The sequence below is a fragment of the Tamandua tetradactyla genome, chromosome 16 (assembly GCF_023851605.1).
Source record: "Tamandua tetradactyla isolate mTamTet1 chromosome 16, mTamTet1.pri, whole genome shotgun sequence".
Lineage (NCBI taxonomy): Eukaryota > Metazoa > Chordata > Mammalia > Pilosa > Myrmecophagidae > Tamandua > Tamandua tetradactyla.
This window is the reverse complement of record NC_135342.1, coordinates 51,712,954-51,777,356: the sequence shown is the minus strand read 5'-3', so window position 1 is coordinate 51,777,356 and position 64,403 is coordinate 51,712,954. Positions and strand designations below refer to the sequence as shown.

The following is a 64,403-nucleotide window of genomic DNA, read 5'->3' as shown; positions in this document are numbered from 1 at the left end:
CAAAGACACAGACGGACATTTGCACACCAGTGTTTATAGCAGCATTATCTACAATTGCAAAGAGATGGAAACAGCCAAAATGTCCATCAACAGACGAGTGGCTAAACAAACTGTGGCGTATACCTACGATGGAATATTATGCAGCTTTAAGACAGACTAAACTTATGAAGCATGTAACAACATGGATGGACCTAGAGAACATTATGCTGAGTGAGTCTAGCCAAAAACTAAAGGACAAATACTGTATGGTCCCACTGATGTGAACCGACATTCGAGAATCAGCTTGGAATATATCATTGGTAACAGAGACCAGCAGGAGTTAGAAACAGGGTAAGATAATGGGTAATTGGAGCTGAAGGGATACAGACTGTGCAACAGGACTAGATACAAAAACTCAAAAATGGACAGCACAATAATACCTAAGTGTAATGTAACTAGGTTGGAACACTGAATGAAGCTGCACCTGAAATATGGTTTTTTGTTTGTTTGTGTGTTTGTATCTTTTGTTTTTATTTTTTTTCTTTTTCCTTTCTATATATATATTTTTTATTAGTATTATTATTTTAATTCTCTTCTCTGTATTAACATTCTATATCTTTTTCTGCTGTTTTGCTAGTTCTTTTCCTAAATCGATGCAAATGTACTAAGAAATGATGATCATACATCTATGTGATGATACTAAGAATTACTGAGTGCATGTGTAGAATGGAATGATTTCTAAATGTTGTGTTAATTTCTTTTCTTTTTTTTGATTAATAAAAAAAATTAAAAAAAAAACTTATTATAAAGGCAGAGTGGTCAAAAGAGTATGGTACTGGTACAAAGATAGAAGTATTGAACAACAGAATCTAATCAAGAATGCAGAAATAGACCACCAAATCTATAGTCAACTGATCTTCAACAAGGCCTCCAAATCCACTGAACAAAACAGTCTTTTCAATGAATGGGCATGAGAAAACTGGATAACAATAGCCAAAAGAATGAAAGAGGGCCCTTACCTTACATGCTATACAAAAGTTAACGCAAAATGGATCAAACACCTAAATATAAGAACCAGTACAATAAAGATCCCAGAAGAAAATATAGGGAAACATTTTGAAGACCTAGTAATAGGAGTTAGCTTCCTAAACTTTATACCCAAAGCACAAGCAACAAAAGGAAAAAATAGATAAATGGTAACTCCTCAAAATCAAATGCTTTTGTGCCTCAAAAGACTTTGTCAAAAAGGTGAAGAGGCAGATAACTCAATGGGAGAAAATATTTGGAAATCACATTTGGATAAAGGTTTGATATCCTGTTATATATAAAGAAGTCATACAACTCAACAACAAAAGAACAAGCAACCCAATTTTAAAGTGGGATAAAGATATGAATAGACATTTTTCTGAAGAGCAAATACAGATGGCTAAAAAGCACATGAAGAGATACTCATTCTCATTAGCTATAAGGGAAATGCAGATCAAGACTACAATGAAATACCACCCCACACCTATAAGAATGGCTGCTATTAAACAAACAGGAAACTACAAATGTTGGAAACGAGGTGGAGAAATTGGGACACTTACGCACTGCCAGTGCTTTGGAGGAAGAAACTATTTTTCTCATTCAGGCTTACACAGATGTCCTGTGGGGAAGGTGTTTCCTGCTGCAGAGCAGACAGAAGCTGGGTGGAAAGTGTCTACTTTCTCAACCACCTCTTCAGACACAGAGACCCTAGAGCAGGGCCCACCTCCATGAATTTTTTACATTAATAGTAGGAGACTGTAATACACTACTTTCAGTGATGGATAGAATATCTAGACAGAAGATCAACAAGGAAACAGAAGACTTGAACAATACTGAAAATGAACTAAACCTAACAGATATATAGAATATGTTACCCAATAACAGCAGATTGTACCTTCTTCTCTGGTGCGCATGGATCATTCCTAGGATAGACCGTATGTTAGGTCAAAAACAAGTCTCAATAAATTTAAGAAGATTGAAATCATACAAAGTATATCCTCTGACCATGATGGAATGAAGTTAGAAATCAATAACATAGGGAGAACTGAAAAATTCACAAATAGTGGAAATTAAACAACACACTCTTAAACAACCAATGATCAAAGAAGAAATCACAAGGGAAATTAGGAAATATATTGAAGTGAATGAAAAGCAAAACACAACATACCAAAACTTAAGGGATGCAGTAAAGGCCCTGCTGAGAAGAAAATGTATAGCTCTAAACGCTTATATTACAAAAGAAAAAAGATCTCAAATCTATAACTGAACTTCACACTTAGAGGAACTAGAAAAGGATGAGCAAACTAGATCCAAAATGAGCAGAAGGAAATAAAGGTTAGAGCAGAGATTAATGAAATGGAGAAAGAAAAATGACAGGAGAGCATCAATGAAACCAAAAGTTGGTTCTTTGTAAAGATCAACAAAATTGACAAACCTTTAACCAGACTGAAAGGAAAAAAGAGGATGCAATTAACAAAAATTAGAAAGGGAAGGGGGGAGATTAATATCAACCCCAAGGAAATAAAAAAGATCATGAGAAGATATAATGAACAATTGTATGCCAACAAATTAGATAACCCATATGAAATGAAAAAAATTCCTAGAAGCATACAAATGACCTAAACTAAATCAAGAAAAAAAAATTGAAGACCTCAACAGACCAATAACATGAGAATGGATCAATAATTTTTAAAAAAAAAGCCTCCCAATAAAGGAAGTCTAAGAACAGATGGCTTCACTGATTGAATTTTACCAAAGATTCAAAGAAGAATACCAACCCTGCTCAAACTCATCCAAAAAAATTGAAAAAGAGGGAATATTTCCTAATTCATTCTATGGGGCCAGCATCAGACTAATACAAAAGCCAAATAAAGATATCACAAGAAAAGAAAATTACAGACCAGTATCTCTTATGAGTACAGATGCAAAATTCCAGACCAAAATACTAGCAACCTGAATCTAACAGTACATTCAAAGCATTATACGTCATGATTGAGAGGGATTTATGCAGAGGTAATTAAACATAACAAAATCAATTAATGTAATACACCACATTAATAGGATGAAGGGAAAAAAACCTGCATGATCATCTCAGTTAATGCAAAAAAGTCATTTGACAAAATCCAGTACCTTGCCTTGATAAAAAAAAAAAAACTTATAAAAATAGGAATAGAAGGAAATTTCTTCAACATTAAAAGGGCATTTATGAAAATCCCATAACTAACATCATACTGAATGGTGAAAGACTGAAAGCTTTCCCCCTAAAATCAGGAAAAGACAAGAATGCCTACTATCATTTTTACTACTCAGTGTTGTACTGGAAGCGCTAGTCAGATAATTAGGTCAGAAAAAGAAATAAAAGGCATCCAAATTGGAAAGGGAAAAGTAAAAGATGCCATGATTTATATACATATATCTCAAAGAATCCACAGGAAGTCTACTAGAGCTAAAAAATGAATAAAGCAAAGTGGTGGGGTACAAGATCAGTACACAAAAATCAGTGGTTTTCTGAACACCAGCAATGAACTATCTGAAAAGGAAATAATGAAACAATTCCATATATAATAGTAACAACAGAATAAAATATCTAAGGATAAGTTTAACTGAGGAAGTAAAGGACCTGTACATGGAAAACTAGAAATAATTACTGAGAGATATTAAAGAAGACCTAAATAAATAGAAAGATATTTCATGTTCATGGATTTGAAGACTTAATATTGTTAAAGTCAGTTCTTCCCAAGGTGATTTATAGATTTAATGCAATCCCAATCAAAATTCCAACAGCCTTCTCCACGGAAATAGAAAAGCTAATCATCAAATTCATATAGAAGAGCAAGGGAAACAATTAGCTGAAACATCTTGAAAAAGGAAAATCGGAAGATGCACACTTCCTGATGTCAAAACTTATTACAAAGCTACAGTAATCAAAACAGTGTGGTACTGGCATGGAGACAGACATATTGACTAATGGAAAAGAATTTAGAGCACAGAAATAAACCAACAGAACTGAAACTAAGAATGGAGGAAGAAAGACCCAAAAAGACATTATTAGACATATAAAAACACTGGAATATAGACCATAAATTTTATCTCAATATCAAAATAGCTTGAACTTGATAACTGTTCTTAAGGAGGGCATAAATGAATATTTTTGTTCTCGGGAAATGTACATTAAAGTATTACGCGTTTAAGGAGTATATGTATGTAACCTACTCTCAAATGTTTAGAAAACAGAGAGAGAGAGAGACAGATAGACAGGTAGATAGATAAATGGATAGATAGAATAACATAGCTAGCGTTGCAAAGTGTTAAAAGTTCATGGATATGGGTATCTGGGTAGGGATTATGTTGTCGTTCTCTGTATGGGCTTTGTATCATTATTTAAAATCAAAAAGTTTTCATTTTTTAAGTGTATTATCGAGCATGTAGATTTTTGCCAATTCAATAGGTGAGAAATGGTATCTCAGTATAGTTTTAGTTTGCATTTCTCTTATCATGGCTGAACATTTTTCACATGATTAAGGGCTATTTACTGTTTTGTTTCTGTAGACTATCTGTTCAATTCCTTAGCTCCCTTTAAATGGGATTGATAGGTTTTGCTTTAATTTTAGAAGTTCTTCATGTATTTGGGATATTACCCCTCCATTTTTGAAGTAAGTTGCAAGTATTCAAACTGAAAAATTTGTTCTATGTCTCTTTTCCTTACTTGTTATCTTTTACATATAAAGGGTTATTTTTAGTTTCATGTAATCAAATTTATTAATATTTTCCATTATCGCTTCTGTTTTCTGAGTCATGGAAGTATTTTCACCATCCTGAAGTTAGAAAAGAATTTACCTGTGTCTTCTTCTACTACTTGTATGTTTTTTTTCTTTTTCTTTTTTTCATTTAGATGTTTGATCCATGCAGAATTTACCTTGATGTATGGCTTAGTTTCCTAAGACTTCCATAATAAAGTACCACAAAGTAGGTGGCCTAAAACAACAGAAATTTATTGTCTCACAGTTTTGGAGTCAAGAAGTCTGAAATCAAGATGGCGGCAGAACCATGATTCCCCCTGAAACCTGTAGGAGAGACTCCTTCTTTGCCTCTTCTATCTTCTGGTGGTTGCCAACACTTCCTGGCATTCCCTGACTTGCAGCAGCAGCACTTCCATCTCTGTCTCCATCATCACATAGCCATCTTCTCCCCATGTCTGTCTGTCTCTTCTCCCCTTCTTATGAGGATACCAGTCATACTGGATTAGGCTGTATTACAATATGACCTCATCTGCAATGACCCTATTTCCATGTACTGAGTTACTGAGGTTAACAGCTTTAGCATATCTTTTTGGGGGGGGGGTGGAGGCTACAAGTCAACCTATAATAGTGAGGGAATGAGAAAGGGATCCAATTTTATCTCTATATGTGACTAGTTAGCCAAGCACTACTTATTAAAAAGTTAATTTCCTCATTGATTTGAGATTCCACCTTAAGAATACATTTTCATGTGCACTTGAAACTATTGTAGGATTTTCTATTCTGTTTCATTGGTTTCTTTGTCTCTTCATGCACTAATACCACACTGATTTCAATTTGGTGGCTTTATCATGTCTTTTAATATCTGCTAGAACAAGCCCCCTCCCCCATTTTTCCAGCTACTTTTGCTTGTTTATTCTTCCCAATGTAATTTATGATTAATGTGTTTGCTCTAGAAAAAAATGCCGATGATATCTGCATTGAAATTGCTTTAAACATATAAAATAATGTAGAGAGAATTGACATCTTTATGTTTTTGTGTCTTGTTATTTACCCCAATTCTATGTTTTCTACCTTTGTGTCTTTTGAGAATGTTCTATTGCTTTCCTCACAAAAGTTTTCTACACTTCTTAAGTTTTGTCTAGGTATTTTATTTTTGCTGTTGTAAATGGTGTCTGTTTTTCCATTATTTCTTCTCACTTATTAGTAGTGGTAAAATGAAAGCTATTGATATCTGTATGTTACTTTTATAACCTGCTACTTTATTAGGTTTTCTTATTGTTTGTAAAAACTTCTCTTTATTCTGTTGGGTTTTTCAGATATACAATCATATCAAAAAGAGATTTCTGCCTCTTTCTTTCCCATTCTAATGACTCTCTTTTTCTTCGGGAACTGAGTTGGCTAACATCTCCAATACAATCAACATCTTTTCATGAAAAAAGAAATAGAAGATCAAAGTAATTCCATCTTTGGCCAAAGATTATATCCCCAAAGCCCAACTAAACATTATATTTAGTGGAGAAACTTTAGAAGCATTCCCTTATAAGAACATAATGTAAATGCTAATTATCACCCCTACTTTTTAATATAGTTCTGGGGGTCCTGATAAATGAAATAAGAAGACTAAATAAAAGATACAAACTTTGGAAGAAAAGAGATACAAGTTTTATTATGTACAAATGATGTGATCATCTACATAGAAAACCAACATAATCAACAGAAAAACTATTTAAATTAACTTTTAAAAGTTCATCAAGGTGATCTGGATTCAAGATCAACTTTGAAAAATCAACAGCATTTTTCAACACTAGCAATAACCAACTACATAATATAATTTAAAATAAGATATCATGGACAATATCAACAAAACCCTAAGAAGTAACTTAATCAGGAACACATAAGATCTCTGTGTGAGGAGACATGTACAAGGATGCCCTTATTGGAGAAAAAGATAAATAAAATGTGGGGATGTCATGTAACAGCCACAAGCAATGCACTAGATATACACCAGTTTACCGGATGGATCTTAAAAACCATAGTCCTGAATAATGTGTTAATATGCATGCATTTTAGAACACATATCTCTTATGGATAACCGTATATGCTTGTATTTGTTTGGATGAGGGAGAAGAATGGATTAATTCAAGGGGATGGATGTAGAGGGCAGGGCATAAGTGAGGGTTGAAATAATCAGTCTCCTCTACATTGTCGTTTTTTTTTTTAATTTAGTTTTACAAACATTCCCATCCTCCTACATTATCCCTTGCTACAATTAATTATGCAATTACATTTGTAATTCAAAAGATCAGAGAATTTTTAAAAAGATATGGACAATAAAGAGTACAATTACTTTAGTGTTGCGATTATGAGAGATTGTAAACTTATTTTTCATTCCTTTCTGTATTTTTCACAATTTCCTCAATAAACCTATATTACACAATTCATAAAAAAAGAAAGTACGCATAAAGTAGACTCAGGACCTTCTGAAGGGAATCAACTACTAGTCACTTTCTTTTATCATTATCTGGTTATTTTGTTTCCTATTCTTGATCCAATATTGGTAATTTTTATTTTCCTAGAAAATAAATTATTTCATATAGATTTCAAATTGGTAAAATTGTATGTAGTATTTGAATAATGATAATAACATTATTATCATTGTTTCTGTAGTTATTCCTTATAAGTTATTTCTTAAGGTTGTGTTTTCTGTCCGTGAACTTTTTAAATCCAGCTGTTGTTTTAACTCAACCAACTCTTCTTTACTTTGTCTAATTTCAGCTTTTATTTTTCTCTTCAGGCTTTCGTGCTTTCTTAATGCATTTAGGGATTACTTTTCCTCAGAGTGTTGTCTTGATAGCATCCCACAGATTGAAAGATGTGGTGCATGGACAGCGACGCTATTACTAATTACAAGCAATGTTGCATATAAGACGTTTAGCACAGTTAGTGCTCGATACCCGGTAGCTCGCTTTAACCTTACCGGTGGGCATGCAGCCAACGGCATTGACAGGATATTAGGTAGGCATTTAGGTAGCCATTTCAGTAACCAAACGCTAGAATTCACCTCTTGTCTTTTTCCCTCGTAACTCCTCCTCGCCCCCAAGAGGTGGGGCCCCATCCGCCCGATCCCCCCCATCCCACCCCCTCCGCCACGTTCCCATGGCATCACGCAGATTCTAACAACACATTCTATAATCTTGTCTTCTTCCGCTTTCTAAAACTAGTTTAGGGACGATGATGGAAAAAATAGTCCCTTGGCAACGGAGTTTTTGTCGCGAGGGGGCGGAGTCTGAGCGCGTCTTAAGGTCGGAAGCAACAGGATGTCCGTGAACCCTGTGACGGGATTGGATCCCGCTTTTCTGGGGGGCGGGCTCAGGTGGGCGGAGGGATCCACTTTATGCGGCAGACCGCCCACTGCCTCCATTTAAGGCTGGGAGAGTGGCGGGGACGGTAGTTGCTGTGGTTTCCGTCGTGAGTTCGCTGGGTCGTTGTGGTTGCTGAAGCTCGCTGTTGAAGCGTCCAACTTCCAAGTCCGGCTGTCGGTGGCTGCCGATCGGGGGTTCAGAAGCGCAGCGACCCTTCTCCGAACCAGATCCAACCCCCTGCCTTTCCCTGGTCACTCGGCGCCCATATCTACTCCCGGGCCTAGGTCGACTCCGGCGCCGCTGAGAAGGCCGCGGGCGAGATGTTTAAAAACACGTTCCAGAGCGGTTTTCTCTCCATCCTCTACAGTATCGGCAGCAAGCCCCTGCAGATCTGGGACAAAAAGGTCGGAGGCTCGGGACAGCGGCAGGGGCCACGTCCCCTTCTCATCCCAGGGGCTCGTCCGGGGGATCCCGCTTCGGGGCCTGGGGGAGACCTGGCGGCCCGGGCTTGACTGAAGCGCCAAGTGGGTTGTGTGAACTGTGAGGAGGGGCTTGTGGAGGGCGGGGCGCGGTTGAGGGTGAAGATTCCTGTGGCTGTAGTGTGGTTAGGAGAGCGGTCCCTTACCGCAGACTTATCTTGGTCAGTCCATTCCTCTGAACCCCTGTTTCCTCATCTATAATGTTGGGTCCATGGTGTCCATCTGATAGTGTGAAATGCATTAGTTTCTGTGAGGGAGATTTGGGGACTCCCAGATGAAAGGAACTACTGTTAGCTGACTCCACAAGTGTTTATAGTATCCTGCGTTTGTATCAGACACTGTGCTGGGCACTCGACAGGGAGCCTTTGTTCCAGGGACCTTATGGAGGCAGAGCCTGAATGCACGGGCCAACCCGGTTATGTTTGGGTTTCATTCATTTGCTCTCTTTCTCCCATTGATCCCAAGCAAGCCAAAATTCTGTGGCCCCTGGCACCTCTTGCTCCACACGGTGACTTGGGATCTATGCTGTGCTTTCAGTGCCTGGTTTCTCCATCAGGAAAACTGCGGAGTTGTAATAGCCAAAGACATCCTTGTCTGGATTAATAAGCTCAGAGTCAAGTACAAGCCTTATTGTTTGTATTTAGGCACCCACTGGATAATACTTTCACTGGCTACAGGAGGTGATGACCCTGTCCACCTTTTGGAGATGTTGAATAAGATGTGTATGTCTAGCTCTCTCTTAGTTGGTTTGCATTCGGTTATGCTGGAATTTCGTTTCACATGCACGTTCATAGACAACCAGCTGTGTCTTTTTTTGAATGTAAAAAATAGGGCAGGCACTGTAATGTGGAAGATTGGTGATTTAGGGAATATCCTTAGCTCTGGCCTCCTCAATGAAGAACTGAGAGATGGTGTTCTGAATAGTGTTTTTCTTGAGATTGGTATGGAATAATCTAAACAAGTAAAGTTTATTGGTAATGAAGCCAAGACTTTTGGATTTTAAGAGCTCCCTGCATTCCTTTATCCACAGATGAGTGCCTTAGGGTACATAGAGGTTGGGGAGAGACAGTGGACAGCTTTCTGCTTATCACCACTAGGGAAATATGCTTTCTGAAAGCAGCTTTGAAGGTGTGTTCATAGTGTCATTTTCGAAAGATAATTGAAAGATCTGAATATAATGAACATGGATCTTTGCATATGTGAAAAATTTGAATCTTCTCTTTCACAGTGATTCTATCCACAGATGGAGCTAATGCCAAGAGTATTACAGTACCTTAAAATACTGTAGTTTTCAGTTCTGTGGTTTTGTTCACTTTGAAATAAAGCATTGTAAGCTTTGAGGTTGTATCTCTGCAAAGAGAACCTAAGATGGGTATACTCTGTAGCTGGACTCAGTTCTGGACTGTCGGGCTGCATGGAGAAAGTCTCCTTGGGTGCCAATGAGATAATTGAACTTGGAAACAGAATTGTGGCAAAAGTGTCAATATAAGGCAATTGAAATAGAAAACTGGATCTGACCTAGGGGAAATTTTCAGAGAGGTCAGAGAATTCACTAATACTGAAAGAATTCCAGTAGTAGGGAGGTGTTTCGATTTGCTAAAGCTGCCAGAATGCAATATACCAGAAATGGGTTGGCTTTTTCAAAGGGGTTTTATTAGGTTACAAATGTACAGTTCTAAGTCCAAGAAAATGTCCGAATTAAGGCATCAAGAGCGAGGTACCTTCTTTGAGGAGAGGCTGCTGGCATCTGGGATTCCTCTGCAAGGTTGGAAGGCACATGGTGATGTCTGCTGGTCCTTCTCTCCTGGGTTCTGGTTCCAAAATGACTCTCAGTTTCTGTGGGTCCTTCTTGCTTCTCCTGGCACATTTTCTTTCTCTGAGCTCTCTCCCAAGATGTCTCTGCCTTTTATTCTCTCATAAAGGACTCCAGCAAGGGGATTAAGATTCCCCTTGAATGGGCTAGGTCACATCTCCATGGAAACAAGCTAAGCAAAAGTTCCCATCCACAATAGGTCTGCACCTGCAGGATGGATTAAAAGAACATAGGCTTTTCTGGGGGTACATAACAAATTCAAACTAGTACAGGAGACCTTAGCACTTCTATTAAATGAAAACTTTTTTTCAGAGTCACCTATTTTAACCCTTCTGGGCTTGATCTCTTGTGGTGTATTTTATTTTTCAGATGCAGCTTTTTCATTAGTCAACATGTTTATACACAGAGTATAAAAGCAAAGTAACTATGGAGCACTGTGTCTCTTAACAATGCCACTAGAGGTCCGATGGTACCCTAATGACATAAACACATGTGAAAACATTGTTAGATCCACTGTCAGCAGTAAATTAAACAGACATTTTGGCCATGAAACCTTCAGAAGAGCACTCATTTTAAGCAATTCCTTATAATAGTCAAATTAAATTATGTGTTTTTACTCTTCTTAAGACTACATTGAAAAGTATTTAGCATTGTTTTTTTGTTGGTGGTGGTTTTTTCCCTTCTGGGGGAGGGGAAGGAGACTGGAAAAGAGTAAGTTTGGGGCTATAACCATAGGCTTTATTGTTTATATGTTGTATGTATGCTTTTCCTGTTATAAAATCCTCAGATTGTATAATGATACAGCTTTCATAATGTAACTGTGTGATTGTGAAAACCTTGTGTCTGATGCTCCTTTTATCTACCTTGTCAACAAAGGAGCAGAACATATGGAATAAAAATAAATAATAGGGGGAACAAATGTTAAAATAAATTTAGATTGGAATGCTAGTGATCAATGAAGGGGAAGGGGAAGGGGTATGGTATGTATGAATTTTTTTCTGTTGTCTTTATTTCTTTTTCTGAATTGATGCAAATGTTCTAAGAAATGATCATGATGATGAATGTGCTGCAACTATGTGATGATATTGTGAATTACTGGTTATATATGTAGAACGGAATGATCAAAAGTTAAGAATGTTTGCATTTGTTTGTTGTTAATATCTTTAAAAACAATGAAAAATTAATAAAAAAAGAAAAACAAATAAATAAAATCCTCAGAAAGTGTTGGGGATTCAATACAGTTGGGGAAACACCAGGATTGAATATAATTATCAAAAATGTATTGAGCAACAGCTAAGTGACAGGCATTGTGTAGATGTGGGGGTACCAAGTTAAAAAAGACATTTTCCGTGCTCTCAGGGAATGACAAAGTTGTGATGAAAGCAAAGTTTGGGGAAGGAGAGGAAGACTGTCCACATTTATCTTGACATGGCCTTGACCTTTGCCAGTTGACTGTAGTGCCTTTGTTGTTGTTGTTATTTTGATTACATAAAACTTTTTTCTCCTTCCTTTGTTTATGGAGAGAGAATTTCTGTCAGTTGGTTTCTATGAAGATTAATTGAAGAATTAGGCCTCTCATTAGGCTCTGTGTCTCCTTATGGACATGTCTCGGTAATACCAGCGAATTTGCAAACTCTACAACCCATCCACACATGCACTCCCCATCTCATCCTTCAGATTTCAACGGAAACATTTTCATAGGGAGCTTAATTGAGGCTGTGCTCCTGTGGTTCTCTTTATCGCACTGAATGGTAATTGCCTATTTATTGCCTGCTAGACTGCAAGGGGAAGAATGGTATCTTACCTTGAAATCCCAGTGCTAGGTTATCATTAAATATCTTGGATTTGTGTCCTGACTCTGTAATAGTTACCTCATCTGTAATAACTCCACCTACTTCACATAATTATGAAGATGAAATGAAGACATATAAAATGCTTAGCAACAGAGTTATGGCATATAGTGAGTACTTAAATTATTGATGTTAGCTAAATTGGGGCTGATCAAATGGCAAGGAACTGAGGAGTTTGCACAAGGCTAAATAAGTTTAAAAACAGTCTGGGGGTACAGATGCCTAGAAATAGGCAATACAGTAAAAACCAGACTTCTGTCTTTTTCCAGTTCTCCAGTCTCACCTCACCAGATTCTCCTTGCTGTCTTAGCAATGAACTGCTGAACTGGAAGTAGTCCTGTTCTCTCGCACCTGCAGGCTTTTTCTTTTGCCTCACCCCTACTCAGTTACTTCTTCATTAGTTTCCAGGTCACAGTTCAAAGGCCTCAGAGAGGTCTTTCTTGACCCTCCAAACCAGTTGAAGTTAATTTAAACCTTTATGTCATTTTCATCATATCATCACACTTGAAATTACCTTCTAAAATCTGTTTCACTGAGGCTTCAGTGAAAGACTATAGGCTTCCTGAGGATAGAGACCTGTGTAAGTTTTCAGACCAAAAGTTTAAGAAGAAATTAGGAGTTTCTTTAATGGCACCAGCAAATCTTATATTTTTAAAAGGACTCTACTATTTAATATAAACATTGCTTCCAGTTTGTACAGAAAGTACCAGGAGGTTCTATTCCTGTTCATACTTGTGTAAAACATATTATGATTTTCAGTCTTCAGTGCTAGTATTATCCTAAAAGTTCTCAAAATGCAGATACTAATTTATGAAAGTTTCTCTGCCTTTCTTTGCTTTCACCTTGTCTTTCTGTGACTGCTGTTTCTCCCCATACCCAAACTAAATAATTAGAACCAAAGTCTTTTTGTTGTTGTTATTGCTAGATAGAGTTAGATTCCCTTTCCTGTTCTTAATTTTAAAAATGAGCAAAGTCTCTCTGCAGGAAAAAAGTTGCCATGCCCTAGCTTTTAATTAGCACATCTTGTTCCTACATGTTAAACTGATGCAATGTCTAGTTAGTAGAAGTGAGTGCAGTGAGAGATAGCATTTGGACATGAAGAGTAAAACTATTCTTTTTTATTCTTTTTCCTTGGGTCAGTCAGACGGTGTTCTTCATTATTCTGAGTAATAACTTTTACCGTAATTGGACAAAGGCATGGGTTTTAGTTACACTTGCACTTTCTGGATGCTGTTAAGAAGAGCCTGGTTAGGGAGACCTCAGTGTCTTTACTTTAGCCAAAGGGTTGTTTGTAAATACAGAGTTGCCAGTCTGCCCTCTGCATAGCCCTGTTAAGTGTAGCAAAAGGAGAGAGCCTTTGATCAGATGCAGCCTGCAAAGCTCAGGTTGTTGAATTGAAAGCTATGCCCAGCTCTCCCCACAGAGGTCTCTCTCCTCCCATTTTCTGACTTGGAGCCAGCCCTAACCCAGGACAGAAACATCTTGCTGGAATGAACTGCTCTAATAGCTTAATGTAAATTGGAACATGTGTCATTAAGGCTAGAATGCCAGATGGCTGAGGATTCAGCTGCCTGCCAGAGTAAGTGGGTGGGGCCAGAAAAATGAAAGTGGGGGAAGGAGGGAATGGATACAACTCAAGTTATTTTTAAAGCACTCTTAGAAATAGAGAGCATTGGCCAGCTTCCTCCCTATCCTAGTAATATTTTGTTCCCTCAGCTTGACCCTTCTCCCTGGGGCTTACATTGAAAAAAAAAATTATATTCTTTGTCAGTTGCCCCAGCAACCATGAAACCCTGGGAGAGTGATTGCAAGAAGGGCTTGAGGGTTTTCTTGGTGTCTGCAGAGACTTAGACCATTCTGATCAGTAATTGTTAATAGCCTGAACTCTGAAACACCTAGAGAGTCTTCATCTCATCAAGGGTGGAGCAGGGTTCATGAAATTTAAAAAATATATATGAGATTGACTTTAAATTATTTTTGTTGGGGGCTACACTCTGATGGTGAGAGTGCAACTCAAAAACAATTGGCACTTCTGATTTAAAGTAAAATAAAAGCTGCTTCCACTATGAACATCATGAGATCATTTCTTCATTTCAAAGCCAGGCCTGCATAGTGATATCTGAATTGGAAGGAGCCTAAGGAAAGGAAGTTGTTGCTTTCTAAGGACATATATCTTGGTACAACAGAACCTGGACGGAGGAGGGGGCATTGCTTCCTGGAAGGCCTTTATAATTTAAGCCAGCAACAGCCATATTGTCAGGGTGGTGAGGAAGCCTTGCCCCCAAGTGTCAAATTCCCTCCTCACTTTCCCTTTTAATCCTAGAGGAGAAGCTTTGGAAAGTTTCCTACCCTTTTAGGCACTCCTGTCTTTGATTAATTGCCACCCCTCACCCCCACCCCTTTCTTTTCTTCCAGTGAGTTTTAATTTGCAGCCCTTTGAACTTAATAAAGTAGAAAAATCAGAAATCACCAGCAAATCTATTTAATTTAATTTTGAAGCTCTCGTAGCTTGTGATATTGGGATATCTTTTCCTATTTTGAGATTGAACTTTCTCTTTAGGCAAAGCTCTATCTAGCTTTTCTTACCACAGCCAGGTTAAAACTCTAGCGAGTGTTGTTTTCCTCTGTAAAGACCTGAATAGGTTGGATTTTCTGTAGCATTCCAGTGAAGTCATCTGCTGTAAACTTGGGGCAAAAGGCAAATTCCCTAACATTTCCTCCCTGTGAGATCTGGCTGGACTTTCTGGAGCTGAGGGAGGCCTCTTGTTGACTCTGGCCTGAGAAACCTTTGGGGACGTAAGATTTGAGGCCACACTTTAAAAAAAAATGTTGGATAAGATTTGAGGCCACACTTTAAAAAAAAATATTGGATAAATAGCAACTTGTTGCCTTTTAGCAGTATTGGTCCTTTGACCCTATATTAATTCTTAATACTTTCAATTTAATCATGTTTGATCTTTGCATTATATACCATCTTAAGAAGGAATGAAGTTATGTTACTGAGAATAATTAAGGGTATGCTTTAAAATGGTTGTTGACTTCTTGTTGGAATACTGCCAGTTCTAATTTCTTGATGAATTCTTCCTTCATCAACAAGTCTGCCTGATTTTCCATAACAGCTGTGGGCCAGAAAGTATAGGAGGAATATTGCCACTTTGGCTGGGAGTGTTTATATGGGGAACGAGGTGGGCAGTATTGGCATGTTCTACACAGACCCAGGCCTTTGTGCTCCTAATCTCTGTTGGAAAGAGGCCCAGAATTCAAAGCAGGAGGGCATTGGGTATTGCCAGCTTTGTTTGAGAAGCACTTCAATGTGATGTTTGTGTCTGGAGAACCCAAGAAATGCCACATTGGCTGAACTGGGGGCCCCATCCAGCCCAGCATTCTGTCTTTGACAATGGGCACCAGAGGATGTTTTGTGGGAAAGCAGTTGCCCTTCATGCTGGCAGCCTCACGGGCTTTGTGATTTACCCCAGTATCTCTGACTTCCTTTAATAGTCTATGATGGATAATGTTATCCAGGAATTTTTTTTAAACCCTCCCGAAGCTATTCAGATGTGCCAACTCTAAGGGTGACAAATTCCAGAAGTCAGCAAATATTTTGATGTTGAGTTCATGCTTAGGACAGTACTAAACATTGTAAAGGATACAAAAGTTGCTAAATACATGGTCTGGATCCTTGAGCTTTTACTTTTTGAGGAGATGAAATTCAGATGCAGCTTATAGGCATCTATAAGGCAGGCAGTGATGTCAGGTGTCACCTGGAGAAAACCAAGCACCCTGATGGATCAAATTCACAGTAACAAAAAACTGTTGTCTAAAACAGAATGCCACATTGTTAGTAATCTATGTTGAAAACACAGCTATCAGACAGATTCAACACTGCTCTTTCCCCATATGCAAATTAATGAAAACCAAATCATAACCAGAAGGGTAATTAATGAGCAAGGGACTTTAGTCAGTGTGATTGAGTCGCTCAGTATGACAGCCCAACATATTTTCACATACTTAGAAAAAGACCACATGTTTATCTTTTTGATGATTCCTGTTCTAAACCTGTTGGATCCTTTTCATACGTTAAAACATTCTGGCCAAACAATCCAGCCCTGTCTTTGCATATCTCTGTATGTATTAGATGCTTAAGAGTTTAACAATTGAAGATAATCATTCTTTCCTTAATTTTTTCCCCCTGTGCCGAATTCTAGTCTCTTGTTTTAATCTACATAAAATCCTCTTGCAACCAGAACATTTTAGGCCTTGTGGTACCAGGCTTGCTTTATTTTATTTTATTTTTATCTATTTCCAGAATATTTTCATCATCCCTAAAAAACTCATATCCATCAAGCAATAAATCCCCATTCCCCTCTCTCCCACCCTTGTTTTCTGTCTCTATGAATTTGCTTATTTAAAGTATTTCCTATAAGAGAAATCATACAATAGTTGTCCTTTTGTGTCTGACTTAGTCCACTCAACATGGTGTCTTCAAGATTCATCCATGCCATACAGTGTATCAGCACTTTTCTTTTATTGCTGAATAATAGTACATTGTTTGGATACATCACATTTTGTTTATTCATTCATCCATTGATGAACACTTGGGTGGCTTCCACCTTTTGGTTATCGTGACTAGTGCTGCCACAAATAACAGCGTGCAGTGACCTAAGTTTCTGCTTTCAATTCTTTTTAGTGTATGCCTAGGAGTGGGATTGCTGGGTCATATGGTAATTCTGTTTCTGAGGACCTGTCACATTTTTTCCTCAGCAGCCACAACATTTTACATCCCCATATCCTTACCAACACATGTTATTCTCTGTTTTGTTAATGTTGTTGTTGTTATTTTAATAATAACCCTCTTAGTGGGTATGAAGTGATATTTCATTGCAGTTTAGTTTGCATTTCTCTAATAGCTAATGATGTTGCCCATCTTTTCATGTGGTTATTAGCCATTTGATTATGTCTTTGGAGAAATATCCATTCAAATCCAAGCCTGTATTTAAATTGTTTTTGTTTGTCTTTTTGTTGGTGAATGTATAGGAATTCCTCATATATTCTGGATGTTAAACCCTTATCACATATGTGGTTTACAAATTTTTTTTCCATTCTGCTGGTTGTCTTTTCACTTTCATGTTAATGTCCTTTGTACAAAAGTTTTTAATTTTAAAGTTCCTTTTATCTGTTTTTCTTTCTTTGCTTGTGCTTTTGGTGTAAAATCTAAAAATCTATTGCCTAATACAAGGTCTTGAAGATATTTCCCTATGCTTTCTTGTAAGAGTTGTATGGTATTAGATCTTATATTTAGATTATTGATCCATTTATATGAATGAATTTTTATAAATGGTGAGAGATAGGGTCCACTCTCAATCTTTTTGCATGTGGATATCCAGTTGTCCCAGCATCATTTGTTAAAGAGATTATTCTTTTCCTAGTGAACGGACTTGCTGTCCTTGTTAGAGATCAACTGACCATAGATATATGGGGTTATTTTTAAACTCTCAATTCTGTTCCATTGGCCTATATGTCTAGCCTCATGTCAGTACCACAGTATTTTAATTACTGTAGCTTTGTAGTAAATTTTAAAATCAGAATGTGTAAGTTCGACAACTTTGTTCTTTTTCAAGATTGTTTTGACTGTTCGGGTCTCCTTGCGTTCCTTAGAATTCCATAAGAATTTGAGAATCACTTTTCCATTTCTACAAGAAAAGGCTACTGAAATTTGTAACCTTTAAACTTGTAGATGACTGTAGGTACTGCTGACATCCATGAACGTGGGATACTGTCTATTTATTTAGGTATTTAATTTTTTCCAGGGTGTTTTGTATTTTTCAGTATATAAGTCTTTTATCTCCTTGGCTATTTTATTTTTAGCAGTTTTATTGAGATATATTCAGTACCAAACAGTGCATCTAAAGTGTACAGTCAGTGGTTCACAGTAGCATCACATAGTTGTGCATTCATCCACAGTCAATTTTAGAACATTTTCATTACTTTTTAAAAAAATTCCAAATCCTTTATCCCCACTCCCCTTCGTATTGACCCTTAACATTGGTGTGGTACATTTGTCATTGTTGATAAAAGAATATTAAAATATTACTGTTAACTATAGTCCATAGTTTGCCTTAGGTACTTTTTTCCTTATATACCACTCTAATATTAACTTCTTGTAATACATACATTTGTTGTAGGTCATAAAAGAGCATTTGTATATATGTACTATTAATCACAGTCTCCTTGGTTAAAATTATTCTTAGATATTTATTTAGATGCTGTTCTAAATGCAGTTGCTAACTTGATTTCCTGAATGTTTTGAGGGGAGGAATCATTATTGATATTGACTTCTCCCATTATGTGCTTCCTACATATGCAGCAAACAATACAAAACAATGTAAGTTGAAGTGCTAAATTATATAGTCTAGACTACATGAGCCAGAAAAGTAAATCAGATAGAAAAGAGGTCATTGTGGGCTGGAAATGCTGAAGGTAGCTTCTGTGTATGGCTAGATTGTCCCTGAATTCAAACTTGAATTAGAAATTTAGCTAGAGAAAAGAAGATAAGCATGGAGTAGGAGTAAACCCTGGGGGAACAATGCTTTTACTTTTTGGTTGCCATTCTCCTTCTCAGTGATCTTCAGAATTTTTGTTGACCTTTCTGGCCAAGGGAGCATATAAGGCAGTATGGGGGAGTAGAAAACCTGATTGTCAATTCTGACTCTCCTCCTTAGGACTTATCATTTGCACTCTCTGGGTCTCAGTTTCCACATTTGTAAAATGGAAACAATTTCACCGACCTTGTGAGTTTTATTGTTAGGATTAAGTGATAGAATGTATATGAATGTTCCTAGTGCATCAGTATAGGGTAGTTGAATTATAGTATCAGTAAATGCTAGTTGAATCTCAGTTGAGTTGATTTCTTTAATAAGAAATCTGTCTTAATTTCCAGATGACAAGATTATCTGAGATTACTATGAAGTTGACTTCATGAAGCTACTTACATATGGGATGACTTCATAAAGCTACTTACATATGGGATTCAGTACATCATGTCATAAACTTCTATGTTATGCCCTTGGGCTACTGTGGTTTTTCTTAATGGGCCCATTCCATCTTCAGATTTTACAGGGTTATTTCTAAATATTTCAGTACTAACTAATCTAATTTTCTTCCTTTTAGGTACGGAATGGCCACATCAAAAGAATCACTGATAATGACATCCAGTCCCTGGTGCTGGAGATTGAAGGAACCAATGTCAGGTAGGTTACCCACTGACTCTTCTCCCAGAGACATTGTCCACCGGGGAGGTGATAAATCTACAGAGTGTAGAGTCAGACTGCCTGGCATGAACCCCTACTGTGCTTAGAGCTGTCATCTTCCTTATAATATTGTTAAGGATTAAATAAGTGAATCTGTATAAAACATTTAGAACCATGCTTAGAACATATTAAACACTATGTGTGTAATAGCTGTTGTTCACATTTGACCAAGGTGGTGGGGTGGAGGCTTGTACTAATCTCTCTGCATCATGGTTCAGTGAGTGGTCAGCATGGTTTTCAGAGCCACTATAGTCTTAATTCTGGTTTTCTATTGTTTGATGATTGCCTTGGGCCAGAATTGAAGTTTTCTCTTGCTAGAATAACTTCCTAAGATCCACTCATCTGAAAGATAAAGAACTAAAAGACATAGAAGTTTATGTTGATGACTAGTCCTATGTTAGGCTCTTGTGTTTCTGAGTCCAGCATTTTTTTAAGCATCATGTGACTTAAGGGCTGAGGGATTCATTAGATGATGTATCTAGATCTATTAAATCTGCCCACCAGTTTATCCTCTTGTACGATATGTTGTTGTACAAAAGACAACTAGTATGTTTACTGGTATTTCCTCTTTATATAGTACCACATATATCACATGTCCTGCAGACCCAAAGAAGACACTGGGAATTAAACTTCCCTTCCTTGTCATGATTATCAAAAACCTGAAGAAATATTTTACCTTTGAAGTACAGGTAAGTGTTTGCACACGAATGTGTACACCCTCAGCTATAACAGAGAAATAACCTTTCAACTTACTGGAAAAAGTGGCCCTATGAAATTGTCTTTATTCTTTTGTGTGTATTCCTTTCTATCTGTGCTACAAGTTTAATATAGCCCTTTTTATGCCATAAATTTGGTATTAGTAATTCAACTTTAATGCCAGAATTTTAAAGAAACTAAGCACCTAGAAAATCAAATCAAATAGCTACGCTATTTCAAAGCTAAGGGTTAGAGGAGCATCCATGTGGGGAGTACTGGGAGTCTAATAACCTGGTATTAGATAACTTGCTGGTCTCTATTCTAATATTTTTATTTTTCAAAGCGAAGAACGTTTATAAAATCATTCTCTGGTCTGAGAGTCACCCTCAGATGTCAGAAGCACTGGTTTTCTCTCAGCAACAAGCAAGATAAATGTTCTACTTCCGGGCCATCTGTCCAGTGTGACCTGTAGTTGGGGTGTTTATTCTCCCATGGATCTCAGTCTTGGGAAACCGGGCTGTGTGAGTTCAGATCCTTACCAAGGTGGTTTGCTTCTTCCAAGAGTGGAGTTAGCTTGACTCTTCTCTACATTTCACAGGTACTAGATGACAAGAATGTGCGTCGGCGGTTTCGGGCAAGTAACTACCAGAGTACCACCCGGGTCAAACCTTTCATCTGTACCATGCCCATGAGGCTGGATGACGGCTGGAACCAGATTCAGTTCAACCTGTCAGACTTCACCCGGCGGGCTTACGGCACAAATTATATTGAAACCCTGAGAGTGCAGGTACCTGCGTCTTTTCTAGATAAGAGTCCCAAATTGAGGGGTAGGGTGGGGTGGGGAGATGGCGGGCATTTATGGCTCATGTGCCAGAACATTGTGAGTTTCTGGCTAAAGTTCTTAAGCCACTGTCCATGGGGCTTTGGTCTTAAAGAGATCCAGCAAATATTCAGGAATCTGCTCAGAGAGAGTAGAGGAAAATCTCCCTCTTGCCAAAATTCACCTCAAGCCAAGCCAAGGAGATAACTGAAATGAGAGGAACTCAAGGAAAATCAGGAAAAGAGGAAAGATGATCATGTTTAGCTTCTCAAAATAAGTCTTGCCTCTACAGATCCATGCAAACTGTCGCATCCGACGGGTTTACTTCTCAGACAGGCTCTACTCAGAAGATGAACTGCCAGCAGAATTCAAACTATATCTCCCTGTTCAGAACAAAGCAAAGGTAAGCTGGCCTTCCTCACAGGACAGCCAGACAGTGAGTTTGAGGTGGGGCAGGGGGGAATGGGGAGCTGTTTCCCTGGAAAGTATTCTAAAAGTTCAGCTGCACAGCCTCTTTGTGTTGAGGCTTTAGAGTACTTTTATAGCATACAGTCTTAAGTCTCCTCCTACTATCAGCAGTGAATCTGGAACATTTCCTTTGAAATGTTCATTATTGCTGTCCCCACGTCTGTGAGGTGATCCTGCCCCTCCTGAGGGCTGTCCTGCTGCTTCCTGCTGAGGCCTTCTTTGAAGATGATCCTCCATCTAAGCTTCTTTACCAACCCAAAATTAATGCAGCTGCACTGTCCCCTCTGACATAATGGGAGTACTTTCACGTCCCTGCTGCTGATAGGTATGCATTCCCCTGCAGCCCAGTGTCCACTCAAGTGTCACCTAGAGGTGGGGGCAAGTGGCACTCACCATCTGTTTTCTAATAAACAGATGCCCTTTTTCTGATTGTTTTATTTTTCCCCTCCAGCAATAACTAGAATGCAACTCTAGGGATGGACACTGGATGTGACTCAATTTAAAAAGGAAACTATCTGGAGGACAATGCAGAAACAGAAATATTTATATTAGTGCTATGGTTCTTTTATCTACTACTGGTATCCTTTGTCGTGGACGCCCATGACCAGGTCATAACTCCTTAATTGCATTGTAAGTATGATGGGGGCATAAGTAGTCCTTTGAGTGATATGAGAAAGCTGGATTCTATCCTGCTGCCTGCGTCAGTGTGGAGGTGATACACAAATTTACAGAATTAAAGCTGTCCCATAAGGCAATTCCAAACAAATTATTTCTTCCTACACTTTGTTCTTTGTTTTATATATTATCTAAACATATGTATGTATATGCTCTTAATCTGGAAATGAATAAAATGTTATATTCTTGGTTTGTAAATTTGTTCCTAGTTTGTTTTTCAATGGTGACGTTTCTCTCTGTAAGATGAAAGTAGGACTAATTCTAAAGAACATCCCATATGTTCATGCTGTGAAATAACTTTCAGCAAGCACTTGAAGAAAAGACATATTTATATGTACTAATTTGGAACAACTTCCAAGGTAACTAAATAGAAAAAAACACAGTATATGATCAATAGAATCTTTTTACTAGTAATTAGGTCCTAAGTTGATCTTCAGACAAAAAAATGGCATATAGTCTAGATTGCTCTTAAATACCTTAGGAAGGTGCCATATTGGAGCCCCATGTGCTTTTGTAATAATCAGCACATCTCGTGTCCCCCAGCATTGGAACAAATCCAGTGTCCTTATCTGATAAAGTACTTGGCTTGAGTTTAGGGACTTATAGGAAACATGTTTCTTTAAACATTAGAAGCATGTAAGGGAACTGAAAGCTTCATCACTTTCCCCATTCATGCTTAGTCTAGGGCATTTGCTTGTTAAAAAGGGAGACCTTGGCACTCTTGCTTTTTTTTTTTTTTTCCTCCTGAGCACAAGTAGCTAAATATGCAAAAGTTACATTTTTATATGATGTGATTCTACTGTATTTAATGTTTGGGGGAGGGTGGCCAGGGAATCCGATTTGGAAGCAGAGGACAGAATATGCAGATACACTTCAATGATCTTGAAGGAAACACAAGAACTGGTACAGTGAGTACATCTAGATAGAATGGTTTTATATCGCTGTATACTTTTTAATAAAAGTGCAATTTTTAGAAAGGTTATAGTTATGTAGTAAAAAATGTCGAAGTCAACAAAGAACAAAAGACCATCCCTAGGTGCTCCCTCTGGATTTGGTTTTATTCCACAGGGATGAGCCTAGAATTATGGGCACTACCCATTTTGACGCTGGTAAGAGGTGAAGTGAAGGTGGTAGTGCTGAGATCTAACATTTCTCTTATGCCTTCTGAGAAGTTTAGTAACATGGCCAAAGACTTTCCCCATGTCCATGTCCTACCAGAGTGTGCTCTGGGTAAGCTTGGACCAAATCTTTAAGGAGGACACACGCTACAACAAGGTCTAAGGGTGGAGGGAGAGGTGCTCCACTGCCTCACTCATTTCTCACAGTTGTTAAGTGCCCGACGCTTAGGTGGGCTCAGTCAAGGCCAGTTTTTCTTTTCATTTAATAACAACCAAATTGGAGCACCTTTGCCACAGAGTCTGCTGCCCCTCTCTTTTGAGAGTTACCAGTTCTAAAAAGCAGTTAACAGCTGCTTTTGTCCACTTCCCCTTAAGCTTTCTCTTCCAGGGCCAACCCCAATCAAATTTGGATGCTGTCCCACTGCTCCATCTTTTACATTGACATTCACATTGTTAGCCTCTGTGCGTGTCTCCCTAGCTTTTTTTGGTTTCAGTGGGGATTTTCAGAAATGGTTGGGGGTGGGGTGGTCAGTGACTTCAACAGAGCTTGTCTCTGGCCACTATAGATTGAAATCTTCCCTCCAATCTGGAGTCTATTGTGGGATGAAAGGTTCTTTTGTGGAGGCGAGAAAACCCGGGTTAACTTTTCATCTCGTCTCAGTGCCAGGACATCAATGAAGTGCTCCTGGAAGTACAGAGAAATACAGTAATGCACTTTCCTCCACACAGAGCCCCTTTCACCCCAAGGCACTTGTCAGACTATGTATGGGGATTACCTCACCACCCTCTTGGGGGTGGAAGGCGGCAGCTGTTGGCTTCCCAGATGCTTTACATATCCATCGGAGAGGAAGTGAGGGGGTGTTGAGAGTGATGGGATGTATTATCTAAGCTGGACCCAAGCCAGTGTGAACTATGGCACCAGGAACTACCCAGCCTTTTGCCCTCGGCTTTCTAGCTTACCAGGAAAATGACAATTACTAGTTGTGAGGCTGGGGAAAAGAGGAAGGAAAGGACAGGCTGCTGGTGCTAGAGGCTTCCCTGGTGGAGTTTGAGCCAGAGTGACTTCGGCTTATGGAGGAGGTAGTGTTGCATTATCTGGCTTCTTGGAAGTCAGAGTGTGTTATAGAAGGAATTGGCTTCCAAATGAGAGAGTTAGTTACTTGGCATGAGCTTGAGGAGAAGGCACATTCCCCTTTCCAACCATCCATCTTGGAGAGCAGATCCATTATGGCCTTTATTTGCCATTGGCGCATTGACTGGCCAGCAACAACCCTGCCCCTCAGGGGGCATTTCTCAGAGCTCAGGTATGCCAAAGAACAACCCCCAAACCTATTTCCCTAGCACCATGATGGCTTTAGCCCAAAGCCTCTAGTGTCAGGGTATTCACTGAGAAGGGTCTTGGAGCTTATCTTGTGTGCTCCCACTACTAAACCCTTCTGCCCCCATTTTACTGATGAGGACACCAAAGTCCAGAAAGACAGGCTACCTCTAATAGTGACAGGTGGACCGAGGACCTGGGTCACCTGGTGGGAGTCACATGCTATCCCCCTCCTGTGTCCTGCCTCCTTTGGGGCTGGCTGGGCCTTTTTTGTAGAGGACAGTGACTAGTTGGATAATGCCCAGCTGGATGGCTAGGCTGGGCCTGGTTCGACAGGTCAGAGAGCTGGAGGACTGGGGTCAGCTCTGCTTTCACTGGCATCGGGGGTTGAGGAGTGTGCCTGCCTGATTTTCCTTACGTGGTTGCGTGCTGACTCCAAGGCCTGAGGCTAGGGGTAAAAAGCGGTGGGACAGAGGTTTGGTTTAACTAATGGATCATAAAAGTAACATATGCTCATAATAAATTCAAACTGTGACAAGGATATAAAGATAGAAGTCCCAGTTCCCATTCCTGAAATGAAAGTATTTGAATAGCACATTTTGATTTAAAAGGTACTAATAAGTGTTTTTTTTTTTATTTTGCATGGGCAGGCAACGGAAACCGAACCCAGGTTTCTGGCATGGCAGGCAGGAACTCTGCCTGCTGAGCCGCCGTGGCCCTACTAATAAGTTTTAGTTGCCCTTTCTCCATGCCCCTAGCAGGGGCATCCTATTCGGTTTCCTGGTCTCTCATTCTCCTAGGAGCCTGGGCATGGCTGGGGACAGTCCTAAGTAGAGGGAAGATCTGGGACTGTGAATGATTTATAAGGAAGATGGCACAGAGCTGGACAATGGCACAGTGGTTTATAGGCAGTGGCATGTTTTCAAACCCTTTCCAGGGTGGGGGCTTCCCCCACCCGCAAATGAGCACAAGAGTTGAAAGACTCACAAAGGTGCATAGCTCACGTGTGGCAGGACTGGGAATGAAGCCCAGGCTTCCTGCTAGGTCAGGCTCCTGTTCACCACACTGTCGAGTACATGAAGTATCTGCTTATAAAGCACCTACAGTAGACTTTATGGGGGGACCACAATGAAAGGACACCTGCACCTTTCCCACAGAAAGTCACATTAAATTTTAACATTTTCAGATTTTGTTGCTGTACCAGGGAAGTGTTGCTGGGTAGATTTTTGGATATGTGCAGGCAGCCACCATAAGTCGGTACTCTAGAGAGATGGAGCCATGCTGGAGGGGGAAGAGAACGTAGGATTTAGAGTTTACACATTTGTGTTTAATAACAGCAGCTAATACTTATTGAAAGCTTTCAGTGGGCCAGGCAATGTTTTAAACACTTCACATGTATTTATGTTAAAAATTTTTACAACACTGAAATAGGAACTATTTCCCATTTTGCAGATGAGGTAACCAAGGCAGAGAGATTAATGTGCCCAAAATCACTCAGTGACATGTCCCCTTCAATCCATAGTGGTAGAAACAGGTTTCAGACTCAGATTGTTAGGGGCCCAGTGCTGAACTTTGAAATCACTCAACTTCTTTGACCTGCTGTTTCATCCTCAACAAAATTAGTCTGATGATAAAAGATGCAAGACTTACCTCAGAGCTGGGCTGGAAGAGATGTTCATGAATAATAGATTAGATAAATTGTGTTAGCATTATACAATGAAATTCTGTACACCAATGAAAAGGAACAAATTGCAGATGGGTGTGATACCATGAAAGACCCTCACAATGGTAGAGTGAAAACAGCAAGGCACAATATATCAATTCCATTTATATAAAATTTTAAAACAGGCAAAACAATACATAAATGTCCCAGGATACATTAGTAAATGATAATCTATAGTGACAGGCTCAGGACTGAGTATTTCAAAATTTGGGGAAGTGCTTTCCCTGCAGATGGTGGTGGAGAGTGGGATGCAGGAGTGATGGGAGAGGCACTTCAGGAGGCTTCCAAGTACACAGCAACCTGGTTCTTAATCTGGCTAGTATTTACACGTGGAAGTTTGCTCCATTATTGCTATTTAAATTACACACACATTTGATATATTCTTCTGATAATATTTACCAATTAAAAAAAATCAAATTCGGATTCCTTGTCCTTGGCCTATGAGAATGCAGATTCCTGGGACACAGCTTGTTAAAATGCAGATTAATCGTCCTCACCTCCAGAGTCTCTCCTAGAAGCTCTAAGAAGTTCCAGAATCTGCACATCAGCACTTTTTCCTCATGATTTTTGGTGATTCTGTCACTTCAGAAGCTGCTCCAAATTGGAGCAAGCAAGTGAGCATGATACCACAGTGTAGAAAGGCCAGACTCAGGAAGTAACCTAGGCCTCAAGCACATCTGCAGATAGCTAACACCCCTGAGTTTCCCCCTGCATCACCCCTCCAAAAAAAAAAACCACCTGTCTCCTTTATTCAGAATTCTAGTATGTAACTTACATCTCTCTACCTTTTCTATAACCTAAAAATACGGATCCTATAATGCAAACCATGATTGCATCTGGGCTGTGATAGAAGCAATCCAAATTGTAAATCCACAAGGCGTTGAACATCTGGATGAAGTGTGAGCCTTGGAAAAATTATGCCTCTTGGTTTCCATGGTGTTTGAAGCAAAGCAAAATACAGTGTGCAAGGAGTGCGATATGGAAACACGTCAGACAGAACCTCTTATTAAGGGGGTGTAAAATGTCACTTCTTCATTTCATTGCATGAGTGTAATAAATATTAGTAAGGGCCTCCATAGTTTCTGTTATCACTTGGGTTTCTCCCAATTTTTCTTCCATGAAGTCTTAAATTGTGAATCTTCCTGCCACATAACCCTGGCATCTGGGAGGGAATACAATAAAGTCAGCGCAAACACGCACTAGCTTTTGGGTTCCACGTCACCCCCAAGACAGCCCTGGTGTTCCCTTGAGCCCTAAAGCATCCTTCCAAGCCCTGGGCCTCTTTTTTTGGTATCGGGAATAACTTTACCCAACATGTCAGATTCTTGGTGACTACTGAGAGCCTGCAACTCTTAAGAGGTTGTAGTTTTCTCATCCCTTTCAAGATAGCTACTAGGCAGTGTGCTATACTGAAAACAAGTCTCAGGCCACAGTTACAAAATTTCTTAGTGAGCCTGCAAAAAAGATTCAGTTCACCTAGTCCTAAAGCTCAGTGAAGTACCTGTTCTCTTCCTCTTTTGATGCATTTCAAAGGCAAATGCAAGAGAGTGTGGACAGACTGAGAAAGCTGCAGCAGCTGAGAACCTTCTGCTGGGTGTGTGAGTGAGTGGGTGGGATGAGCTGCAGGCCCTTTTAGTTGTGGTCTAGACTAAGATGTCTGAAGGTGTTACAGGGCTGGACTTGCCAAATGGTTATCCAGTGTTTCTGGTCAGTCACATATTTTGGATTTGACTCATTTCACTAGTGAAAAGGTATTTCTGATATCCGTCGTACTAATAAGAGATGAATCGTTACCAGTTAGCTGTGATTGCTTTGGTCAGCATGCTCACAGAGGGCCAAGGAAGGAGAGGTGTTGTACACCCAAAGTTTCTTCCTGACCCCCAGCAAATCCCAGCACCCCAAATACAGGAAGTGAAGAAGCTGGGGCTTCCTGAGATAGCTGAGCCCCAGACGGAGTCCCTGGCAATCCGCTATGGTGTGTGGGCATCAGCTTCATCCTACTGCCCCCACTCGCCCAGGATGCTGTTGACACCTGAGGGGTGCTCCAAGATGCCGCCCATTCTCCAGGAGGCCCATCTCACCTGCCGTGGGGGACCTCTGGTGGCTGCTATCCTCCCCTTCCATTGTGGGCCTGTGGGCCCCAGAGGCCTGCAGTTTTCCTGCCTCATCTGTGAAGCCAAACCAAGGTGTTCAGGGGTTGTGCAAACCCAGAAGGGGGCCAGACCAGTTGCGATTTTTTAGGTTTGTGGCTCATTAAAAAAATTAAAAACAGATTTTTAATTTGCACTGTTCAGTACCTTAGTATTATATTTGTAGCCACTACCACTACTTAGTATTAAGTAGCCACGCATGGCAACTTAAAGTTATATTAAAACTTCAAATTCCATTCTCCTATTGCCATATTTCTAGTGTTCCATGGCTACCACATTGGACAGTGCAGATGTAGGAAATTGCCACAGAAATTTCTATCTATTAAAGCAGTCAGTGCAGTTTGAAATGCTTTCATTGAACAAAATAAGCCTTTTATATCCACCAACAACCGCAACAAAGATTCAGTGTAGTGTAATTGTGTCCTTAATAAGCTGATTTGAGCAGGGCTTCTCAGACATTGACGTGCATTGGAACCACCTGGGGATTTTGTTAAAATGCAAATTCTGATTCAGTAGGTGCCTGAGAGGCCTTAGACTCGCATTTCTAACAAGCTCGCAGGTAGTGCCTAGGCTGCTGGTCCTTAAAATGTGGATTCATTGCCAGTTAATAATGGGGTTGGAAAATGAATCTGTACTTTTAGGAACTCCAGAGCCTTATGTAATAATAGAAAAGTGTGACATTTTTGCCCAATGAAAATTCCTAATAAAAGAGCTGCTCATTTATTTTTCTATTTTATATATTTAATTCTAAGAGTTGGAGGAGAAATGAAGAAATACTTAATATTTGTAAATTATATTTGCTAGTGAAATAAAAAGGTATATATTATTATAATATATACAATTATAATAATATATATTATTATAATATATATATAATTATAATAATATATACATATTTTTTTTTTTTTAAAGAAAAGTAGATTCATTAAAAACCACCCTGGGTGCTTTGTAGCCGATGAGCCCAGGAACAGGCTGCGTGATGGGTGACGGACCCCTCAGCCACTATGTAACCTTGTTCAGACACCATGTCTCAAGTCTAAGTTCCAGGCCTGTTGGGCATGTGGGGCCCAGCCAACGGCCCCTTTACAAGGTGATGATAGGCCTGGCGGTCAGGGGTGGCTTCCCTGCCCTCTCCCCCATGAGGCCAAAAGGTCCTAATTCCCTGGGGACCCAGGATGGGTGGGGGCGCAGAGGTGGTATTGCAGGGACAGCTGCCTGGGACAGATCTGCTCAGAACAGTGAATGGGGTGTCCCAACTCAGCCTCCCCTTTATTTTTTATTTCTTCAAAAGTAAAAATAAAATCACAAAGAAATAGGAATTGTTTATAGTCCCAGCACCCAAAATCACCATGGCTAACAGTTTTTCATGTATCACTTCAAGCGTTTTCCGTGTATGTTTTTACAGCCTCTTAATTTGGTGGCCCCAGTGAACATCACCTCCTAGTATTCACACCTTTGGTAGTCTCTCCCTTTGAACTCGCACTGGCCCTGGGACTTGCGTTAACTATAGAATGTGGCGGAAACGAGGCTGTGTCTGCTGCGGGGCCTTTAGGTGTGGCAGCTTCTTGGAAGCCCTGACCCGCCACATCAGAAGACTGACTACTGTTCTAGAGAGATCTTGCGGAGAGACCACATGGAGATGCCTCGTCGAGGCCCTGGATCACATGGAGGAAGAGAGAGAAGCCTCTGCCCCCAGGTGGACACCGCTCCCCAGGGACCACCAGCAAGACCAACAGAAGAAGCGCCCAGAGAGCTCAGCAGGCTGGAAGGGTCAGGAGCAAACAGAATTTAAGCCACAAAGTTTAGGGGTCATCCCCTAGGCAGCAACAGATTATAAAAATGGAAGTTACACAGGTACACCCAGCCCCTTCCTCTGAGTACCCCACCTTCTCTGTGCTGTCCCCTTTCTCCTCAGACCCCTTAGGCGAGGGGGAAAGGATAAATGAATATAAGTTCAGGAGGAAGTGGGTAACATTCATTTATTACTCATATCTCATCTCAGTTCCAAAAAGGATATGAGGTGGTTTACCAAAAATATATATAATGTGAGATTTTTAAAAATTTTTTTATTAATTAAAAAAATTAACAAAACATTAAGATATCATTCCATTCTACATATACAAACAGTAATTCTTAATATCATCACATAGTTGCATATTCATCATTTCTTAGAACATTTGCATCCATTTAGAAAAAGAAATAAAAAAGATAACAGAAAAAGAAATAAAACTATAACAGAGAAAAAAAAAGATTATAATACCATACCCCTTACCCCTCGCTTTCATTTACCACTAGCATTTCAAACTAAATTTATTTTAATGTTTGTTCCCCCTATTATTTATTTTTATTCCATATGTTCTACTCTTCTGTTGATATAGTAGCTAAAAGGAGCATCAGACACAAGGTTTTCACATTCACAGAGTCTCATTGTGAAAGCTGTATCATTGTTCAATCATCATCAAGAAACGTGGCTACTGGAACACAGCTCTACATTTTCAGGCAGTTCCCTCCAGCCTCTCCACTACATCTTGAACAACAAGGTGATATCTACTTATGCATAAGAATAACCTCCAGGATAACCTCTTGACTCTGTTTGGAATCTCTCAGCCATTGACACTTAGTCTCATTTCACTCTTCCCCTTTTGGTTGAGAAGGTTCTCTCAATCCCTTGATGTTAATTCTCAGCTCATTCTAGGGTTTTTCTCAGTCCCTTGATGCTGAGTCTCAGCTCATTCCAGGATCTCTGTCCCACGTTGCCAGGAAGGTCCACACCCCTGGGAGTCATGTCCCACGCAGAGAGGGGGAGGGTGGTGAGACTGCTCGTCATGTTGGCTGGAGAAGACAGGCCACATCTGAGCAACAAAAGAGGCTCTCTTGGGGGTGACTCTTAGGCCTAAATTTTAAGTAGACTTGACCTATCCTTTGTGGGGTTAAGTTTCATGTGAACAAACCCCAAGACTGGGGCCTCAGCCTATAGCTTTGGTTGTCCACATTGCTTGTGAGAATATCAGGAATTCAACTTGGGGAAGTTGAATTTCTCCCTGCTCTCACCATTCCCCTAAGGAGGCTTGCAAATACTTTTCCAGTCACTGATCAAATCACTCTGGGATTCATCAGGGCATCACTCTGGACAAACCAACAAAATCTCATGTCCTACCTGAGATTCCAAGTACTTATGACATTCAATCAAACTATCTACATGAGTTATATTAGGAAATGCTCTAGTCAAAATATAAATTTTGTAACAAATAAACATTTTTTGCTTTAGTCTCACACATAAGGTGACATTTTAAAGTATTATCATCTATTTTCAGCATCCTGCAATAATGACATTCCTTTGTTCTTCCTCATGCAAAAACATTTTTAAAATTTGTACATTGTACATTTCACTATTATACACTCTAGGCATTCCTAGATTATACCATCTCGATCTTTACCATCTATCTTTCTTTCTGATTTCATTTATGTCCCCAGCCCTCCTCCCTCTATCATTCTCACATGCAGCTTCATTCAGGGTTTTAACATAATTACATTACAGTTAGGTAGTATTGTGCTGTCCATTTCTGAGTTTTTGAATCCAGTCCTGTTGCACAGTCTGTATCCCTTCAGCTCCAATTACCCACTATCTTACCCTATTTCTATCTCCTGATGGTCTCTGTTACCAACGACATATTCCAAGTTTATTCACTAATGTCGGTTCATATCAGTGAGACCATACAGTATTTGTCCTTTTGTTTCTGGCTAATTCCACTCATTATAATGTCCTTAAGGTCCATTCATGTTGTTACCTACTTCTTAACTTTATTCTGTCTTACAGCTGCATAATATTCCATCTTATGTAAATGTCACAGTTTGTTTAGTCACCTGTCTGTGATGGACATTTTGGCTGTTTCCATCTCTTGGTAATTGTTAATAATGCTGCTATAAACATTGGTGTGTAAATGTCCATTTGTGTCCTTGGCCTCGTGTCCTTTGAGTAGAGACAGCATATAGATGGGTCCTGTTTTTTAATCCATTCTGCCAGACTATGTCTTTTGATTGGAGAGTTTAATCCATTAACATTCAGTGTTATTACTGCATGGGTAGTACTTTCTTCTACTATTTTGCCTTCTGGATTTTATATGTCCTATCTAATTTTCCTTCTTTTTACCTTTACTCATAGTCTTCCTTTCTACACTCTTCTCCACACCTCTCTCTTCTGTCTTCCTATATGTCTCTAGTGTTCCCTTTAGTATTTCTTGCAGAGCTGGTCTCCTGGTCACAAATTCTCTCAGTGATTTTTTGTCTGAAAATGTTTTAATTTCTCCCTCATTTTTGAAGGACAGTTTTGCTGGATATAGAATTCTTGGTTGGCAGTTTTTCTCTTTTAATAATTTAAATATATTATCCCACTGTCTTCTCACCTCCATGGTTTCTGCTGAGAGATCTGCACATAGTCTTATTGGGCTTCCCTTGTATGTGATGGATTGCTTTTCTCTTGCTGCTTTCAAGATCTTTCTCTTTGACCTCTGACATTCTGATTATTAAATGTCTTGGAGTATGTCTATTTGGATCTATTCTCTTTTGGGTACGCTGCACTTCTTGGATCTGTAATTTTAAGTCTTTCATAAGAGTTGGGAAATTTTCAGTGATAATTTCCTCCATTAGTTTTTCTCCTCCTTTTCCCTTCTCTTCTCCTTCTGGGACACCCACAACACGTATATTCGTGCGCTTCATATTGTCTTTCAATTCCCTGAGTCCGTGCTCATATTTTTCCATTTTTTTCCTATAGTTTCTGTTTCTTGTCGGATTTCAGATGTTCTGTCCTCCAGTTTTGAAATCCTATGTCCTGTCTCTCGAAATCTACCATTGTAGGTTTCCATTGTTTTTTTCATCTCTTCTACTGTGTCTTTCATTCCCATAAGTTCTGTGATTTGTTTTTTCAGACTTTCAGTTTCTTCTTTTTGTTCTTTCCTTGCCTTCTTTATATCCTCCCTCAATTCATTGATTTGGTTTTTGATGAGGTTTTCCATGTCTGTTCGTACATTCTGAATTGTTTCAGCTCCTGTATGTCATTTCAATTGTTGGTTTGTTCCTTTGACTGGGCCATATCTTCAATTTTCCTAGTGTGGTTTGTCATTTTTTGCTGGCATCTAGGCATTTAATAACCTTAATTAGTTTATTCTGGAGATTGCTTTCACTTTTATCTAGGGTTTTCTTGCTGGATGAATTTGCTGTCTGTCTTTGATATTCCGTTCAGCTTTATCTGGACCTTTAGCTTAAGTTTTGTTTAACAGAGGAGAATTTTTCAGTTCTTGTTTTCTTGTTTCTTGCCCTGCTTGTGTGGTGCCTTCCCCCCCACACACACACACACTTAGGAGGGTCTGCTTAGATGTTATAGACCCCAGCCAGATTTTCCCAGACCAAACTGGCCTCCTAGCAGGAGGAAAGAGTCACCTGCGTCGGTTTTCCCTGAGGGTGAGATCCAGCAGGTTGAAAGACTTTCCTGTGAAGTCTCTGGACTCTGTTTTTCTTATCCTGCCCTGTGTGTGGCGCTTGTCTGACTGCAGGTCCCACCAGTATAAGATGATGTGGTACCTTTAACTTTGGCAGACTCACCCTGCTGGGGGCGTGGTGGAGACAGAGGAGAGGTTGTAGGCTGGTTTTAATGGCTTCAAATTACCAAGCCCTGGTGTCTGAATTCCTTGATGGAGGGATTCCACCTGGGTGGGGCTTCACCCCTCCCCTGGGGAAGGCACAGGCTCCAGACAAGCCCCCAAAAGAGCTCACTTCTGCCTATGCCTGGGGCAGTTGCAGCCTGAAAAGTCCTGCCGCTATATCCAGAGGCAGTCAAGCCTTTGTAGATACACAGCCACAAAGCCTCTGTTTCCTTCTTTTTTTTTTCCCCCCTTTTTCTGTCAGTCCTGCCCCCTTGGCACGGGGGCAAAAATGAGCAACCTCCACTTTGATTAGGTTCACCTAAGCTCGGGGCCTATTTTTAGTAGTCAGAATTTGTTAATTAGTTCCAGAATTGGCGTTTGATTGTGCCCAGTTCCTGCTGCTGGTAAAGTCCTTTCCTTTCCCCTCTGGGAAGCGGCCTGTGGGGGAGGGGCGCCGGCCGTCGCAGCTTTGGGAACTCACGGTTTGGGGGGGTGCTCGCAGCCGGTCCAGCTGGTCCGGACTGGGGTACGCTGTGTGTCTGGTCACTGACGTGGCCCCAGGAGCTGTTCTGTACTGTTTCTGGTTATTTAGTAGTTGTTCTGGAGGACAAACTAAAACGTGCACATTGTTAAGCCACCATCTTGACCCGGAAGTCTAATGTAAGATTTTTGTAAAAACTAAAAGGATGTTAAGTGCTCATCATTTACTTGCAAAGTACCCTGAAAACGTGGCCTGGGGAGTCCTTGAGGCCAAGACCTGGAGGGAGAAAGCAGCGATTCAGGCTGCCTCAGGAGAGGGAAGGAAGAGGGGTGAGAAGGTGGGCTGTAGAGGGATGAAGAGAAGGCAGGTGGGCGCGGGCAGAGAGGGCCTCAGAGCAGTCCACGGCCGAACGGGACTCATGGGTCCAGATTTCTGCACAGAGGAGCCATTCAAGGAGAAAGGCACCAGCCCTGAGAGGTAGCGAGCTCCCCAGCATCCTGTTGGGAGAGGCCTGGCCAGGGAATTCAAGCACAGCGCTCTCGCGGGCCTGCCCAGCCCAGTCACAACCTCCCCCGGCGCCCATCGGTGCGTGCCTGCCTAGCGGAGAAGCGCTGAGGCCTGGCCGCTCTCGGTTCCACCCCGGGTCTCAGAGCCCATCTCCCCTCCAGCCAGGGGTGGCTCTGCTGTCTCACCGTGTCATCCTTACCGGTGGTGTCATCCCTGTGAGAAATACCCTCAGAGACCCCGTCCGGTCAGGTAACGGACATGCCTGCTGGCCCTTGAGTTCTGTTGGAGGGGTCCTTGTGGAGGACCCCCCGAGGCAGTGGGAGGGTGAGGATGCCGGGCAGCGAGGGGAAGGGCAGTCAGGTGGGGGGAGCAGCAGGGGCGGAGGCCCAGGATGGAAAATTCTGCGTTCCGGTGGAGCGAAGGCGTGCAGTTCCCTGACGTCCCACTTCCAAGCTGCATCCTGCCCTTGGAAGGAGGCCCAGTTCTGGTCAAAATTGGGCCAAGCTAGGGGGCTGGGGTGGGGGGTGCTGCCACCCTTCAGATTCCCTCTTCCAGCCCCTGGGGAGGACTGCCCTGGCCCGGGCAGAAGGCAGCCTGGACGCAGGGGCTGGGCGCAGCCCTCCCCGCCCTCCATGTTCACGGTCTCCACTTCCAGCTCTGTGGGTTTGGGGCTGGCTGGGTGTGGGGCGGTGGGTGGGGGTTCTCTGGTTCCAGTCCCCACCTCTAATCCCTTGCAGCTGTTGTCCTCCCAGGAAGACGGTTGTGTTGGAGGGAAGGGAAATAGTTATTTTGAGTTGGGTCACTGGCTTCTAACCAGGAAGCACGAACAACACGTCGGGGCCTGGCAAGGAGATGGGCAAGCCGGCCCCAAGCTGGGCCTGCCTGGAGGGCAGCCCACCAAGCCCGCACTTGAGGGGTATTGGGGAGCAGGGTACGGTCCTCGCCAGCGTGGAGTCTGTGGAGAGGGGCCAGGCAGGAAACAGGCCCGAGGGTGGGGAGACAGAAAATGAAGTCTGGGACTTGAGTGAAGTTTGGACCGGCGGCAGTGCAGCGAGGTGGACACGGCTCCCCAACATGGGCCCTGGGCGCCTAGCAACAGTGGGGAAGAAAAGGGAGACCCTGTCTCCTAGCCTGGGGCCGTGAGGGGGTGGGTGCGCCTTTCGCTGACTGAGTGGCCCGCAGAGGCTGGGCTGGGGGCAGCTTGTGGTCCCAGCTCCCTCCCTCTTCCAGGAAGCTCCTGGAGGCCCTGCCCCTCTGGGCTGCGAATCCCGGCCACGTTTGCCCTTCCTGGTGGTGGAGTCATCCTGAGGCAGCGGCACTGGTGGGGGTGGCCCCGTTTGGGGCACTTCCTGCTCGGGCCTGCCGCTTGGGTCCTTACGCTGAACCTCATGGGCCTCACTGTCCTCCTCAGTCGCTGGGAACTGTGGCAGCGCCTGCACCCTGGGGGTGTGCAGACTCGCAGAAAACAGGCGTCATGTGCTTGGTGCAGCACCAGGCACATGGGCAGTGCAGCCATGATGATGCCTGGCATCGTTTCACACACCCCCCGTCTGTGTCTTTGTCTACACAGGGGGTGCCAGGAGGGACGTCCCGGCGAGGGGTGGGGAGAAATGAAGATGACTTCATCAGGGGGGCAGCCCGAGGCTCCAGTGCTATGAGAAGGAGACCGCGGAGCCCACCGCCCACCCCAGGGGTAGGGGCCGTCCCTGCCAGCACCTAGGACAGCGCCTGGCACAGGGTAGATGCTCACAGTGGATTTGTTCAATGAATGAATGAATAAAACTTTTGATCGAATCAATGGTCCTGTGGGGTGTGGACTGCCCTGGAGCTCCAGAAACAGATGATGGGGTGATGAATTCTAGATCTGGTCAGTGATCCAGGATGCGGCCCTCAGATTCCTCCCTCTGGAATTAGAGAGAAGGGGACACTTAGCAACAATGCCTAGGAGGGCAGACATGGGAAAGGGCCCTATAGGACAGAGGGATGGAGTCAGCCCGAGGCAGAGAGGGTGGCCCTTCTGCCCGCTCCCAGGCACCCTTCCTTCTCTCCAGCTACCTTGAGTGGCCAGAAGACAGAGGTGAGACTGGGAGGAGCGGAGTGCTCCCTAGGGGCAGTCCCCAGCCTTGAGACCCTCCATTCCACAAAGCTCATTCACCAGGTGGTTTGCCTGCCCACAGGCCCCTAACTGAGCAAAGCAAGCCCCTGCCATGTCCCAGCCAGCATGCTGGGCGCTGGATCTGCAGCCAGCATCCAGACAGAGTGACTCCGATGGTGGGTGGGAGTCCTGAGAGGGGCCCCTTACCCTACCGTCTTGGGGGGCTGGAAGCAGAGGAGCCCTTCCTACAGGAAGCCACATCTACTGTCTGCACTGAGATCTGAGGGATGGGTGGGACGTGGCCTGGGGAAGGAAAGGGGAAAAGACTTTCTGGGCAGAAGGAACAGCACAGGCCAAGTCATGGAGGCAGCAGAGAATCAGCTGGACCATGGGTTGGGGGAGTGGTGGCAGCTGGGACTAGAGGCAGGAACTGGGTGGCATTCCTACTCCAGGGTCAGTGCCTGCTGCTGCCGGAAGGAGCCTGGCAAGGGTCTCATGCAGTGCAAGGTAGGATGGCTGCACCCGAGTGACCTGTCCTCTGAACAGACCAAGTACCAGTCCTGGAGCCAGCAGGGAATGGGTCCGTCCCCCACTCCCCACCCCACCCCACCCCATCCCTGACAGGCTGCAGGATCCAGGCTGGTCCCTCTGGGATGAGTTTCCCACCTGCACGGTGAAAGGGCCAGGCCTTCTGTCCTTGGTAGAGGGTCCTGGGGGCACTGGGGGTGGATGGGGGATGGGTTGGTGGGACAGAGGGGTCCCAGCAGAGAGGGGCCTGGCTGAGGGCAATCTGAGGGGAGGGGGCATCAGCAAAAAAGGAGACGGCACTTCTGACCTTTCTAACGAAAACTTTTTCCAGGGAATGGTGCAGTCCACCTCATCCTGTCTCTCCCTTGGGAGAGCCATTGTAACTCCTGGCCCAAGGGCCTTTGCTCCTCCCTGGGGGAGACCTACCCACCCACAGAGGAACACCTGGGCCTCCTGCCCTCTGCCCCCAGTGGGCCCTGAGCTGCCTGTCTTCTAAAGGGAGGGTGACTCACAGCTGTGGCAGCCCCCAGAGTGTTGGAGGCGGGGCACTGGGCCCTTCTCTGGCATCCTCCCCACCTCTACATCCTGCCATCTTCAGGTCTTTGCAGAACAGCTGTACAACCCCACCTGCATTTCTCACAGATGTACCTGCTGGACAGGTGTTACTACCTGGTTTACAGATGGGGCGCTAAGCTTTCACGGGGTGAGATGCCTTGCCCAGTGCTATGCCGCTGGCCTTGTTAGGCCCACGGGGTTGAAGTTTGAGGGAGTGATGGAGCTGCTGCCTCCATTCCCAACAGGAGGGAGGGTGCTGGCTGAGCTCCCCCTGGGGACCTGGTATTGGGTCCTGGTCTATCCTGCAAGGGAGGGGTGTCTGGCCAGCTCCAATTTCAGTGCTGCCTCCGTGGGCCTCCGGAGGAAAATTCCTGAAGGGCCGAGCCTTCCCCGGGGCCAGACTTGTGGGTGCCTGTTGCCAGTGGGGTGGGGAGCACTTGGCTATAGGCTATGGGGCCAGACAGCGCCTTCTTGCTGTGTAACTTTGGGCTGGTACTTCCATTCCCCTGAACTTTCATCTGTAAATGGAACTATTGTACCTCCCTGGGGGTGTAAGAGAGGATGGATGACACGCAGCAAACTATTTGCTCATTCCAGCAAGTATTCATAGTGTGCCTGCAGTGTGGCGGGCACTATTCTAAACCCCAGGGACAGAAAATAAACGACTGTAAGTGCCCTTATTGAACTGACATTCTAGTTGGGGGAGATTCACAAAAACATGATGACACCTTCAGTGACAAGCTATGCCAAGAGGTCGATAAGGCAATGGGAGAAGGGGCAAGCAGGGCAGCGAGAGGGAGGGATGGGGAGGGCAGAAGGGGTGTCAGGGTAGACCCCTTTGAGGAGGTGATGGGCAAAGCCGGAAGGGAGGGGGCCACCCAGACTTTCCAGGAGGAAGGAACAGCATCTGCAAAGTCCCTGGGGGGTGTGCGCGCCATGCGTGTGCAAGGAGCACTGGAAGCAGAGTGAGCGAGGGGTAGAGAAGGTGAGAATGAGGTCAGAGGGGCGCGGGGTGGCCCCATCCTGTGACCCATTCCACAAGGAAGCTGCTCGGAGGCAGCCGTGAGGGACCCAGAGCCCAGCAAAGCTAACCCCCCACCTCGTGCTACAGTTTGAGTTTGTTCCTCTGTCCCTTCCTTCTGTCAGATGCCCTTCTCCAGAGAGGCTTCCCCACTGCGGCCCATGACCCCTGGCCCCGGGCAGGGCCCCCGAGCTGCCTGCCACACTGCCTCCTCCTCGGGGAGGGCCCCGTGTCTGCTCAGGACAGTCTCGGGGGCATCACAAAGAGCCCTTTCACCACAGGGCATCTCACAGGGACGGGGCAGGGACGTGGTACCCCCCGCCCGTGGCATAATAAAGACCCCTTTTCTCTTCTGCTGAGCCAGCTCCTGAGTGGAGAGGGGTGCAGGGAGAGTATCAGCCTTTTAAACTATGGGCGACCCTGGGGCCCGGACAGACAATGACCGTGATTTACAGTCTGCAGGGGCCCCACGGTGGACCCTGCACAGCCGGGCCTGGGGCCGCCTGCCCGGGAGCCACCAGCGGTAAGGGGTAAAGGGTTGTTTTCCTCATTTTGGAGCCCTTCCCAGCTCTGCTGTTCCCGGGTTCCTCGTCACCCCCTTCTCGGATGTGGTAGAGATTCCTCCTGGCTGGTCTGCAGCTGGATTTCTTACCTCTAACCCATATCGAGTCCCTCAGGCTGCAGCATCAGCGTGCTATGCTGGACAGAGCCCTGTCTGCAGGGGGAGACGGGCAGGAAATGGGGTGGGGGTGGGGGGTGGCTTTCCCGGTGAAGGGGGTGGCGGTGAAGGGGGTGGCGTGTGCACAGGCCCAGAGGAGGTAGTGGGTGAGAGAGGTCTGCGAGGCGGGGAGGCCAGCACGCCCTGCGTGAGAGCAGGGGTCACAGGGAAAGCAGCGGGTACTCACTGGAGAGCTTAGGCCTGGCACGGTGGGGGGGGCTGGGGCACAGCCCGGGGTGCACCTGCTTCAGAAGGAGGCGATGGTTGGGGAAGATGGAGCCAGGGGCCTGGGCAGGACACAGGGAAGACCAGCGGGGAGATGCGGAGGGGTGGGGGGGGGAGCCTATGGCCTGCCAGACTGGGGCTGCAGCATTCTGATTTGGGCAGCGAGGGGCTGCGGGTGCCACCAGCAGGGCTGGGAGCACTGGGGGGGGGGGGGGGGAGCAGGGTGGGAGGCAATTCGAGATGCTGATGGGACAGCAGCTGCGGGACATGCCCAAGGGACAGCTGGATGTGAGGCTGCGGAGTCTGAGGGAGGGGCAAGGGGAGAGAAGAAGGAGTGAGGGAGAGAGGAGGAAAGGGGAAGAGAAGAGAGCAAGAAAGCAAAGGGGAGAGCGAAGGAAAGGAAAGTGAGAGAATGCATGAAGAAGATGGAAACCTAGCAAGAGAGAATGAGAGCGAGAGGAGAGAGGGGTCCAGAGGAAGAGGAAGAGCCAAGCAGAGTGTACTTTGGGGGGGGAGAAAGCAGGATGGGGAGAATGAGAACCAGAGAGGGAGGGGGAGAGGGCGGGAGAGTCTTGGGCAGAGCTGCGCTGAGGAGAAAGCAGAGGGAGTGAGGGGCCAGGGGGCTTCTCCCTATCCTGGAGGCCTGGACTCCTACTGCCCTCCCCTACCCCCACCCAATCCTATCCCTCTTCCCCTCTCCTGGCTGTGCTGGGCAGGTGGAGGAGGAAGCCAGGTGGTGCTAGCATCTTCTCCAGCTCCACAAAGGAGAAATGCGTATGAGCAGCCCGAAATGGTCATAATGGACATAAACAGGAAATTCTCTGTTAAACAGTTGAGCAGGCCCAGGAGGGAAGTAGCTCCCACAGGAGACACAGCCCTGGCCTTTCCAAGGCAGGGGACTGGCCATGGTGACCCCTTGAAAGCATGGACTGCACCAGCCTTCTCTGGGTCGACTGGACCCAATATGTGGAGGAAGGTGGTTTTCCTACTCACTGCCTCAGCTTCCCCTCAGTGTCAGTGGCCTGGGTTCACTGATGACCCAGGTAGGGGGTGGGGGCTTTGGAGCTGCTGCTCCCCTGGTGAAGTAAAGCCACTGGGTGTCCCAGGGGGCCTTGGGACTTTCCCGGCCCCACCCCCAGCCTTTGTTCCAGGTTCAGGCAGCTGAGAGGGTGGGGGCAGGCAGGAGTCCCGCAGAGTGTTTCCAGGGAAGAGCTGATCCTTCCATGGAACAGCCAGTCACCAATTCTTCCTCCATTTTCTGGCAGAAGGAGCCCAGCAGCTGGGAAAAACCATGCTCTGCTCCCAACTCCCAGCCTTTAACATTCCTGAACCCAGGGTGGCCTACAGGTGGGCCAGGTGTGTGTGCACCTGTGTGCATGTGTGTGAGCTGCAGCTGATGGAGCCCAGGAAGGATAGAGAAGGGGCCAGTGTCACCTGGAGCTTTGGGGTGGGGAGAGGCAGGATGCATGAGTGTAGAAAGAAGCAAGCCTGAGTTGATCCCCTGGAGCTCACTCAGCTTTGTCATCTGAAATAGGGAGATGACACTTGCCCTGCTTCCCTAATAGGGCAGATGTGAAAGTGACAGAAAAGCCAAGGTAGGAAGGCGGATCATACCTGTGAGCCCCTGGATTCTGGTCACACTCATAACCCTGAGAAGAGGCTGCTGTCATTTCCATTATCCACATGAGGAACCCGAGACTCAGAGATGTAAAATGAGCCCCAGCTGGTAAGCGTGGGCCTGGGATTTGGACCCAGGTCTGATCAGCTTCGGTTACTGACAAGACCCAGGGTGCCTCCCCGTCACCTGTGCTGTCACCCTTGGTCACATGTGAGGCCCCGCCCTGGAGGTTGTCCCAGCCCAAAGAATCCCTGCAGGCCACCTGAGGAAGCCTGAGCCCCGGGGTGCTGGTGCCTAAGGTTGAAGGCACACCAGGGCCGAGTGGGATTCAGCTTGGGTGCAGGCAGCGGGCTGTTTCCCTCCCTCCCTTCCTCCAAACACAATGAGATTTTGGAGACACACCTCGCCTTCCTCCTTCTCCTCTGCCGGACCCCAAAACCCACCAACATTTCTTTGCCCTCCTCAAACTGGGGACTCCGTTGGGTAGAGATGATGAGGCTTCTGGACACCCCTCCATCCCCAGCGCACCTGGGCATGGACCCCTCCTCCTGCAGGCTGGCCAAAGGAATCCTTGACTAGGCCCCGTCTCCACACCCTTCTCCCTCCTCCCAGTGGAAACACCATAGCATCTGGGCTGATGACCTAGGCCCCCCAAAAGACCAGCCCATTGCTTGGTCAGACTAGAGACTGCTACCCAACCTCCACCACCAGGGGCGGAAAGAGACAAGAGCCCCCAACCCTCCACATCACCTCTTCCCAGAATCACTGTCACTGCTCCCTTAAGGCCTGTTAATCCTTTTCCCTCCTCCCTCCAGACTGGTGTCCCCACAGGTTGGAGCTGATGTTGTGGGATGAATAAGAGCAACAAGAGCCTGTATTCGTGGCATTTAATCATTTTGGCTTGAGTTAATTGAGCCTGAGCTGGAGTCTTGGCTTTGCCAGTTACTTGTGACCTTGAGTAAGCAGCACTACCGTGTAGAACCTCGGTTTCCTCGTTTTAAAAGCAGGCAATTATCCATGAGCTCACATCCACCCATCTGTCCATCCATTCAACCATCCATCCACTCATCCATTTATCCATCCATCCATCTATCCATCTATCCTCCATCCACCCATCCTTCTGTCCATCCATGTATCCATTGATATGTACAAAGTGCCAGGCCCTGTTCCAGGTCCGCTCATTAGTCCCTATTTCCATGGTCAGCCATATGTCTGAATTTTAGAAACCTTGAGTTTAGATGAACCCAGAGATCATTAAAAGGGCTTAGGTCCAATATTGGCATTCACCCAGTGGCCTGTGACCTCTCAACAGCGGTTACCTATCCAGGCCTGTAGCAACACACCAGTGCCACTCTGAGGGTGTCGGAGGACTGCCGGGACCTCGACGCCACTGTCCAGCACAGGCCATCACGAGCCACCTGGCCGCTGTGAGCTGGGCACTGCCTCGCCACCATGCACCCCCGCGGCACATCTGACTACTTTCATGAGGATCCGGTTGTACAACTGGCTGGTTTATAAGGCTCTTTTGAAAGACTAACTTTGAAGCTTCTAATATTCAGGCTCCTACATAAACCATCTTCCATCACGTGCATCTGGAAGCATCACTAGCTGGAGTAGGGCTGAGAGGCCCCTGGGCTGGGGCAGTCTGGGGAGGTTTCCAGGAGAAGGAGGGCTTTGGGGAGCTGCTTGTCTGTCTAGGGGTGGCTCGTGCAGGGATGATGCCCAAAGTGGGTGGGGATTGGAAGGTGGACAGGGCCAGGGAGAGCTCCAGAATATCCGCACAGAGGTGTGTGGCCCTCCCAGGGCTAGCTGGGCACACAGCCGTACCAGCCACCACAAGAAGGGAAGGGAGGGCAGGATGCAGCCAGAGGGAGACGAAGGGCTGCTGGGAAGGTAGGAGGGCGGGGTGGCCTCCACCCCACCTTGGCTCAAGCCATGGAGTTGGCCAGTCCCAGCCTGAAGCTGCTGCCTTCCCTGACTCCCCTCGTCCGTTGAATGCTGACCGAGTGTCCATGTGTGGTACCCAGTTCTGAGCTCTGCAAGGCCTCAGACACTGCCTGCCTTGGGAGCTCCTACTTGGTGGGACGCTGGACACTCCCTGGGGCAGATGCTGTTCCGTCCTGTCCAGCTCTCGGCTGTCCTAGCCTCCCCCTGACCCCTCTCCAGAGGATGGCTGTAGGCTGGTGGGAGCCTCCTTGCCTGGAGTCACCTGAGCTTCCAGCAATGACTGTCAGATGTGGTGACACAACCGCCCAGGGCCAGGGCCCATGGGTGTGACAACTCCCACGGCACCATCATCCCCCAGAGCTCCCCATGGGGCGAGGCTGAGGCAAGTTTTCTCCTGAAACCGCATCTTTGCTCAGCTTGCTCCCTCCCCTGTCCTGCAACCCTAATTTCTTACCGGTTTCTGGAGTCTCTCAATAAACCACTTGAGCGACAATTCCCACCTCGGACTCTGCTTTAGGGAGCTTGACCTGGGACACACACGAAATTCACCTGGTGGCCTCTCCTGCAGAATGGCCTCGGGGCTGGATGGGGGAGTGGCCCACACTGGGGGCCCAGGAAAGTTTCCCAGAAGAGGTGACATTTGAGCCAGGCTCTTGAAGTTTGAGTAAAAAAAAATGTTTTCAGCTGAACAGTATTTGCTACATTTGATAGCCCTTACCTGATTTAATTGCTGAGGATGAGAAGGACAAACTGGGGCAAGGAGCAGTACAAACAAAGGCCCTGGGGCAGGGAAAGGCAGATGTGTTCAAAGGAGAGAGTGGACATGCAGCTGAAGGAGCGGAGAATTAGAAAGGACGTTGGGGCCAGAGCACAGGGTGCTGTCGCAAGGCTGTGAGGCCACATCACTCACCGTCTCTGCGCGGCCTGGCACACAGAGGTCACAATTGATGACCATCGCTCTCTTTCTTGCTGAGCCGAGATAGAGCCTCAAAATTCTCCATCCTGCATTCCAGCAGGCTCCATCCATCTACTGGCGTCAGCCCCAGAGACGACACCCATTTACTGGCCATGCCATGGCCAAGCCCAGGTGGGGCGGGTGATGTGTGGGCTGGGTCAGAGGCCCCGGGGGCTGGGCCAGAGTACAGTAGGGGCCTCCCTGGGGAAGCAGCATTGTGGCCCATAAATAGGTTATGCGGTCAGGAAACGGGAAGTCCTGGAACACAATGAGGCCTGGCGTGCGGGGGTTTCCTCCCAGCTCAGGGCGGACCGAGGATCTTTCTTGGGCCAAAACCCTACCGAAGCCAGATTCCCTGACCGCTGGCCTCGGACACCCAGCTCTTCCCGCCGCCCTTGGGGGGAGCTCAGGGCCCAGCCACACCCTACCCGGCCCAGCCAGGGCAGCTCAGGTCAGGCCAGGCCAGGCCAGGCCACGGAACTCGGAGGGGAGAATGGTCTGGGCTCCATGCCCAGGCCGGCCCAGCTGAACCCTGTGTCAGGTGGCGGTGGGGACACTGGGGTGGCCAGGCCAGGGGCCCGGGAACAGGGTGTCCCCCTACATCAGGCTCTGTGGGCACTTCTGTCAGGCCCTCCAGGCGCAGCGACCCTATGCATCCCTGACCGTGGGCTCCTCCTGGGCTGCCCATGGTAATACCAGGCTGACCCGACCTGGACCCCAACCCTGGAGGGGTAACATGGTCCCTCATCAGAGAACCAGGGGTTCTACAACGTGTGTGCGTGTGGTGGGGAGTGGCATGCATGCACTCAAAACAGGTAGGAAAGAGAACAGGCAATATATCAAAGGTGGGAGGGTATCAGGTGACCTTTTCTTCTTTGTGCTTTTCTGTATTTCCTAATTTTTCTGTAATGAATTTGATAATCATTGTTTTTTAAAAGCAACCTGTGCTGGTTTGAAGGAAGTATGCCCCCTAGAAAAGCCATGTTTTAATCAAAATCCCATTACATAAAGGTAGAATAATCCCTATTCAATATTGTATGTTGGAAACTGTAATTAGATCATCTCCCTGGATGATGTGATTTAGTCAAGAGTGGTTATTAAACTGGATTAGGTGACGACATGTCTCCACCCATTTGGGTAGGTCTTGACTGGTTTTTTGGAATCCTACAAGAGAGGAAACATTTTAGAGAAAGAGAGAGATTCAGAGAAAGCAGAGCAGAGTGATTACCAGGAGAAGCAGAGTCTACCAGCCGGAGACCTTTGGAGATGAAGAAGGAAAATGTCTCCTAGGGAGCTTCATGAAACAGGAAGCCAGGAGAGAAAGCTAGTAGATGACACCACGTTCACAATGTGCCTTCTTACTTGAGAGAGAAACCCTGAACTTCATCGGCCTTCTTGAACCAAGGTATCTTTCCCTGGATGCCTTAGATTGGACATTTCTACAGATTTGCTTTAATTAGGACATTTTCTCAGCCTTAGAACTGTAAACTAGCAACTTATTAAATCCCCCCTTTTAAAGGCCATTCCATTTCTGATGTATTGCATTCCAGCAGCTAGCAAACTAGAACACAACCCAAATTCTACAGTACCTGTTTTCTTTCATGTACAATGTTGACAACAAGATTTTAAAGAACAGGAGAAATGTGATAACGCTGAGGGGTAAACATGATACTACCTGGCACACATCACAGGTAAGGGCGAGATGCTGGGGCAGGAAAGGGGCTGGAGGAAGACCCCTGGCTTTGCACAGGGCTGTCCCCATGGTCCCATCCATCTACAGTGTCTGAGAATTCCCACACCCTCACGCACACTGGCATCACTAGCTTCCAACAGTTTTGGCAATCCGGGGGGTAGAAGACAGTCTTGTTGTACTGCACCTGTTCCTGATCATCCAGCCTCTTCTTTTCCTCCAACATTTTATTATGAAAATTTTCAAACACATAGAAAAGTAGACAGAACTGTACAATAAACGCGCATATACCTACCATGTAGAGTGTGCAATTAATGTTTCACTATCCTTGCCTTAGAACATTATCTATTTACCCATTAGTCCTTTCTCTTTTTACTTTAAAAAATTTTCAAACACTCAAGGTTTTTACATTCACGAGGGCTGACTCAGCAACCACAATTATCCTTTATATCCCAATATCTCAGTTAGAGGTGAAGACTATGCTTTACGTTTTTCTGCAGCCCCAAGATCCAACACTAATATACAAATACGCAAAGAGTGTCTACAAATCAGTAAGAAAAAAACCAGAAAATAGGCAAAAGCAAAAAGAAATTCAAGTGTCTAACAAACATGATGAGAGACTGACCTAAGGGCATTTCTAGGTATCTAGAAATGAAAGTATGGCTCTACAAAAGACTTGCATATGAAAGTTCATAGCGGCTTTATTTATAAGTAAAAACAAACAAAAACAAAAAACCACCATCAGCCCAGATATCCATCAAGAAATTTTTGTGGATACCATCATTTGCGGTATAACCATAAATGGAATACTACTCAACAGAAAAATGTCATGAACTGTTGCAATGTTGCTGAGTCATTATATGGATGTTGCTTCCTGGTATATTGAGTAGACAGAGGGAAATACCTGAAATCTTTCAACTGTAATCTAATTGCCTTGATCTCTGATAATGATTGTGTAGCCTTTATCTTGTCCTCTTCTGAGCGTAAAAACTTTGTGACTAACCCTCATTTGTACCCATTTTATCTAGGTTTTTTTTTTTTGCTTTAGAGTCCTGTGATCACTAAACACAGCCCCTAATTTTATAAATGAAGGGCCTTGGGTCAGCCCAGAACGAATCTACTCCAATTCCAAAGTTATCTTGACAACTGAAAAGCTGGAGCTAACCAAAGCGGGCCCACCTGACAGGCAGTAACTTGGCCTTTAGCCTGTAAGTTACCTATACCTCATCATAACCCTAAGCATCATACCCACCATCACGTTAAGGCTGCCATTTTCTTACATATTTCTGTGGCTAACCATGTAAGCAATCTCTGCGTGCTCAATGATTAGATCCGCATTAAATACATCATCTCAAAATGTCCAAATTAAAACAAGTCTATAAAAATGTCCCAATTAGGGCATCAACAAGAGGTTACCTCACCCAAGAAGGGCTGATGAAGTTCAGGGTTTCTCTCTCAACTGGAAGGGCACATGGCGAACATGGCGGCGTCTGCTAGCTTTCTCTCCAGGCTTCTTGTTTCATGAAGCTCCCCTGGGAGCTTCCTTCTATCTCCAAAGGTCTCCAGCTGCGTGGGCTCTGTAGTTCTCATGGTTCTGAAGCTTTTTCCAAAATGTTTCCTCTTTTAAAGGATTCCGGTAAGCTAAAAATGACCCACCTGGAATGGATGGAGTCACATCTCTCTCTAATCAAAGGTTAATACCCGTAATTGGGTGTGTCACATCTCCGTGGAGATGGTCTAATCCAGTTTCCAACCTACAGTGCTGAATAGGATCAGGATTAAAACATGGCTTTTCTAGGGTACATAATCCTTCCAACCAGCATAGGCCCATAGGCCATCTGCTCTCCTGCTGTCGAGCGATGAGCTCTTTCTCTCTTTGAAATGCCAATATCTCACGAAGTAGTCATTAAGCTCATTAGGCAAAAAATCTACCACCTTTGTTTGATAACTTGGTAACTTTAGTGGGACCAAAAGGTCCTAAGAAGCAAGGAGGCCATCTGCCTGGGGTCCTGGGGCCCTGATAAAGCAGGTAGACGCAGTAACCAAGCCTTCTGTGGCCACGGGACTGTGTTTAGTCTAGGGGCTGGGCAATTGGGTTTTTCTTGCTCTGCCAACACTCCAGACCCTTTCGGCACTTTAGAAAGTTTCAAAGAGAGAAGCCATTTCCAGTTCCAAGTCCAGACTGAATGAGTTGGCCATTAAGGAGTGAAAATGGATCAAGAAGTTAGTTTCCTGGTTTGAATCTCTCAGACCTACATATGCTTCAACCCCTGGGTCTCGCTTCCAGAAGGATTTCCCTCGCTCTGACTGTGACACCGTTCTGGTTTGGGGTGCCATTCTGTATGGGGTCTGAGGCCTGACCTGAGTTTGTCTGTTGAGTATACGTCTGGCAAATAAGCAAGCCTACAATTAATTGGTGTTCAATGAAATTAAGTATGCCTGTTAACTGTTAGTGGTGTGTTACCTAGATATAGTAAGTGTTTAATTGTTAATTGGTGTGTTAAGGTTTTAAAACCTGTTTAATTATTAGTTGCCATGTTTGGTCTAGTTATTTGGTATGTTACTTAAATATATATATATAAGTGTTAAGTGTCTTTAAATTTGTTGATTGGTGTCTTACTGCATTCATATTGGTTAAGTGTTCTTAATTGGTTGTTGATTATAGAAATTCTTTAAAATGGGAAACTTTGGGCTATATTGAAAATTGAAAAAATTTGTTATGAGCCTATGAGAAAAAGGTTTGTTTCTGATACACAGTGTGGCCTCAATATTGTTACCTGACAAAGGCCATGGGTTCTTTTGCCCGATGTGCTCAATGACCAGTTCCTGAGACACCAGGGTTTCAAAGAGAGAAAGAGTTTATTACTAATTTATTACTAGGCGGGTAGTAGGACAGCAGATAGTCTAGCTGCCCAAAATCTATCTCCCCAAACTGCAGGAATTCAGATAGTTTTATTAGAGAAAGGATGGGCAGGGTTTCCTATAATGGGCACAGTGGCCCCAGATGATGTAATTCGGGGTAATCTGATTATTGAGCACGCGCAGATTGAGCACATGCTTAGTCGCAGAATGTATGAAAGAAAATGGCAGAATGAGGTATAGGTGACTTGAAGGTTAAAGTCTAAGCTACTGCACATGCCAGGTGGGCCCATTTTGGTTAGATCCAGTCTCGGTCATCAAGATAACTTTGGACTTGGGGTGGGTTAGTTCTGGGCTGACCCAAGACCCTTCATTAAGAAACATTAGGGGCTGTCTTTAGTGATTACAAGATTCTGAAGTTACAAAACTGGATAGCTGGGTATAGATGAAAATTAGTCACAAGGTTTTTACAATCACAGGGGCAGAAGTAGATAAGGGCTATGTTTGAATAATGATATAGCTTTTACAAGGTGACTGTGATTGTGAAAACATTGTGTCTGAGGCTCCTTTTATCTAGGGTATGACAGATGAGTAAAACATACGGATAAAAATAAATAATGGGGGAATAAATAATAATAAATAATAAATAAATTGGGGAGATGGAAATACTAGTGGTCAATGAGAGGGAAGGGTAAGGGGTGTATATGAGATTTTTCTTTTTTCTTTCTTTTTCTGGAGAGATGCGAATGTTCAAAAAAGTGATCATGGTGATGAATACAAAACAATGTGATGATATTGTGAGCCACTGATTGTACACCACGTATGGAATGTTTGTATGTGAAAAATGTTTGTATGTTAAGTTTTATCAATAAAAATACTTTTTAAAAGAGAAGATAAGTGCTATACAATCATTATCAGAGACCAAGGCAGTTGAATTATGATTTAGAGATTTGAGGAATTTCCCTGTTCATCTCCAATATACCAGAAAGGAAAAAGGAATCTCTGGATAATGATTCAGTAACCAAAATCACCCTTTAAATCCTAATTTCTCAATTACAATTGCTCCCTCTCATTTGATAAGTATTTCTCAATCTTGAGAGATATGTGAATAACGACTCTCTAACGGCTTCAAGGCTGAAAAGGGGCATTGTTATTAAGGGGCAAAGGGATGAACCTATGAAGTCATTTGCTATTTTTGGAAAGTCCGGTATCTCTGAGTTTCAGAAGTTCTCTGGTATTGAAACAATCTGGAGGTTTCAAGCCTCAAGTTATTAATTTAACTTAATAAGTACAATTTTATAGCACACAGGATATCTTTCAGGGTTTCCAGGAGCACTGTTGGTTGGGGTTTGCCATATTGTGGCAGTTTGCAAGATGTGACTGAAACTTGCATGAAAGTAACCTCCAGAATGGCCTCTTGACTTGATTTGAAATCTCTTAGCCATTGAAACCCTATTTCTTTCCCCTCTTTTGGTCAGTTCATCCATGATGTCAGGGCCAGGCTCATCCTTGGAACTTATGTCTCACGTTACGTCCCACGATGCCAAGGCCAGTTATATTTCATGCTGCCAGTACCAGGCTTATACCCCTGGAAATTATGTCTTGAGGGGAAGCTCAGAGTTTGACTCAGAGAGAAGACCACATTTGAGCAATAACAGAGATTTTCTGGAGATGGCTCTTAGGCACTAATCCTAGGCATGTTCAGTTTATTATTATAGAAATAAGTTTAGTAAGGGCAAGCCTCAAAATTGAGGCCTTGGCTTATTAAATTGGGAGCCCCTATTGTTTAAGAAAATGTCAGGAATTCCCCAGGTGGGAAAGCTTAATAGTTCTCTTTCCCAGTCCCTTAAGGGACTTTGTTTTCATTTTCTGTCCAAAATACTCTGAAATGCATCATTGCATAATATTAACTTGTACAGAACATTAAGATTTTGTTCCTTATTCCAGGTTCTCTATCAAATAAAGCTGAGTTAGGTTGCTTAACTGACTAGACAGATTAAATTAGTGTAAATTTTAGACAAAATCAATATTTTTCTTTTTATCTCACTCAAAAGTTGAAGCTTTAAAATACTGACAACATTATTCTTTACCTTGTATATTCATTTGCCTTAGTTTTAACCAGATCAGTTTCATCACATCTTTAATCGAAGTTTGATCTTTTCCACTTTTTTTTTTTTTTTTAACTATTGTTGTATGGACCCAGGCTGACTTTCAGAGCTGGAGAACCAAATCTGAGTTTCAGGTGTCACACAGACACTTAAAGTTCTCGGGACCTACTGGGCTATACAAAGTGTAAATCACCTCAGAATTTAAAGATAACTGTTAAAGCCTGCCATTTGAGCTTTAATTTTTATAAAGCATTTTAAAACGAAGCTACTTTCAGAAATAAAAACATTCAACAGTGGTTTTATATTAAGAAACCATGGCACAGGTTTTGTTCTGTTTCACTTTTACACATTTACCAGAGTTATGTTAAGTAACAGGTGAAATATAATAGATATATGTTCGTCCTGCCTTTCTTTAAAAGCTTTTCCTTGTTACAGATGGCGCTCTAACCTTTAGCTGAGCACATATACTTTTAGAGAAGTATTGGAGCAAAGCAGTGCAACTGACGTGTGGCTGTTTCTATGACCTGTAGCCTTTTAAGAATAACTAACACCATAGCTAACACCACCACACCATTGCTTACCATCACACAGATCAGTTCCAGCATATAACACGGACAGTGAGAACACTGTCAAATTTTTTGGAATTCTAAATAATCTCTAACAAATATTTTACCTACACAAATTTAACCAGCAACGGGATAGAAAATCCCTTTTAGTCACTGTAATACTTCCCAACATCTCCTATGCAAAAGGTTAAGCACCTTACTTACACAAGGTGAAAGAACAAATTATTTGTAATAGTTTTTCCCCTAGCAATAAGGAGAAGAAGACCTGTCTTCTGAGATGAGGGATAAGGCCAATATAAAAATTAACAAGGCCATTATTCTTATGTGAAATCTTTATTTTCTAGACAGAATACTCGGATGATTAAGAAAAACTTAAAAAAAAACTTTACATTAAAAAAACAACTTTACATTAAAAGCAGACTAACAATTCATGTTATTTTAACAGGGATAAACCAAACTTTAGTTTTCTATGACTACTCAGTTTGACACAAAACTTTGTTTTTTTAAATATACGATACACAAAGCTTTTGAACCTGCATACTTCCTTCAATGACAGTATTCATGAAGGGGGAAAAAGACACTACAAAATAATGGAAGAAAGAAGAAATTTAGGCTTGGGTTTAGAACACAGCCAGGCATCTATGTACTTTATACTCAGCACACACAACTGATTACTTTACAATATGCCTAAAATCTCTCAGTCCAATCCAGCACTACCTTCAGAGATCAGAAAAACCTCAAATTTGAAATATAATAGGCTTTTTTGATATTTAAGAGATTTATATCCAGAAAAAACTCAAGTTTGTCTCAACATTATTCCCAACTGCCTAATAATACCAAGCATATGTTAGTTCACAAAATCAAGTTAAGGCTTCTGAAAAACTAGTTCAGAGTTGTATTTATGTAAATGTTACGTTCTCATTTAGGTCTTACTAGTGTCATCTCTTCTATGAGGTCTTCTTAGGTCATTCTTTGTCTTTCTGCTTTTTCAATTCTTCTAGCGTTTTTATTCCTTTGTTACCACTGTCTTACACTGTGCCCTTGTACAAGTATATTCTAACTAGAACATAAACTCTTTGAAGCTAAGAATTAGGTTTTCTCTATTCATGCCCGCATTTACTAACAGAAATATTGTGATTGACATTAACAGAGCAACTACAAATTCAAATTCTTTCACAGACTGAGGTAACAAATGGCCAAGCAACCAAAAGCCAGATTCTTTCAAATCCAGGTACTCAAGGTTAAAAAAAAAAATCCATTTATATTTCTTCCTAAACTTTCTTAAATAGGGTATACTTGAAGTATTAGCGTATTTTTAAATTATACCCTATATAAGTTTTATTACCAAGTACATTGCTCAGTTCATGTAACCTAACTTATCTAGTTAGGCTATTTTAAGAGGAATTCTATAAATACTACTTATTTTATCAGTAAACTTATATAGATTTAGGGAGAACACACCCAAGCAGAATAAAATTGCATTTGTTCAATTCAAATTTTATCATAAATTTATTTTTATCAGAAGTTGAAATAAAATCTCTTTGTTTTCACATCTTAAAATATAAACAATTTTAAAAGTACATTGACTATCAAGTTCTAGAAAATACATTGCAATTGTTTAATTTGTCCCCAGCCTAAATCCAGGATATTTTTTCATATCTCTCAAAGATCTTTCATTTTACTTACTGAAATTTGGTAATTAGATTTTATTCAGTTACTCCTATCCCGAGACTATTTATATTTTAATAATAATCTGATTACTGCAGTTACCATTGTGAAGGTATTACTGGAAAAAATAGTATTAATAAACATAGCCTATTTCATAGCATTTTTTATGCTTATCATTTCTAATCTCCAGGCCCAGTAAAAAGGAATTCTAAACCATACCTGGCCATATCTTCCTGTGCCTACCCCTCCCCATACCTGCTTTAGGTGGTTGGGCCTTAGGGCAGGCTGCAAAGACAGAAAGATATCAGACTTGTTGGATTTGAAAGTTTTGGGTGAGGGCCGTGGAATTTTGAGAACTCCTATGTCCTTCTTTAGCTATTTTCAATTATTAGATCTGTTTTACCAAAAGCTATGCCCAGGACAATTGGAAAAGGGCTCTGCTTTTTCCAGAGACAGCCCTTTGGCAGTTTTCTGCTGCCTTAAGGAAATTCCAGGGGTGGTTTCTTTCTAATGTCCCGGTTGGTTTATAATAATTACAAAACTAATGTTTTTAAATATTGCTCCTCAGAGAGCTTTTCCTCTTTTTCTTCTTTAACTTCAGAAGCACCAATTTACATATTTATATCAGGCACCTAATTATTTCTAAGCAGTTCAGATAGAGCTCTGTAAGAATTTTCTTATTAATTTGCTGTTACCATCTGGAGACATGAGATTATACATTGAAAATGCAGACGGACTCAAATAGAAAATCAGTTACACAAAAAACCAGAAACACAGAAATACTTTTGAGAGGGACAAGTAAAGGACTGAATATATTATTTCATACCATTTCTACCTTATTGCAGAATAATTTTTTATTGTAAAATCTTTAACCTTAACTATAATAGCAGTATTTTCGTTTTAAATCATATTGAGGCCACATTATGTTACAGAAATAAAACCTTCTTTATAGACTCATAACCAAAATCTTTTCAATTTTCAATAGAGCCCAGAGGTTCTCTTTTTTTTTTTTTTAAAGGAAAGACAGAGAGAAGGAAGGAAGGAAGGAAGAAAGGGAAACATCTTTAAACATTTTCTTGTTTTATTGTATTCTGTTTCTCCGTTTTTGTTACATGGGTTGGGGCCGGGAATCGAACCGAGGTCCTCCGGCATAGCAGGCAAGCACTTTGCCCGCTGAGCCACCGCGGCCCGCCCGAGGTTCTCTTTTTAAAAGAACTTTTGTAATCAGTAACCAGTTAGGAACATTTGACCAATACAAACACAGGAACACATCAGTTAACAACTAGACTGAACACAACAGCTAACAAACAGCCATTAAATGCTTAACACACCAATTAACAATTAAATATCAACTATTACTACACTCAAGTAACACACCGGCTAGGATTTAAACAGGCTTATTTAGCTTCACTAAATACCAATTAATTATCGGATTACGCATTTTTTTAGGAGTAAAGTCAACAGACAGATTTAGGCCAGGGCCTCAAACCCTGCACAGAACACACACCAAACACATCAATGAACAATTAAACTGACATAAAACACTTATCACATCAATTTAACAATTAACCAATACCTAGGTAACACATCAGCCAACACATAAACAGTCCTATTTGATTTAATTAAACATCAGCTAATTGTTGGATTCGGTCAGGGCTTCAAACCCTGTGTGGTATGGTACCCAAATCAGAAGGTGTAGAGGTCAGAGCAAAGAGGATCGTTCTGGAAGTGTGGCCCTGGCAAAGGTCAAGGGGACGCGAACTGCTTATTTACTCCCCAGTCCACTTTAACCCCTATGACCTATCACCCAGTCAGATGTCCAGACATGGAACTGGAAGTGGTTTCTCTCTTTGAAGCTGAAGGCACCAAAAGTCTCTGGAGTGTTGGTAGAACAGAGAAACCCCAGATGTTGAGCCTGTAGACTGAATTCAGTCCAGTGCCACAAAAGGCTCAGTTACATGGCTTACCTGTGCTGCTTGGCTCCAGAGATTCGGGCATTTGCCCCTTCATGATCACCAAGTTGTTACCGGACAAAGGCTATGGATTCTTTTGCCTGAGATGCTCAATAACCAATTCCTGAGACACTCGGGTTTCAAAGAGAGAAAGAGTTTATTACTATGTGCATAGTAGGACAGCAGATGGCCTAGCAGCCCAAAATCTGTCTCCCCAAACTGCAGGAATTCAGATAGTTTTGTTAGAGAAAGGATGGACAGGGTTTACTATGATGAGTACAGTGGCCCCAGATGATGTAATTCAGGGTGATCTGATTATTGAGCACGTGCAGATTGATCACATGCTTAGTCGCAGAATGTATGAAAGAAAATGGTGGAATGAGGTATAGGTGACTTGTAGGTTAAAGTCTAAGCTACTGCGCATGTCAGGTAGGTTTGGTTAGACCCAGTCTCGGTCATCAAGGTAATTTGGACTTGGGGTGGGTTAGTTCCGGGTGGACCCAAGACCCTTCATTCAGAAACAGGGGCTGTCTTAAGTGATTACAAGACTCTAAAGTTACAAAACTGGATAACTAGGTATAGATGAAAGTTAGTCACAAGGTTTTCACAATCACAGGGGCAGAAGTAGATAAGGGCTGTACAATCATTGTCAGAGATCAAGGCAGCTGGATTACAATTTAGAGATTTCAGGAATTTCCCTCTTCTGCTCCAATCTACCAGAAAGCAAAGAGGATTATCTAGATAATGATTCAGTTTTCAAAATCATCCCTTAAATCCTAATTTCTTGATTACAATAAGATTTAAGACCATGGAAGAAATGGCCTGAGAATGGCTCTATAATTGTTCCTGCAAAAGAGCAGAAGTGGGACATGATAATTGTCTTGGTTTGTTTATACTGCCAAAGTGCAGCATACCAGAAATGGAATGGTTTTTAAAAAGGGAATATATTAGTTACAAATTTACAGTTCTAAGGCCACAAAAATGTCCAAATGAAGGCATCCAGGGAAGGATACCTTGACTTAAGAAAGACCAATATCTGTCCCATGGGAAGGCACGTTGCAGGCGCCTGGTGGTCCTTGTCCCCAGTTCCGTTGCTTCCAACTTCTGATGCCAGCGGTTCCCTCTCTAAGCATCTGTGGGCCTTCACTTAGCTCCTCCTGGACACAACTCTGGGTCCTGGCTTACTTAGCATCTCACGGGAGGGCACATGGCAATGGGCGACGTCTGCTGGGCTCTGCATCTCCAAACATCCATGTCTGGGCATCTGCTCTCTCTTTTAGCACTCTGAGCGTCTTCAAGTGTCTGAGTCTCTCTGGCTCTCAAGCAACTGTGTTTTCTCCAAAATGTCTCCTCTTTGAAGGACTCCAGTAAACTAATCAAGAGCCACCTTGAATGGTTGGAGTCACACCTCCACCTAATCAAAAGGCCACACTCACAATTGGAATTAGGTGTGTCACATCTCCATGGAAACAATCCAACCAAAGGGTTTTCACCCTACAGTGCGGAATCAGGATTAAAAGAAGCATGGCTCCCCACACAAAATGGGATCAGGAAAAAGACATGGCTTTGCTGGGCTACCTAACTGCTTCAAACCAGCACAAAAAAATACGATTTCAATCCTTTATTTTTCCCTCTCAAAAGTATTTCTGTGTTTCTGACTCTTGTGTGTCTGTCTGCCTGTTCAGTGTACATTCTCATACCTCTTGGTGATGATAGCAAATGAACATAAAAAAATTCTTAAAGAGTCCTACCTGAATTGCTTAAAAATGAATAAGCACACCTACATAGAAATTACAAATATGTATAAATCACATATATATATAAATTAGTACTCTTGGAGTCCCAGAAGAAAGAAACCCTCTGGGCAGCAGGGTCCAAAGCCTTAGTTTTTTTAACGTATGAAACAAACTTGTACATTAAAAAGACTGCCCTTACAGAAATCCTAGAATGAGTTGGGACTCAGCATCAAAGGATTGAGAAGACCTTCTCAACCAAAAGGAAGAAGAGAGAAATGAGACAAAATAAAGTGTCAGTGGCTGAGAGAATTTCAAACAGGGTCAAGACGTTATCCTGGAGGTTATTCTTATGTATTATATAGATATCCCCTTTTTAGTTTATGGAGTATTAGAGTGACTAGAGGGAAGTACCCGAAACTATAGAGCTGTGTTCCAGTAGCCTTGTTCCTTGAAGATGATTGTATAATGATACAACTTTCACAGTGTGACTGTGTGAGTGTGAAAATCTTGTGTCTGATGTTCCTTTTATCTAGGGTAGGGACAGATGAGTAAAAAATATGGATAAGAAATAAACAAATAATTGGGGAACAAAGGTTAAAAAACTTGAGTAGATCGAAATACTAGTGGTCAACGAAAGGCAGTGGTAAGGTGTATGGCATGTATGAGTTTTTTCTTTTTTCTTTCTTTCACTAGAAAGATGCAAATGTTCAAACAAATGATCATGGTGAAGAATACACAACTACGTGATGATATTGTGAGCCTTTGATTGTAACCATGCCAAGAATGTTTGTATGTCAAGAATGTATGTTTGTTCGTTGTTTATAATAAAAATATTTTTTAAAAGAAAAAGAAAAAGACCATCCCTGGCCTTCCCCTAAGGCAGTAAAGGGTTACCTCTGGAGAAGGGAAAGATCTTAGCCAATTGTCTGGGTTATAGCTTTAAGTGAAATAGATCAGATAATTGGAAATCATTAAAATAAGGGCGTAGGAACTCTTACATCCAACTGTCCTCACCTCAGACTTTTAAATCCAAGTTCAACAAGCCAGTCTTCATTCCTTCAGTCTTACCTATCCCTGCCCCCAGGGCCCAACCTCCTAAAGCAGCTCTGGGGAAAGGGCTGGGTGCAGAAAGCTGGGGGAGGTGCGGTTTAGAATTCCTTTTACCTGGCCTGGAGATTAGAAATGGTCGGCATAGGGGGTGCAAATGTAGTTCAGTGGTACAATTCTCGCCTGCCACGCAGAAGACCTGGGTTCGGTTCCTGAACCATGCATCTCCCAAAAGCAAACAAGCAAACAAACAAACGAACAATTCAACAAATGGTGCCGCAATAACGGGATACTCAATGGAAAAGTAATGAAATGTGACCCTGCCATACAGCATACAAAAAAAAAAAACCCTGCAGAATAGACAACGTTTGTTCATTTTTTTCCCCAATAATACCTTTGCAATGGTAACTGTAGTAATCAAAGTCATTAACTCAATATAAATAGCCTTGGGATAGGAGTAACTGAGTAAAATCTCAGTAAGTAAAAGTGAAAGGTTCTTGAGAGTCATGGAAAAGTTTCCTGGATTTAGGCTTGGGACAAATTAAACAATTGCAGTACATGTTCCAGAATTGATAGTCAATGCACTTTTAAGGTTGTTTGTAAATTTTAGGATATTATGAAAACAAAGAGATTAAAAAAAAAATTCTTATAAAAGGAATTTTATGGTGAATTTTTGAATTAAGTACAATTTTATTCTGTTTTCTTCCTAAATGTATACAAGCTTACTGATAAAATAAGCTAGTATTATAAGCACATTCTCAAAATTCCTTTTAAAAATAGACTAATTAGACAGATTGCATAAATTAAGCAATGTACCTGATAATTATGACACATACAAAATATAATAAAAACAAAGATATGCTGATGCTTAAAATATATTCTATTTAAGAAATCAGCTACGTTTAGTAAGAAATATAAATGAAATTTCAAAGAATCCGGCTTTTTAATTACTTTGCCATTTGTTACCCCAGTATATAGAGTTTGAATTTGTAGTGGCTTTGCTAATGCTCGTCACTGTATTTTTTTTAGGAGATACTGTCATGAATGGGGGAGACATAATTCTTAGCTTCAAAAGTAATTAGAATTATCTAATATTCTAATTAGAATATATGTGTACCAAGGCATAATACAAGACAGCAGTAATAAAGGAATAAAAATGCTGGAAGGATTTTAAAAAGCAGATAGATAAAGAGTGACCTAAGAAAACCTTATAGAAGAGATGACACTTGTGAGATCTTGAAATAAGAAAACAGCATTTGAATAACTAGAGCGCTGAACTAGTTTTTTAAAAGCCATTACTTAATTTTGTGAACTAACACAGTTGGGAATAATATTGAAAAAATTTCTTTTTTCTCTATAAATCCCTTAAATATTGAAAAGCTGATTATATTTCAAATTTGGGCTCTTTTGACCAGTGAAGGTAGTGCTGGATTAGACCGAGAGATTTTAGGTATATCGTAAAGTAGTCATTTGTGTGTCGTAAAGTATAAAGTATATTTGTTCCACAGCCAAGCATAAATTTCTTCCTTCTTACATTATTTTGTAGTACCTCTGTCTCTTCTCCCCTTCAAGAATACTGTTATTGGAAGGAAGTAGGCATGTTCATAGAGCTTTGTGAATTTGTTATCACATTTATTTGATTATATGCAGTCCTGATAAATGAAGACTAAAGGTGGGGTGGATAGTATTTTTATTATTTTCCATACCAAGATGATCATATTTTCTGATTAAAATTAATTTTGTATGTTACTGTAAAAGGTTTGTGAAAGTAATTTTATTTATATCTCACTACAAGCCCTGAATATATGGAAACGGGTAGAAGGATTATAAAAGTGAATTCTGTCTGTCGTAGTCAATGCTGACCAAAATTTGATAAGCCTGTTTATAATATTTTTTAAAAAACTTTTGTGCCAAACCGTGTATTCACACGAAACTAAAGTTTAGGTTTTTTTGTTCTAAAATAACGTGGATTGTTAATTTGCTCTTAATGAAAAGTTATAAAAAATTTTTCTCAACCATCAGAATCCTGTCTAGAAGACACAGATTCTATCAGAATGATATCCTAGTTCATGTTGACTTTATCATCTTTTATTTCGAAAGACGAGTCTTCAAACTTTTAAAGGGAAACTGTTACAAAGGATTTGTTCTTTCATCTTGTGAAAGTGAGGGGCTGAAGTAGTTCAACATATTACATAGGAGGTGTTTGGGAAGTCTTACAGTAATTAAAAGGGACTTTCTATCCTTTTCTTAGCTAAATTTATATGGGTGAAATGTTATTCATATATTTAGAGCTTGCATAAAATTCCTGATGACTTGACAGTGTTCTCACCATCCATGTCATATCCCGATACTGATCTGTATGTTTGACAACAGAGTGTTGTTAGTCCTCGTTTTAGTTTTTCTTAGATAAAGGCGACATTCATGTAAACAACTTAACTTCCTTGTCACTGACTCTTCTCTGCTCTAATACTTCTTTAACAGTATATATGGTCAGCTATAAGTCAGAACTTTATCTGCCACAAAAAGGGACTTTAAAAGAGAACCAAGGCAAATATATCAACTCTGCCTTACCTGGTAATAAACATAATTGGTAAATGTGCAAATGTGAAACAGGACAAAACCTTGACTATGCTTTGTTAATATAAGACAACTGTCAAATGTTTTTATTCTGAAAGCAGCTTCATTTAAAATGTTTATGAGAAAATTAGGGCTTAAATTGTAAGCTCTTACAGTAGTAACATTTACTCTTAACTGTTATTTCTAAAATCTGAGAGGCTTTGCTCTTTGTATAACCTGGTAGTCCCCTGGCCCTTTAGGTATCTGTGTGACACCTGGGACTCGGAGTCAGAATTCCCCAGCCCTGAAAGTCAGCTTTACTCCATACAGCAACTGTTAAAGAAACGAAAAAGAGATCAGATTTCTATTAGAGATGTGAATGAAGCTGATCTGGCTAGGACTAAGGTAAATCAGAATACAGGGTAAAGATGATATGGTCTGTATTTTAAAACTTTAACTTCTGTGTGAGACCAAAGGAAGAGATGTTCATTTTGTCCAAAATTTAAATTTTCTGTGATACATTATCTAATTTAACCTATATAATCAGTTTGTTTAAACAACCAAATTCACTTTTATTTGACATGGGACCTAAAATAAGGAATAAAATTTTGAAGTTAATGTTATTCTCTGATGCATTTCAAAGTATTTTGGGCAAAAAATGAAAAAATATTTGCAAAGTCCCTTGAGAGAGCTGGAGAAAATGTGTAATTATTAAACTTCCCCAATTGGGGGATTCCTGATATTCTTTTAAGCAATAAGGGGTCCCAATTTAATAAGCCAAGCCCTTAATCTTGGAACTTGTCCTTTTGAAACTTATTTTTCTATTCCATCAATCTGCGTGCATGACCCCTGCCTCAGAGCTTTCGTTATTGAGGTTCCCTCTCTCAGGAACATTCTCCCTAAGATATCCACGTGATTCACTTCGTAATCTCCTCCCGGCCTGTGTTCAACCGTTACTGCTCTAGTTTGCCAGCTGCCAGAATGCAACACACCAAAGATGGTTTGGCTTTCAATAAAAGGGGATTTATTTAGTTAATGTATAGTTCTTCAGAGGAAACGCAGCTAACTTTCAACTGAGGTTCTTTCTTACGTGGGAAGGCACAGCATGATTTCAGCTGGCCTTGTCTCCAGGCCTCTGGGTTCCAACAACTTTCCCCTGGGTGATTCCTTTCTGTATCTCCAAAGGCCTGGGCTGAGCTGTGAGTGCTGAGATGAGGTATGCCGAGCTGCTTGGGCTGTGCTACATTGAGTCTCTCATTTAAGCACCAGCCAATTAAATCAAACATCATTCACTGCAGCAGGCACGCCTCCTAGCCGACTGCAGAGGTAATCAGCAACAGATGAGGTTCACATCATGTAATCAGCAACAGGTGAGTTTCACATGCCATTGGCTCATGTCCACAGCAACAAAACTAGGCACCTTCACCTGGCCAAGTTGACACATGAATCTAACTACCACAATTACCTTCTCAGAAAGACTTTGCTCAGTCATGTTACTTCAAAGTGAACCCCTCCATTCCAGCTTCCCTAGCCTCTCCCTTGCTTGAGTTTTCTCTACAGCACTTACTCTCAGGTATACCAGGTGCAGTTTACTTATTTATTGATTTATTCTCTGCTTCTCTCCTTGGGATACAAGCTCTGCAAAGATGGATTGAGCATACAGAAAATGCTCAATAAATAACTGTTGATAGAATGAGTGAAGGAGCTTACTGAACACCAAGCTCTGCATTAAATAGAAGGATGTAAACAGTGCAATAGGTGAACAGAGGAGGGAACGTGTCATTCTGTTTGGGGTCTTGTCCAGACAGGGGTCTGCCCAAACAGGGGTCTTGTGGGCCAGGTGGGAATAGGGGAGGAGGCGTGGAAATCCCTGGGGGTAGGAGGAGCCCAGCAAGGCCCAGAGCGTGACTGGGAAAGGGGAAGAAGCAGGCAGCAATGTGTGGGGAAGGAAGACGAGAAGAGGGAAGGTGTGGGGCAGCAGTCTCCCACTTATGCTGCTGTGTCTCCCGTCATGGGTGAGAACAACTTGTGATGGACTCTCCCACGGGGAGACCCTGTCTGATGTTCCTCCCCCAAATGTGTGGGCAAGACAAATTCCACAGTGATTATTCTCAACGACCACACTTGTCAAGGAGCCTTGGTACTCTGTTGGCACTCCGCCGTCTACCGGTTGCAAGCCACAGAAACCCAACTCCGACTAGCTTAAGCTAGTCTCCACGTAGACCTCACTTTAGTCACGACTGCACCCAGGGCTTAGTGTCATCAGGAATCAGGAATCAGTCTCCACCTCTCGGCTTTCTCCTGTGGTGGCTCCCAGCAGTTCCAGACCTCACGGCCACAAATCCCTTAGAAAAAGAGACCCACCTTCCCAAGAGCTTCCAACAAAATCCTGACCTTTGACAAGGCTGACTTAGGTCATGTGATTGCCTCTGAACCAATCACACTGGCCGGCAGGGTGGCACCCGCTGATTGGCCAGGCCTGGGTCCTGTGCTGAGCCCTGCGGCTGCGGGGTGGAGCCAGCCGAGGGGACTAAGAAAAGGGCACGAGCTGTGATTACCCGGGGGAAAATCTGGATGCTGGAATAAGAAGGAGGTGTGTGTCCCGTGGAGGCCAGAAACAGCCCATCCTCCCCGGACCTGCAGCTGAAGTGGGATGAGCTGCTGGAGCAGGGCAGATTTCCTGCACCAGCTGTGACCCCAGACGGTGGCATGGAGGGGACAGGATTTAGGATGAAGAGTCTCGTGAGGGGCCTGCATGGGGGTGGCTGATGTGGCCCAGAACTAAGGGCGGAGGTATAGCAGCACTAGAAAAGCACATTAGCTGATAGAAGCATTTGATGACGTGCTGGGATGGTGCAGGTGTGGGAAATACACACACTGTGGGCGGGAGTGTGAATTCGGACAGCGCTACAGGGGGGATTGGGTGATATTGAAACTTTCATGTTCAGTGACCTAGGCCTTCCACTTCTAGGAATGTGTCCCACAGATATGCATACTTCACATGCATGCTCCGAAATAGTGTATTGCCGAAATATAGGACTGGTCTTCTATTTCCCAATGAGAAGATTACAAACAAAAGCATGTTTTTAGACCAACTTACATCTATAAACGTTTAGGCATGTACATCAAGTAGCCAAATTACTTTAAATATTTAATGTGTTAATTTAGCTACACATTTAAAAACATATATTAGATAAACATTACTTTAGAAGTACAGTTTTGTCCCATCATATTCCATTACACAATTATAATCTACTTTTTGCACTACTCTGACATTTCGGACATCTGCTTTGTCACCGTCCCTATAACCTCTCTTGGAGCATCTCTCTCAGCTTTCCAGTACTGCTGCCATCTAAGTGTTTGCAATGGGCAACATAAGATGCTGGGACTGGAGATTTAACCCAAGTC

General features: G+C 42.7%; 1 protein-coding gene across 1 annotated transcript; it reads left to right on the top strand.

The window, feature by feature from the left end:
- Positions 1-8,137: 8,137 nt before the first annotated feature.
- On the top strand, positions 8,138-22,413 carry CFAP20 (cilia and flagella associated protein 20). Its single transcript, XM_077132578.1, has 6 exons — positions 8,138-8,511; positions 19,417-19,496; positions 20,134-20,245; positions 20,851-21,039; positions 21,365-21,475; positions 21,992-22,413. The coding sequence occupies exons 1-6, from the start codon at positions 8,428-8,430 to the stop codon at positions 21,995-21,997; spliced, it is 582 nt and encodes a 193-aa protein (XP_076988693.1). The 5' UTR covers positions 8,138-8,427; the 3' UTR covers positions 21,998-22,413.
- The last annotated feature ends 41,990 nt before the right edge of the window (positions 22,414-64,403 follow it).

Coding starts and splice junctions, on each gene's coding strand:
- CFAP20 (XM_077132578.1), top strand. CDS start 8,428: ATGTTTAAAAACACGTTCCAGAGCGGTTTTCTCTCCATCCTCTACAGT. Junction 19,497..20,133: donor ATTGAAGGAACCAATGTCAG/GTAGGTTACCCA, acceptor CTCTTTATATAG/TACCACATATATCACATGTC. Junction 21,040..21,364: donor TTGAAACCCTGAGAGTGCAG/GTACCTGCGTCT, acceptor TTGCCTCTACAG/ATCCATGCAAACTGTCGCAT.